The sequence below is a fragment of the Theobroma cacao genome, chromosome 2 (assembly GCF_000208745.1).
Source record: "Theobroma cacao cultivar B97-61/B2 chromosome 2, Criollo_cocoa_genome_V2, whole genome shotgun sequence".
In the NCBI taxonomy this organism is placed as follows: Eukaryota; Viridiplantae; Streptophyta; class Magnoliopsida; order Malvales; family Malvaceae; genus Theobroma; species Theobroma cacao.
Window position 1 is genome coordinate 33,618,968 of NC_030851.1, and position 65,743 is coordinate 33,684,710.

The window sequence follows — 65,743 nt, forward strand, 5'->3', positions numbered from 1 at the left end:
CAAAATAACAAAGTTGAAGGGCAAAAATGTCTTTAATAACATTACAAAGTGCAATGCAATGTGATTACATTGATTTTAGAGTGCAATCACATTACATCCAATGGTGTAATGTGATTACATTGCACTCTTACATTGTAGTAGTTTGTTGCAAAATAAACACTGCAATGTAATTTAATCAGGCACATTGCAGGGAATATGCTCTCACTTTTCTAGTACCAAACGCTACCAAAGGGATTTTTGAAGCTTACATACCAGCCAATAACCATGTGGACATTGCTCCTTAACGTCAAACCCTTGAAGTAATTCCATATACACATTTTCTAAAATATCACCATTCAAGAATGCATTGTTAATGTCTAACTGAGAAAACATCCACCCATTAATTGCAGCTAATGTCAAAAACACCCTCACAGTTGTTTGTTTGGCTACAAGATTGAATGTCTCCTGATAATCAAATCCCTCATTTTGGTTATAACCCTTAACCGCTAACCTGACCTTAAACCTCTTTACACTCCCATCAACCTTAAGCTTTACTTTGTACACTTAATTAAAGCTTATTACCCTAAGGGCATGCTTGGTTGGGAGGAATAGAATAGTCATTCCTCATTTATTCTCATTCTTAAAATAAAGCTACTTTTGGTTCAATGGAATGACTATTCTTCAGAATAGCCATTTCAAGAGAAGCTTGAATAGTCATTACCAAGGCCCTTCTCGGTAATACATATTCCAAATTGTTGAGAATAAGAAAAGAAGTTAATTAGACAAATATACTCTTTTACAATTTAAAAAATTACCTTATAAAAGATACTAAACATATTTTTGTTTTGACTCTCTTCCTCACTCCTTCTCTCTCTAAAGCACAAAAGACACAAAATTTTTTACTTTATTTTTAAAAAAATAAAATGAAAATATTTAAATATTAGTTGATATATTAATTTTATTTAACTATAATAAATATTATAAAGAATATTATTTAATATTATTATTTGAATATAATAAATGTAATAAAGAATATTATTTATAATTATTTAAATTTAATGAAGAATATATTTTGTCTTTTAATATTAAATATTATTTAATTATAATAAAAGATATAATTATCTTCTAATACAAAATATTATTAAATTATTATAAAAATATGTTTGTATATTGGTGATAATATTATTTAATTATAGTAAAAGTTATTTTGATTTTATTACTTAGAATATTTTATCTTTTAACAAACTAAATTCTTTAATTTAAAAAAAAAAGTATTTTTTTCTCATCATAGTTTTTTTATTTTTTAATTAAAAAATCTTTAAATTTTAAGAAAGGGTATTTTTATCATTTACCCATTATTCCTTAACTATTTTTAAAATTATTCATGTCAACCAAATAATGGAATAAGTAATAATAGCAATTTCTATCATATTCCATTCCCATTAATCAATTTACATAATAGTTATTTTTTTCCTATTCTATCCTTTTGGAATGACTATTCTATTTCCATTCTATTCCTTCTAGTGAACCGAGCATGCTGTAAAGTCATTAGGCATAGGCATTATTGTCCAAGTTTTATTCTCAACTAAGGCATCCAACTTAGATTTTATGGTATCTCTCCACTGTACATGTTGGACAATTTGTGAATAGGAAGTAGGTTCAATAATATGTGATAAGGTTGACGTGAAGGCTTTGTGGTTTGAAAAAAGTTGTGCAATTGGCAAGTATTTATGAAACATTAGAAGTAAAAGAAGACAATTTACAGTGATAAGGCTTTGAATATTTAGGTGCTTGCCTAATTATGTTGCTTCTTTTAAAACACGTTTGGTTTGCGGAATAAATAGGAACAGAATAAAATAGTTATTCTGTAGAAATATAATAAAGTAAGAATAGAATAGAATAATTATTACTTTGTTTGGTATAGGGAATGGAATAGCAGGAATTACTATTATGACTTATTGCAATGTTTGGTTGGTAAAAATAAAATTGAAATAAGAAAGGAATATACGATAAAAAGACAAAAATAACCTTTATTATATTAATATTTATTTTCATAAAAAAACAAAATTATCCTTATTATAATTTAATTACACATTTATCCAAAAAGACAATTATCCATCATAATTATATTTTATCCCAAATGCTAAAAATAATTATAATTTACTGACATATTTTTATAAATGGACAATTATTCTAAAATATAATTTAATCACATTATATTTTATCCATCATAATCAATTAAATTTTGTGTATAGATGTTTATTTTTAGTAAATTCTTCACATATTATGAATCATTTTTAAAATATTGTTTAGATAAAATATTGGAGAAGAAATATTTGAGAAAGAAACAAAAAAAACGAAAAAACTAGTAGAAATAGAAAATCATGTTTTTTGATATATTAAATAGAAAATCATATCTTTGAAATTATAAAGATGGTCTTCCATTTCTTTCTAAAAAAAAGAAGTAAGTTATGTCTTTTGATATATTAAATAGAAAATCATATTACTTTTCAAAAAAAAAAAGAAAATCACATTTTTGAAACAAGCATGTGGTGTTGAGGAAATATAAATGCCAAAGAAAGAAATAATGTATCTTTGGATTTAGATAAGCATTTCACCTCTGGCAACAAAATGACAATTTACAAGCATAATTATGGCATACCAACATGGAAAGAAATAGAGAATGAAAGAGCCTAGTCATACTATAAATGCCTTTTGCATGAGAATATTATTACATATAATCAAAAGCCAAGGTCTAGTTTACAAAAATACACTAACCTTGAAAGTAATGGATGAATATTCATCATATTACACTAACTTACAACATGCATAAAACCAATAAAGTAGCTATAATAACATTATCATCATACAACTAACAACACAACGATCAACTCAAAAGGTTCAAACTTGTTAATGAACCTCATAACTAGTATCAACATCAACCGCAAGTGCAAAAAAGTTACAATATCATGAACTTTCCTTCACAAAAAGTTTCAAAGCCATCCAAGCTCAATGGTCAGCAAGAAATGTCTTCAGCCATTCAAGTCTTCGATCAGGAGCAATACTAAAAAACACAAACATAAGAGTTGGAGATTCAGGAAGTTTAATTGAAGTAAGAACCCTTTCCCTTGCTATCAATCCCTCTACTTGACTTAAAATCCCATCCAACTCTTGAGCTTTTTATTGGATGTTCACTTCTGCCCCAACACTCTTGCTAAACTCAATTTCAACCTCTTTTATATTTTCACCTAATATTGTGGCAGCAGTAATAATTGATTTGGATGTAATGGGATCACCCGTCTCATTTGGCCTTTTCCTCTTCCTTGCTGAAATAGTTTCACTTTTAGGAACTGATGTTTGAGGTTGAATATTGGAGAAATCCTCATCATCGAAACTATATCCAGCTAGGTTTTCACCTTTAATTTCCTCATTTATTGTATCATTACATTCTTGCATTTCGTCGAGGATATATGCTGTAATTTGTACATCTTTTCCTGTTGTACGATATTTTGCATAAATAAGACTAAGCTCATTGAAGAAAGGAAAACTTTTTCTTCTAAAAGGGACAGCTTCTTTGTGACTATAATAATAAAAAAAAAAAGATGACTATTAGTTATATTATTATTAAGAAACTAACATGAAAATACTTAAACAAGTTCAAACCAAAAACTTACTTATATGTAAGATTCCCATACAGGATCATCAGCAACAACCATGTTCCTTTGATCATCCCACCCAAATCCACTAGTATGTGTCCCTTGTACCATATCATATATAATAGTCAATTCTTTTTTCAAAGTCTTTATTCTAGACTCTATATTGCATTTGGTAATTTTGTTGCAAGCATATTTTCAAGTTCTATTAAATAAGCCTCTCTAAAACTAGTGTTAGCATTGTATTTTCCTAAATTGTGCAAATTAATCAAAGCTGAAATAAGTGCAACATCTTTATGATAATTCCATTTTCTTTTGGTTTTCTTTGAACTTTGAGAAGTTAGAGTTAAAGATGTAGATATTGTTTTCTACCATACATCAAATATTTTATTATAAAAAATTAATTATAATGCTAAAAACATAAAGGATAAAGAGATATATCCAATAATATATTAAAACTTGTCAAACTTTATTCACATGATAAAAAGTACAATTTAAACAACAATTAACAACAACAATTGACAAAACATTAAGACACTAATAACAATTAAAAAAAAACACAACTTGTACTGACAAAGGAAAGAAACACCAAAACAATTCTTCAATTAACAATATGCCTAACAAATGTCAATCATCATTTTGCCTAAATGCTTGCCATTCATTAAATATTTGATTTGCTAATTTTATTCTCAAATTACTCCAAATATCAATAGGATCAATAGTACTTATTAAATCCTCCTCAATTGTTGTGTTGGTTTGAATATATTCCCCTAAATCAACTTCAATACGATCAAAACTCATCTTCCTTCTAATAAAATTATGAAGCAAACAACAACCTAAAATAATCCGATTATGTATCCTAATCGGATAAAATGATAGACTCTTAAAGTTACCCCACCTCATTCTCAACAACCCAAAAAACCTCTCTATAACTTTGCGAGCAACTGCATGTTTCATATTAAAAATTTCTTCAAGATTGCTTGGTTCATGGCCTTGACATCATTCATTCAAATGATATCATTGACCCCTAAAAGGTGCAAGAAAGCCTCACAATTTGTATAGCCTGCATCAACTTAGTAGTAACAACCTATATAAAACAAACTAAATAAGTTATTTATTTATTAATTAGAATAATCATATAGTACATAATTTGAAATACCTTCCTATTATCATAGGAAAGCTTACCACGAGGCACTTTAAGTCCATTTCTTCTCCTTAGTGCATCTCGAAGAACTTTGCCATCAACTACAGACCCTTCCCAACTAGGAAGAATAAAGACAAATTGCATGTCATGTGTACATGCACCTAACATATTTGTTGCAATATCCCCTTTACGAGTGCGATATCTAGGTTTATCTGCACTTGGCACCTTAACCTTGATGTAAGTCTCATCTAGAGTACCTAAACAATTCTACAAATCCAATGTATTGAATTATTTATAAGTAAACCTATTGATGTCTTGTATATATAGTTACAAAGGTAATAACATCAATAATCTACCTTAAACCACTTCCACTGATTTTCTGTTGAGTTTGTTGGAATGGGCTCAAGTTTTCTAAATAAATGTTTTTGCAATTTCAGTTTTACATTTAAAACATTAAGAAAGTGCCGACTAATTGTCTCCCTTGACCTTTTAGAATTTCGACTAATTACTCGATTCTTAACATGATGAGCAATAATATGTAAGAATATTGCTACTTGCTCATCTACAAGCATGTTTTTTGTTGATTTCAACCCTCTAATACTTTCTAACATTTCACATAATTTAAAAAAAGGCCTCTCTATTCATCCCAATTTGCGAAATACATGAAATATCATTATCATACACAAGTCGCCTCACATACTCTTAATTTGTAACAAAATCTCCATATAAAATTTAAACATAGCTAGTAGCCTTTTTCGTCGTTCAACATTTCTTCTCAAACACAAACATACCATGACTATAAAAAATAAATATTCTAATCTATTTTATTATGTACAAAAAATATTACAGCCATATGGCATATAAAAAGTAAAAAAAAATAATAAATAAATATTATTAATTTATGACCATGTTGTATGTATCTTTGCATCAATATCCTAAAATAATGGATTTGATTTTAACTAACTTTCCAAAAAGCCTTTTACCTTCCTTAATTGAAATCTTATTTGAAAGCCCTTTACCTTAAATTTTGTCCTTATTCAATTTGTATTTATAGTATAATTCAAGGATTATGACAATTCCAATTACAATGTTACAAGCTCTAAATTAAATTAAAGTTCAATTAACAGGTTGAAATCTATGGGATCTAAAAAATGAGTGTGAATCAGGTGACAAAAGAGTTTTTAACAAATATTTCTTCAAATAAGGTGAGCAATAGGTTTTTGACCTCGGGGCGTTGTAAGGACACCTAGATATTGTGAAAGACACCAATTGTGGTGAGGTTGAAAACCCCATTAAGGTGAATCATCAATCTTCACAAGGTTAAAAACTCCACTAAGGTAAAAAATAGCCAAAATCCCATTTTGATTGGTTAGACCAAAGATACTAAAAATTTTTTACTCTTTAAAAAGAGCCTAGATAAATAAGCACTCATACTTAAGAAAATATTCTTTATTAACTCTCAACTTGAATGTCTCATAACTAAGCTTAAGAGTCCTATTTATAGTATTATAGGCCCACATTCTAATAAAACTCTACTCTTAGTTGTCTAATACAATTAGAATAATTAACAAGAGATTTAAATAAAATAGGTATTCTATTCCTAAATAGAACATGACTATCCTAATTAAATACTAATTCTTAAAAGTATTAAAATAAAAATAAGCAAAGAATCTTAATCTAAATAGAATAAAGAAAATAAATCTAAAATCAACTAAAATTAGCAAAAATTATATTTAATAAAATACAATCCTAGACGTTTCTGCATCAGTTTTATTGAGCATGTTGGATGTAAGTTGGTTGGGATGAAGGACAAGTGTGGGGATAAGAATAAATTAAGGCTTGGGCGGGTCTTCTAGAGTTAATATATATGTTGATTATTGCATTCATTAATTTAATTATTTGATTAATTTGTATAATCAACCTCACTTGATGTTTATCATAATATATTTAAATATCACCTTAGCTCATGTCAATAAGCACGTACGCGCGGTTAGTATTTTTTAAAATTTTTATATTTTCGTTATAAGGTTGCACAATAATTATGAATAATGATTATACCTTGATCCCTCTTTAATAAAAATTTAAACAAAATTTTGATCTTTTTTCTAGCAATTATAAAGACAATTTAACTAGTTAAAAGTGTCCTTAAGAGATTTAACATTCTAAAGACTTTCTTTTGTAAACTAATATTGTTGAAGGTTGAAACTCTTATACCTAAAGATTTGGCATGGGTTCAAGATATTGAAGATTAAGATTAGTTGGCGATCATTCTTCTTCTCTAATTGGGAGTTTTGAGACTGCTTTTGAAGTGAGTTTTGTGATAGCATTTGAAGCATGGAAGGGTATATAGTTAAGAAAAATCAATGCAAGCCTCATAGTGGAAAAACAAAGAATATTTGCTTTGCACCCTGCTTCAGAACAGTGCAACCTTATTCATATTGATTTTTTCTCTTTAGTCCCATTTTTTCTCATATAATATTGTATATCAACATTTTCATGGAAGGTAACAGACTTTATATAGATAATCAAGCTGTATTCATTGTAGCAAAACTTGAACTAACATGTAACACAATGTTCATTCAAGTTGTAACTGCAACAGGAAATCATTTTTGTTCAAAAAAAAAAAAAACTAAAGATTCATGCTATATTGAATTTTGATGGTTCTTCAACATCATGTACTTCTTGTTTCAAGAGTAAACTAGAGTATAAACTAAGCATTTGGAATATTAAGTCTAGATTGGTATTGCTCACATGGATTTTACTAATTGCTTTATAATGGTCAGAATTATAGTTAGCCGGTCTACATTAGAGATAGATATTTATATACTCATAAAGAATTATGAATTATGCAACAAAACTAATCCAAATCTATCATTTTTACTTAAAATACTTCCAAATATGCACCAAAACTAAGATAGAGGTATTAGCAAGATAGGAAACAAGCAGATGGTTGTGTTTTCTACCATACTAATTTTGGTTTTTTCTGTTTTGGTCTTGAGCTTGTGTTGGTGAGTTAATACTGTATATAGGTTGAGTTGGCTTCTACTGGGTAAGGTAGGGGCCTTTGCTGGTGGTTTTTTTTAACTAGTTGTTTCTAAAGATAGGTCTAATTCAATTAGGCTTGATATGAATGAATTCTTTCTAACTTTCTACAAAAAAAAAAAAAATATGCATCAAACTAACCCAAATCAATAAGTCTGGTAATCTCCTATATTAGAGTTGACACCTATGTCCTGTAATTATGAAGACAAAATTGTTTCCCTTTCTTCCTTTTTAGGATGCAAAAAGAAAGCAATATACTGCTACCCAACAACTCCTCTATACTTTTGTCAAGCACAACAAGACCTTCCATCATCCCACCTCAAGCTTTCATGAACCATAACAAACTAACTCAACATATAATCTATCCTTTCAAATTAATAAAAGGGACAAGAAGTAGGTGTTTCTTGAGCCGATAGCATTTTTCTGTTAAGCAACAACAAAAAAAGTAAAAGTGTGCAGATACAAGTATTGGGTAGCTTATGCTTCTTTGGCTGCACTCAGATACCATTACCATTACCACTAGCATAGTTAAAACAACTTTTAACTTAGAGAATTGCAAAGCTAACTCAAATCAATAAGCCTTCTTCTATCAAAGAAACGTTCTCTCCCTTCTCTCTCTCAAACACCTAGACCCCTACAAAACAAAACCAAGAAAAAGAAAAGGAAAATCTTACAGAAAAAACATAGTAGAAAAAAGAAACTAAGATTGAAGTTTGCCTACTTCTTCTTTTTCTTTTACTTATCTCTTTAATTTTCATTTTATATCTAATTTTTTATTAATCTAAGAGCAAAAAAAATTAACCCAAATCACAGCCACTTAGCATAATCTATAATATTGATAATGAATCAAAGAAATAAAAGAGAACAAACTCGACCCATAAACAAAAAATTGAGAAATACACAAGTCAGATAAAATCAAATCACTTCAAATATAAAATAATTCAACACTTAAATCATTTCCACTTTCAATAGAAAACAAAAGCACAATAAGCAAGTACTCGAACTGTGGAAGAGAGTAATATAGCTGGAAAGTTGGATGAAAGAGGCGGTGCTATTGGCGAAACTAGAAACCATGGAAGAGAATCATGCGGCTGAGAGAAAGAGGGAAAGGAGGAAGAGAGAGAAAATTTTTTTTATATGTATAGGGTTGTAATTTTCTAAATCTAAGAAAGGTGATTTAGTCATAATAATTTTGAAAGCTATTCCATGAGACATGGAATAGATAATACCAGGAGAAGGGTCAAGTTTAGTTGAAGAGGAGTTTTATCAATTTTAAATAATAGTTAAAACTCAGGAATTGTTATTATTTGTTAAACTACTAACCAAACAAAGGTGCAACTAATAGCTAGGAATAGAAGGGGAATAGCATAGCTATTCCCCATACCAAACGTGCTGTTAAGGTTATGGTGTTGTGGTGAAGATAAAGAATGAGTAACAAACTTTGTGTTAGTGGATTGAAAAAAATCAATAACAATGTCATGACAATGATTTTTTGCACTACTAGAAGAAGAATTAGTTTCATGACATGGAGCAGATATTTGTATAAAATCTAAAGAATCAAATTATGAATTGGATATATCACAAGATGGTAAAGGAATAGGCAAAAAAGATGATGGAAGAATATCATTATTGACATTGTCAAAATTTTTAAATGGAAAAATATGTTCATGAAATGTGACATTTCTTGAAATAAAAGACTTATGAGCATGTAGATCATAAAGCTTGTAATCTTTGACTCCTACAAGATAACTAATAAAGATGCACTTTGTTGCTTTAGGTTTAAATTTCTTTCTATTTTGAGACAAAATGTTAACAAAGCACAAAGAACCAAGGACTCGAAGATGTGAATATAAGGGTGATTAACCATAGAGCAACGCAAAAGTAGTTTTATTATGAATAATAGGAGAAGGAATTCTATTTATTATGTGTGTAGCAACAAGGATTGATTCTCCCTAGAATTGCATTGGTAGAAAAGCTTGAAAAAGCAAGTCTCTAGCTACATTTAAGAGATGTTGATGTTTCTTTCCAACTTTACCATTTTGTTATCGGGTTTTTACACAAGTTAATTGGTGCATAATACCAGTTTTGGAATAAAACTCTTCTAACCTAAACTTATTCCATTATCTGATCTTAGTATTTTTATTGGTTTTTGAAATCGAGTGTGAACAATTTGACAAAAAATTGGAATAATATATAGTCTCAACATCAGATTTGGATCTCATAAGATATAGCCAAGTAAATCTTGTATGATCATCAACAATAGTAAAAAAGAAGTGATGTCCATTTAGTGTTGGAGTAGCATATGGACCCCTATACATCAACATGCATTAATTCAAAAGAAGTTTTAGTAGAATCCACGAGTATTGGAAATGACAATCTCTTTTGTTTGGCTAAAGGACGCACATTACTTTGAAAATCATCTTACAATTTCACCCCAAAACAATATTGGCGAATCTATTTTATTCTTGGTCAAGAAACATGACCTAGCTTATAATGCCATATGTCAAAATTTGAATTCAAAGATCCACAGACATTTGAACAAGCTGTTTTAGAAAACCTTAAAAAACCAAAATTTAAACTTACAAAAGGAAAAATAGAACTAATACTTGTAGAATTATTTAACTTTCTAATAAAGATATTTTTTTAAATCTGTTAGTATGCGTGCACTCAAGGATCTCCGGATGATGTATAACCCATTAGTAACTTTAGCATGACCAATCACTGTCCAGGAAAGAAGATCCTGAATCATGCAGTATTTGTTAATGAAAAACAATAAATTTCTTTTATTTCCAGTGAGTTTAATAACAGACACTAAGTTGAACTTAAAGGATGGAACAAAGAATACATTTTCAAGAATCAAGCCTTTGGTCAAATGAATAGTTCCTACATGAATGACAAAGGCTTTGGTATTATTGAGCATATGAACAAACAAATTTTGAACTGGTTTGTAGGTTTTAAATTGATGCAAAGTATATGCAATGTGATCTATAGCTCCTGTGTCTAATATCCAAACGTCATATTTTAATTTAAGAAAGATATTTGCAATTGAAAAATAACTGTGTTTTGAAATAATACCTACTAGAGCTAAGGTAATAAGGGATGGCTTGTTTTGTTGATTGATTGACAAGGAAAATCTTGATTCACTTCTGTACTACCACACTCAGTGACTAGAACCATTAATTTCTGACTTTGATCCTTAATGTGAGAAAGCTATGTAACTGGATTGTCATTTACATCATCAAATTGCTCATTCTTTCTGTCAACAGCAACATTGTTAATTGAAACATTTCCTTATTTTTTAAAATTCCTTTTAGAATTTCTAAATTTGAAATATTTCAGAAACCCTATAAGTCAATAACACTTATCCTTTAAGTGTCCTTTTTTCCCATAATGATTACAAAACAAATTCATACTCTTCTTCTTTTTTCCATTAGAAACCGAGGCCATAGCAGAAGCCTCAATCAACAATTGTGATTGAATCAATAATGACCTTTATGACTCTTCTCAGAAGACCATATTATAGCCCTCATTAAGAGTGGGAAAAGGCTTAAGCATCACTATGTGTGATCTCAAAGCCGAGTAACAATCGTTCAGCCCAATCAGGAAATGAAATATTGTATCCTTATTATATTGATTCACAAATCCCTTAAAACAATTCTTATTACAATTACCATATTCGCAATAAAGTAGTGGTTTATAATTTTTCAACTCATCCCAGATAGATTTCAACTCAGTAAAGTATGTGACTACTGACCTTGTGATAATTCTATTATATAGAGTTATTTTGACACATTTTGGAGGCTTAAATAGTTAGGTTTTTGAGATTTTAGATTTTAATTTTAGTATTTTAGGTGTTTTTCTTAATCAAGTTTGATGACTTCTTGATTAGCTTAATTTAAGTTATTTTAGCTTAATTTTATGTTATTTTATTTTAAATTACTTTAAATATAGTTATTGTTGATTTTTCTTATTGTTCTTGAAAGAAATTTGATATGAAAAATCGTGCAAGTATGGTGATAGCTTCATTTGTATATACTGTAGTTTTTCGAGCATAATTTAAGCTACAGTAATCCAATTGGCTTGATTATTAAGCGAACGGAAAGCTAAGAGATAGGTCTACAACTTTTATGTTTATCATTTTACCCAATTCAGAGAAGATCAAAGTAAAAATTACATCAGAAGTGGCTAGAATACTGTAGTTACTACCCAAGGTAGCGTTTGGAAGTGAAGGTGGCCTCAAATTAGTCAAGGCCACAACGTCAACGGGAATCAATGCGCTTATAGTGAACTAGAGGCCAGAGCGTCACAATGCCCAAGAGAGTGAGGTCACGACGTTGGTGAAAAGAATGCACCATAGTAATCTAGAAAGCACGGCATTGTGGTGCGACAAATAAGCTGAGCACCATGTTACAACTTGTAAGCATGGTGCTGTGGCACTACGAAGAATTTCCAAAAATAAAATGTTATAGGATTTTTTGATTTGGGTTTTTGGAGACTATTTGAGGGTCTTTTTTTAGAGGTTTTCATAGGGAGTTAACGAGCAACTATTCTGGAGAAAATGTGAAAAAACAAAGCAAGAAAGTAAAAGAATTCAAAGAAGAATTGAGATAAAAAAGCTTCAACTATTAGTTTTTCTCTCTATTTTTGTTTTTCTCTTAATTTTTTAGACTTGGATTAATGGCTAATTTTCTTTAGATGATATTTTTTTGAAAATGGGAAAGGGAAGAAGTTGTATTTCTCATTAAAATGTGATCGATGTTTTGGATTAAGGCTAGTGAGAGGATGAAGTTTTAGAGGAGAATGGTTAGTGGGTTGAACTTTGGAAAAATCTGGTATCAATGCAGCAAACAACAACATGTAATGGCATGAGTTGGTTTTTCTCGGGATATATGGAGCTTAAATTTAATGTGGATGGGTCAACTAGTGAAAAAACAGGTTTGGTTGGTTATGTTAGGGTCCTCTTTGACCTTCAAGGTGATATTAGGGGTGTATTCTATGGCCTTTTGGGTGTTCAGGATTCAAACTTTGATGAATTGATGGCTATTTATCATGCTTTGAAACTTTTTGCGTCCAGTTTTTATGTGGGTTCTTATAAACTTATTATGGAATCGGACTCCAAGGTGGCAAACTCTTGGATGTTAGAAAGAGTTCAAAAACCATGGAATGTGTGGAGAACTTTTAATGTAATTGATCGACTTTGTTAGACCATTGGTGATATTCGGTTTAATCATACTTTTAGGAAGGCTAATACCATGGCTGATTCACTAGCGAAATTTAGGGTGGATAGAAGGTGATGTTCTATGCATAGTGGTCAGCTTCCTTACTATGCAGTTGTGATATGTTTGACAACCCTTATTAAGGTACTGTTATTTCTTGTGTTTGGTTATTCTAAATGTGAAAACTTGAAGGCTGATTTATTTCATTGCTTTGTCGGATCCAGTAGATATTGTGTTGATTACTTAGCTACTATTATGTTCTGGTGTAATCACTATTGTTATCTTCTGGTTTAATGCTCTTCTTCAAGTGTTTGTATTGATTATAAGCCTTTATGGATATGTGGACAGCATTGCATTATGCGCTGTAGGCCTTCAAGGCTATCTCCCCTGTTGCTACTCAAGGCATTGTAATGTTCTATGTTTAGAACTTTGTAATGTTTTCTTATATATAATAAAATACCGGCATTGATTGAGCAAAAAAAAAAAACCTTTTCTAGGATTGTGGTGGATTTCAATATGTAATCTGAATATTTATTTCTCTTTTATTTACTATGAATGTGTATGGTTTTGTTTATTCAAATATGTTCGTAATGCTTTTGATTATTTGACCAATAATTGAGTGATTTGTGAATTTGAATAAGACTCGATAGAGTAATTTTAAATTGGACTGAGATTTAAATAGTGTATGTTCATAACACTTAGGTGATTTGATTCACAATTAGGGTAAATATACGCCTAAATACCATACATAGCCAAATTAAAATATTAGCTTAATGAACCTTATTTAATTGATTACTATATACATATAGTGATCTAATTAAGTTAGTTATTTGTACAAGTATCTCGATGGAGACTTGTGCATAGGTTTAGATTCTAAGTTAGCAAAGCCACCCATGAATGTAAATAAGGAGAGAAACTGATGTTAGGTGAAGTGTTGAATGAACTTATAATCTTAAGTTTTAATGTATTGAGTTTATTTAGTGAATTTTTAGTTTTCGTTGATCAGTTTAATTTTTTTAAGCGAATTTAGTTTCAATTAATTTTCTATAAACTCTAATTTCTTGAATAAGATTGATCTGTTATAATTTTCATACTTAATGAACAATTAGGAGCAAATCTCTGTGAGATACAATTTTGGACTTACTGTCTATATTACTTGTAAGATACGTCTACTTGTGTATACTTAACCGATAACACCTGGCACCTTGTGTATCATTGTTCAGGGCAAATTTTAGATTGAAAATCCGAGACTCATCATCTTGTGAAAAGCATTCCTTCAAGCTCTTTCAAATCTATTGTGCAAGAGTCCATGTAAAAAATAGTCAAAGCAATATCTGGAGAGAGGGAATTTAACAACCAGGTAACTACCAATTTTTTACACCTATTCCATGGACCAAACAAGTCAATCAATGGATTTAGGTTCTTTGATGGTGCCATCTACAAATCCAGACTTATTGTGAGTGGCTAAAGCAAGCAGAAACAAACGACTCCACTCCAAGCGATTTGATGAGGTCAACTTAGGATTTGCTATGATTGACCCATGATTATTTGAATGCTGGACAAAATATGGTGATTGAGAGTCACTTACAGGAGAGTTTGATTTTTTCAAAGATGAATTTTCCATCTAGGATTTTGAATGGAAGAACTAAAATCTCAAATATATTTCTGACAATCAAGGATAAATTCGATGGAGGGAAGAGGGAAAACCTTTGATTTACAAGATTGAAACAAAAGAATCAAGAAAAACTCAAGATTAAAATGAAATCAAGGCCACCTTGCTCTGATACTATGTGAGTTTAGTAAGTATTAAGAACCTACAATACGAGAAGAAAAGAAGAGCACTTTGGAAAGAGAGAGAGAGCTTTTGGTAAAAACTGGTTTTGTATTCTATTACACATAATAAATGAATACAATCAAAAAGTTTATGTACAAGAGGTTAACTAAATAAATAATAGTAAACTAACTAAAGTAACTATTTAATTTAATCACATGCTCTAACATGTTTATCAGTAGAGGTGTATGATGAAGGACCAGTGAGTAGGACAATTTGAATTACAGGAACACGTACAGGCTCGGTTTCTCTATGGTTTCCGGCCATGGGAAATTTATTGTTGCAGGTGGGTTATTACTTTTTGGTTCGAACCAACTGATGGTGTGAATTTACAGAGCCTTAATTTTTCAGGGGAGGTTTTGTTGAGTTTGTGAAGTGCTGTTTGAAATGTGCTGGGTGGTTAATGCACAGGTCCCTCTTCATGATGGACTTAGTGCTTGTTTGTAACCCACTTTGGGTCATCAATTTAATGAATGTTGCATGTAATTTGATCAAAAAGAATCTTGGTTTTTAGCTTTTTCCTTAATTAAGGAAAAAGGTTTGATTTGAGACAAAACAACCTAAAATTTATGAATCTTAATTACAACTTGTATCAAAGGTTATCGAGTTCTTATGATACATTCATTTGGTCTATCATTTACTTAAAATGAGTTCTTTCTTCAGAAAAAAGAATGAAAAGTCAAACTAAGAACAAAAATAAAAGCAAAGAACACCCATAGCCTATAGCAAAAGCAATTGTATGCATTGCCTTGTAAGTTTGCCAAAGCCCCCCAAAGGTATCCTACACCAGACACAATCTCTTAACCCTGAAGAGAAATGTGTGTGTAAGTGCGAAAGTGGGCATTTCGATTCAGTTTAGCATTCTCTCTTTCAAAATGTATCCCATATATCCCATTACTTAGCGTGTTACCAACAACAACGAGTAAATGGTCCAATTTGACATGCTCAACGCAGAAGTGAACATTTCCATGAAAACAATCATTTCATCAGCCAAACCTTTCTTTCCTTGATTGGAAATATAATCTCCTCGGTGCATGATACTATAGGCTTCCGTAAGTCACTAAATTTAGTCGCTCTTTCTAGTTGGAGAATCAGAACTCTTGCTTTATGGTTGAGCCAATCCACATGTTCACTTGAAAATTTTTACGTTATATTGGAAAAAGGAATTTTGTAGTATCTCGTCCATTTCTTGTCTTGCTGTTTTGGGGAGGAAAGGATGATTTATATACCACAACTTATATCAAGTGAGCATATAAGCATTTGGCTTATAATATGAGCATATGTTCTCCTAATTAGACTGAGTTTGAATCATCTTTCCCCTACAATAAAAGACTCACACAACTAGCAACCAATTTAGCTCGAAACCATGAGTTCAAAACAAGAAAAAATACATTGCTAATGTGAGGATCCTATATATGAAGCGATAACGAGGAAAGGACAGTATGTAAACGAATCTGCTATAATATATGGTTGAGTGTAGTGGGTTTGTTTGCAAGTGGAATGAGTAACGTGTGAACTGTGGGCTTGCTCAAGCATCCTCCTCTCCCCGTCTGATTAGCATTATTATTTTACACGCATTGAATTTGTATGGAAAGAAACCCAGCTTGGCATTCGGCTTATGCGTGAAAGTTGAAGGGCCCAACTCTCATTAAGGTTAGTCGCTTTCTATTCCTAGAGCTGCGGCGGCTCACTTAGCTCTCAGCAAAGTATGATAAAACATAAATAAATAAAATAGTGATGAAAACGATTAAACCAGTCCTATTCATGACATTTGTTTACACAGTGCACAGTGTATTTAAAACCAAAAGTTAGAAATTACTGTAAAATAGCATTATTCTTTTTCCCAGGAAGGGATATTGATCGGTGTTTGCTTTCATTATTGACAAGGATATATATATAAATAGGACGTTCAAGTTCTCCTTCTACGCAAATTAAAACCCCGTAAAGTCAAAGAAAAAGCCAAAAGCATGGGAAGGTTCACTTCCTTGTCTATCCTCCCTCTGTTCATTGTCTTTCACATTATCATTCAAGATGCTAAGCCAGCCATGTCTCTTCCTCTCTCCACGAACTCGCGTTGGATCGTCGACGAGAAAGGGCAGCGGGTGAAGTTAGCGTGCGTGAACTGGGTGTCACACCTTGAACCGATGGTTGCAGAAGGGCTTAGCAAGCTGCCAATGGATGTGATCGCCAAACGGATTGTGTCAACGGGGTTCAATTGCGTTAGGCTCACTTGGCCGCTTTTTTTGGTCACCAATGACTCGTTGGCCTCTCTCACTGTTAGACAATCTTTTCAAAGACTTGGGCTGCTTGAATCCATCGCTGGCATCCAGACCAACAACCCCTCCATCATTGATGTTTCCCTCTTAAAAGCTTACCAGGTATGAAAGTTTCTCCCCAGAAAGATAAGAAAAGAGGAAAGCTAAGAAAGTGAGAGACCCACTTTCCCACATTTGAAAAAACTGATCCCTTACGGCATTGGTTAAGGACTTGGGGTTGTCCCAACTAACCGACAAATTGATGACAATGACCTTAAATATTGACACGTCTCTGTTTTTCTTTTTTCCATCTTAGGGGGATATTTTCATCATTTTTTTCCTTGCACGATTGGCCCACAATTAGTAACTTATTAATTATTCATAATCATATAGTTTAGGGGGAAAGGTTGAGTCCAAAATCGATGAGTTTGAGGTTGGTAACAAATGATGGGGACGGCAATTCAATTATTATCCTTAGCCGTTTGTTTATGCTTTATGATTTAAATATCAATTTACCTGGATAAACTGGTAGACAATTTATTTGTTCCTTGTATTAATAAAACAGTAATTGAAGTTGAAATCCCCGTATCAAGCGATTGTTACTTTGTTTATACTTCTTATTGGAAGAATTTTTAAATTTCAGGCGGTGGTGTCTAGCCTTGGGGAAAACAATGTAATGGTCATACTTGACAATCACATAAGCAAGCCCGGTTGGTGCTGCAGTAATTTTGACGGGAATGGTTTCTTCGGTGACCAGTACTTCAACCCTGATATATGGATCACGGGCCTGACTCGGATGGCTACCCTTTTCAATGCTGTCACCAATGTGGTTGGAATGAGCTTGAGAAATGAGCTCAGAGGCCCCAAACAGACCGTAAATGATTGGTACAGGTAAAAGATTTTTGTTCAAGCAAAATAGAGAACTGACGATGATTAAAACAAATGGGTAAAAAAATGGGAAACTCATTGCACTTTTGTTGATGACTTGAGTTAGGTACATGCAGAAAGGGGCTGAAGCGGTGCACTCAGCCAACCCAGACGTTCTTGTTATACTTTCTGGACTGAATTATGACAAGGACTTGTCGTTTATCCGAAATCGACCAGCAAATCTCACGTTTACTGGGAAACTAGTATTTGAGGTGCATTGGTATGGTTTCACAGATGGGCAGACATGGGTAACTGGCAATCCGAACCAGGTGTGTGGCAGAGTGGCGAACGACATGATGAGAACATCAGGGTTTTTGGTGGATCAAGGATACCCATTGTTCGTGAGCGAGTTTGGGGTGGACCAAAGAGGAACCAATGTCAATGACAATAGATACTTGAATTGCTTCTTAGGTGTGGCAGCTGAACTTGACCTGGATTGGGCCCTGTGGACACTGGTTGGGAGTTATTATCTGAGAGAAGGGGTCATTGGGTTAAACGAGTACTATGGAATCTTGAATTGGAATTGGTGTGAAATCAGGAATTCAAGCTTCCTAGAGAGAATTTCTGCCCTCCAGTCCCCTTTCCGGGGTAAGCAAACTTTATTTTCCCTTTCCCTTCTTAGTTCATACACTGTCTTCAAGCCCATTATTTACTTCTTCCACAATGGCATGCAGGGCCAGGCCTATCAGAAACCAAACTGCATAAAGTGATCTTTCATCCCTCAACGGGGCTTTGTGTCTTGAGGAAATCATTGCTTGACCCTTTGCGCTTGGGTCCCTGTACTGACTCTGAAGCTTGGAGTTACTCACCCCAGAACACCTTGGTGGTCAAGGGAACGTATTTCTGCTTACAAGCTGATGAATCAGGAACGCTGGCAAGACTTGGTATTATCTGCAGCGAGTCTAATTCAAAATGGGAAATGATTTCAGATTCCAAGATGCACCTCTCCTCTAAGCTCAGAAACGGCACATCCATTTGCCTGGATGTAGACTCCACCAACACTATTGTTACAAACAGTTGCAAATGCTTGAGTAACGATAATATGTGTGACCCTGAGAGCCAGTGGTTCAAACTTGTGGACAGCACAAGAAGCAGAAGTGGGGTAAAGTCATTTTTACATTTTGACTCGATTCTGGAATTACCTGGAAAGGAGTTCATATGGAACCTTTTGGGTGGCTCAATATAAAAGCATTTGTCAGTGAAGAAAATAGGCAAGGGTTACAAATGAACACTCAAAGCGAGTTTAGTCAATCCAGAGATATATGCAACTAACCCGCTTGCTAAATGAGACATATTCTTTGGTGCTGAGACATACCAATTTACTAGGCCTACATAGCCTGTTGAAGCTGTAGAAGTTGTTTCAATATGTTCTTCCACAGTTCTACCAGGCATCAGGCCAGACTTACATTTTCTGAAATGTATACACTTAAAAGAAATTATGTTGGTCATCCACAATCCAGTTCGTATGGTCAATAAAACCATTGCCATTAAACTTACATTTCCTTCAGTATAGGGTAAATTGGAGTTGAAAGACAAGAATAGAAACTTGGGTGCCATTTTATAATGCATGTAAACGAAATTACTACAATGTTGTTTATGCTAAACAAACATATGATGAATCAACAACAATGGGATTATGAACCAGCAAATTTAAATCACCAAATGCAGTTTATTGCTGTATTCATTCTTCCATCGCACCTCCATCTTCAACAACTTCAACGATCCTTTAAGGAGGTGATAGTGGTCAATAGAACCTCTGCATCATGAGAGAATTGCAGCATCAAGTCATTGTTAACAATTCAACAAGGACGCATAAACTTCTATGCAAAAATTAGTGAACACTAGTATGTAGCCCTTGCTTCAGAATATCTATATTAAAGAAGCTAAGGACACAAGTAACATTTTGAAAGCAACAGACAACTGATGCTCAGATGACATCGCTTGCCAATCTTCTTAGGGAATGTAAATCATTTTGAGCTGTTATCTGCATAATGATTTGGGACTTGATAGTTTCTTAGGTATTCCTTGCGTCCCTATACAAGCAAGTATTATAATAGTGTTAGAAAACTAAAAGGAAGAAGCCAAAATAAAAAGAAAAAAAATCCATAGAACCAAAAATCTCTACTCTACCTGAATGCAGGCAAGACAACAAACCTTTGTTATAACACAAACATCAACATTGCTCCCACTGCCCAAATCATTGAAAATGCCAGCACAAATAGCCTTGCATACCAAATTAAATCCTTCTTCTTTCTGCATAAATAAATCATTACATATTAATGCATCAAAAGGAAGACATTCCAAATATCTTGATTAAAGACTAAGAGCTACTTTCTATAGCCCTCCAAAAAACCAGTTTTGAAAAACATACTTTTTTACTTAGCAAAATCAAGCAAATTTCTTATTGATCATATCCAGAGCATATCTTATGAATTGAAATGAAATTCACCACTACATCATGCTAAATGGCACAAGAACTTACAGTTAATCCTTCACGGTACTTTGACTCAAAAACAGTCATAGCAGCTAGTGAACCAGAACCCATAGTTGCAAATGGCAGAATATCCGTAGATCCATGAGGATAGATCTGTGTTATACCATGGGTCAATTCAAAGAAATGATAATGAACAATGTCAAAAATAGGGAAAATTCAGATTCTCATGTGTGTAACTCAACTCATTGTATGCAGATGTGGCCCAGTCACATCCACTCCACCAAGCACCAAAGCAGCTTGAATATATCCTCGGTAGCTAGACAGCAGGACGAGTAAAACCAGTCAGGCATTCTTTAGTCTCAATCTAGTAATAATGAAAAGATCTAACTATACCAAGGATCACACTCTCAGATATAGGCTTACTGGAAAAGATGAGATTTTAAAAGAGTCAAGGCTGTTACGATCCTTGATTCTCGTCCAGTATGACACCGATGTAGCTGCAGCTGGGAGCTGATCATGTCTTTGATGGAAAGGCAATGTGAAAACAAAGACAAATTTAATGCTCACATATACCACTTTATAATCAAATGAAAACATTAGGAAAAGATAAAAAGGCAAAAGAAAATTATATGCAAGAAGAGTGACAAAAAAGTTTTATATACCAGTCACTGCCTCTGTATCAGTGGCAGTTCCTGCTCCACAGCAATAAATGTTTGGTGCTATAGAATGAATTTTCACGCAATTCTTATCGCAGACAATGCACTCTGCAGTGGCTCTTGTATCTGCTCTGAGAATAATAGCAGCACTCATGAGCATCCCATTCTCACAAAAGAATTAATATGTAAGCACTTTAAAAGAATTGAAGATTTGAGAAATACTGGTTGATTCAGAATCCAACAAGTTCATAAAAAGCCTTACAACAATAGCTCTTCCAGCGCTTCAAAGAAGCAACATCGAAATTAACAGTTCTAAGCAGTCACATTCCTAGTATGCTAATGCCATACCTATGCAAAAGATTTGTTGTAATATCGAGAATCACATTATCACAACTAGGCAGCTAACCAAGTCAATAAGAAAGGAGACAGCAGATAATAAATCGTAGAAGTAAAAAGTACAATATAAGTTGGGAAAGTTATATTTATAGCTGAAAAATAAGACCAACAATTGTAGTTCCAGTCTTTCGAAAAGATGGAGGGTTCCCCCTCTTTTTTTGAGAACATTTCATTTCTTCTACACAAGTCGAAGCTGAAGCTGCCTTTTGGAGGAAGTTCCACAATTGTCTTTGACATTTTCTTTTTTGTAATTTTACTATAAAAAGAAAACATACAAATTGAAAACGTAATACTCCTATAAAGTCTTCATAACAAAATATTGAATTCAACAAGTAAGGCAACAAATTTTCAATTATAAAGTTGCTTTTATATGATTTATATTTTATGACGCCTCAAAGGATTACATAACAGTCTTTTTTTTTTTTTAAAGGGTACATGACAAAGTCTTTGAAGTGAAAAATTGAAGTTCAATAAAAGCAAAATTCTTGTGAAAAATTAAATAATCCTAAAGAGCAATTTGCAAAACCCTAAATATCTGATTATCCACCGTTGGTAGAAATGATCACTACCAAAGTTTCCGTTTGGTTACTGAGAGACTGAAGGAAACAACAGAGAAAAATGTTATCCCCATTAGATTAAGAAGAAATGAATCTACTTAGTTCAAGTTTCACCTTTTCGACATTCAGAACGGAAGTACTTCAAAATTTAAAGTACCACAAAAAATAGAATAAAGAATTGAAGCAAAAGAAAATCTGTAGCATAAAATTTCTTCTCTTTCCTTCACAGCTTTCGCAATAACTAAAAAGCAAAGCAAAAATAATTGTTAAATTTAAAAAAAAATGATCAAAGTGTTAAAAAAGGACTTACGAGAATGGACACACAGAAATTGAAAGAGAAAATGGATATTAAAGAGATAAAGGAGAAGTCGAAGATGGGAAGCCTGGCATTGAAGTTTAGAGCTTTGGCTGGCCAAAAAGAAATGAAGGGGTTTTATCTTTTTAATTTTTAAAAAGGAATTAGTATAACGGTATTTTTCTTTTTTGCTCATTTTTTTGAAATATTGTAACAATATGTAAAAGCGAAAGGGCTGCTACTAAATAGAGACTCTTCTGTTTTAAGTTTTGTTTGGTTCTTTAATCAAATTAACTTTATAACTTACTCATTTTTCATTTTTCAGATAGAAAAAAAAAAAAAAGGGGAATGAATATATGAAATAAATAAAAACTTCCTTGGATGATACCCAAATCATAAAAGAAAAATTTAACTAAGGCGTTACAAGACTCAAACAAACAATCGGACCTAGCAAAGGCTTCTAGCTAGCCTTCTACCGACCATAAAAAGGTAAAACAAATACAGGGAGAAGGGAACAACAGATCAAGTCTGCATTCCCCCCGTACATGTTAATTATTCTGCTTTATTTCGTCGTTTCAAGTTCTGTCGAGAGCTAAACATTGCTTACAAACCTGGGCTTAAGAGTCACCATTAAACCATTTTTCATGTAGAGTGTGGTTGTCACCTTTGGTACGACACTGTGACCTTCGACTACCTTAACTGAATACCTTAACAGGACTGAAGCAGCCACCATTTTCATCTGCGTGTAAGCAAATTTCTTCCCCACACAAAGCCTCGGACCAGCGTTAAAGACAGCGTACTTGAACTGATTTGCGCTTACAAACTTCCCATCTTTGATCCACCTCTCTGGCTTGAACTCTAAGCAGTCTTTACCCCATATGGAGTCAATACGAGCCATTGAGAAGATGCAGTGAAGAACTCGAGCACCCTTTTTAACCCTGGTACCATCAGGAAACACATCGTCTTCTAGAACTTGTTTCATTTCAATTGGCACAGATGGGTGGAGCCTCAGGGACTCAGATAATGCTGCTTCGAGATACACCATCTTTTTCAATTCCTCTATTGTGAAAACTATGTCATCATCTTCTGTTCTTCGCTCAGGATGACTTAAAATTTCATAGATTTCACCCAGGATTTTGCTTTCTACCTCAGGATTTTTGTGTACTAGCCAGAAAAACCAAGCTAATGCAACAGAAGTTGTGTCTCGGCCTGCTAAGATGAAACTTACGCAGAAATCTCTCAAGAACTTACCTGGATATTGTCTGTTTTTGCCTTGTTTATCGATCTCTTTCTCCATAAGCCTCGACAACAGATCAGAATGATCGTTTAAGTTTCCAAGATTGTCTAGCTTCTTCCTGCGATCTCTCACTGTCTTATCTGCAAAATCATGTACAACTTCTATTGCTTCCTTGAGCCGTTTCTCATTTCCAAGTCTGAAGAACTTCAGGGGCTTCCATACAAAAGGCGGCATCAGGAATCTTAATAGGGTGAGTTCCGTGGCGTCTTCAAAAGCTTTTGCAAAGGGAACTTCCGGTAAATCAAGGGCCAAGCATCCAGGATCAATGCCGAGAGCAGCAGTGCAAATGCTATCGAATGTAAGCCGAAGAAACACTTCTTGTAGATCGAAACAATGCCCTGAATTTGCCAGCTTTTCCAATAAATTCATCAGCTTCTGGTGCACTATATCTTGCATGCTTTGAATGGAGTGCTCTATAAACCGGCTCGAATGCATCTCCAGCTTTGCAAGCTGCCTCTGCTCCTTCCATGATTCATCATCAGAGTTAAAAATTCCACCTCCTAGCAGGTCGCAAAATCTCTCTCTATAGTACTTCCCTTTAGGGAAGTTCTTAAAATTTGTTTTAAGCATATATTCAATGTTAGAAGGATCAACTGTGATGATTCCATACGATCCTCCCATCCACATTCCCCTGTAGGGGAATGTTCCCCCAGCATTTATCAAAGCTCTGGTGGCCCAATCATATATGTCATTCATGTGAAGGAAGACTGATGGTATGACTCCAAGCACTGGCCACAGCATTGGACCCTTATTTGCGAGACTCTCATGTATACAACTGAAAATGAATAGCCCCAACAATGGAATTGCAACATCCAACAAGGTCAGATGAGAGCTCACCCACTCAGATACAGAGAATACAAGCATTTTTTTCGTTGCTGTTCTCTTATGTTTTAGTTAACTGGCGCAGGCTTAGTAATTCTGAAGCCTGACAGAAAACAGATAGGATCAATGTTGGGGAATGAAAAAGGACTGAGTTGAGAGGGTGGTGAAATTAATGACAATACCAACTAAATTGACTTTGATGAGATAGAGTGGAGGTAGGTATTGACAAGTTTATGGCACAAAAAATGGAAGAAATCACTCTCACATGTTGCTAAATCGAGTTTTCTGATTGCGTTAGACTGTACTTATAAATTTCTTCATGGCACGATTGAAGTAGAAAAATCGTACTGTGCTGTCCCTAACACATTAGTGAATTCCTTATGGAAGTATGAGAGAGTGAGTAATTGTGCAGAGGAATATTGGGAAAAGTATACTGTATAACTCGATTATTAAAATCAATGCAGGGACCCCATTTTATAGTCTGTTAGAACTATCTAGAGAATAACAGACGGATGAGAGAGAAAATGCTAAGCTAAAAATTAGTACTGTAAAATTGTAAAAGGGTTAATCTTTACAGTAATTGTCAATAAATTACTAACTTCCACATGATAGTCAGGTGCTCCTTATTAATCCTGTACATCTGTACTTCACGTGTTCATCTTCCAACCGAAGCCTGCGTTTATACGTCTGCAAACATTCTTTTGCTTGAATCCTTTATTCCATCAGTAATCTTCATCATTAACACTCCCCCTCCAGATGCATATGAATGTTGTGAACAGACATCTGGCTGAATAAGTGATGAAATTGTCCGAATTGTAATGCCTTTGTAAATAAATCAGCACCTGTGAACCGGTATGCACATACAAAGGTTCAATTACTCCTTCCAGCACCTTGTCCTAAATTAAGTGACAATCGATTTCTATATATTTTGTTGGCTCATGAAAAATAGGAATCTTGCAAATATGGGTGGCAAATTGGTTGTTGCAATATAACTTTACTGCATTTTTGTGTTCAAAATCAAAATTTGCTAGTAATGATTTCAACCATATAACCTCACAGCAAGTAGATGCCATCTATTGATACTCAACATTTGTCGAGCTATGCGCTACTATGGATTGCTTCTTAAATTTTCAGTTGACCAAGGGATTTCTAATGAAAATATTGAAGCCAGTGACAAATTTTCTTGTGTCAGGATACCCTCCTAATCATTGCTTGAATAAGCTAAGATTTCCATATTCGAGTTAGCTTTCATTAGAATTCCTTGTCCAAGTGTAGACTTTAAGTACTTCAATACTTTATGTGCAGCCATTAAGTGCTCCTGTCATGGTTTATCCATGAATTAGGATAAAACTTAGACTGTATATGAGATATCAGGCTTGGTAAAGGTTAGAGCAGCCAAAGATATTAGGGCATCCAAGACCTTTTGTCTGCCGTTTTTCTTATGCTTCAGTAGATTTTTGGAGTTTATTTAAACTTGCTGGTGGAAGAGGGGAGAGGAACGGAGAACTGGCCGAAGATGGCTCGATAGTTTGCATTCGCTGTTCGTGGATAACTTAAGTAAGAGATTAACATGGGCAACAATCAAGGGCGTGTTCAACGAGTATGGAACTGTTTGTATTCTTAGGAAGGCTATAATAGATAAAGGAAATGAGGCAAATTATGCATTCGTCAAGTATAAAGAGAGATACAAAATGGAGAAAGCTTTGAAGTGCGTTGTTGGTCCCAATGGAATGCTAAATGGGGGGTGAATAGCACTAAAAATTTTAAGCTTATCCTTTTTTGAAAAATAAAGCTTTTAACTGAGTAGAGGAAAATAAATATAAAGCTTCTAGTGACTAAAAGACACCAAGTAAAGAAGGGTAAAGAGAAGTGGACAGCGTAAAACTATTTATAGTGGTTCGATCCCTTTGACCTACATCCATTACCTTGATCTCCCAATGTTTCATTTTATACCTAAGGAGTCAAATTTTTCTGTTGAAGACAGTTTCTAACTGTTAGAAATAACTCTGATGCACTTCTAGCCGTTATTTTGTTCTCTGGTGTTTAAATTCAAAAAGATAAACAAACTTCGACTAACCAGTTATAGGTAGCTCTAATCGATTATAGAGTTTCTACCTTGCACTGTCTTGTTGCTAAGTTCTCTTCTCTAACCGATTATAGGAGACTCTAACCGATTATAGGAGACCCTAACCAATTACAAACTTTTTGTTTTCATTCTTCTCTGCACAACAGTCTTCTTGTAATTGGTTAGCTCTTCCTTAACTGATTGAAGCTATACTTCCTTCAACCATAACCGATTAAAATAAGCTTTAATCAACTAGAAATTCTTCGAATTTTGAACTTCTCCAATTTGGCTCCCTTCAACGGTCAACTATATTTTTAAACTTGTTTTTACAGTTTGAAAATACTAGGACTTTGTGCTCTAACTGATTAATCAGACCTCTTAACCGATTAGCATATTTTTGTTTGGCTTCAGCTTATCACACAGCCATGCCTTAATTGATTAAGGTCGCTTGATTATCAGTTACTAAGGTTCTGTTTTTGTTCATTACTTGCTCTTCCCCCTTTAACTTATTAACTCTTCATTAAACTTAGCAAGTTCCTTGACTTGGTTTTAATTAACAACTTTGTTTGGGGTATTAAATTAAATCCGGCACACTTAAATAACAAGATTAGACATTAATGAATAAATAATATTTTGTTATCATAAAAAATATATGGAGTCAACAAGCGAATCATGGTTAGGAGGGTCGAACCAATACAGAAATGTGGTAGAGAAAGGGTAGGAATGGTAGTATAAATGAGAAGTGTTAAAATAAAGGCTAAATAACAAGGTGTAGATGGCAAATCCTATAAAGAAGTGGTAGCAAGAATAAGGGAAACGATGAGGAGAGATCAAGAAAAGGATAAGGGAAAGAAGAGAAACAATTGAGGGCAACAATGCAGGGGAAAAAGGAATGTAATGATGAAATATCGCAATGCTTGAAGAAAAAAAATGGAGAAACAAGAGTAAAAAAGTTAACTTAATAGAGGGAAGATGGTTTTTGTTAAGACTGCCATTCCAAAGGAAGAGATGATTTGGGTTAAGTGCAGTGTAATAGGTAAGTTAAAGGATAAGTTGGAGTGCAAAAAGATTCAGGTAGAATTAAGTAAGGAAGGAGTTCATGTGCAAGTGAGGATCCTTGATGATTAATCAGTGTTGGTCACCTTTGAAGAGCTTGACATTGTGGGAGCGATGCTTAAACATTATTAAGAGCAATTTGAAGGGTGGTTTGAATCCTTAATGCCAGTCAACATAATTGATGAAAATAGAAAGATAAGGCTTTGGATTAGATTTTGTGAAGTCTCTATGTAAATTTGGCATATCAATTCATTTAAGGTGATAGGAGAATATTGGGGGGAGTTTGTTGCAGCTGACAAAAGCATAACTAAAAGAGAGGTTTGATGAGGCAATCATTCTAGTGAAAGTTAGAAGCAAATTGGTGACACCAAATTAGGTCAAAATCGAAGTGGAAGGCAAACATCATAGAATCTAGGTGAATGTTGTTGGAAAAGAATTGGAATGCTTGAGAAAGCTTACTCAAAAGGGAAGGAAAAAGTGTAAGAATACAAGGGATTCGCTCAGAGTGGGAATGACAGTGGTGGTTGCAACAATGACGAAAAAATGGAGATGGTGCCGCTAAAAGTGGGTGAAACATACTTCCCCAAAAGTAGGATCATAGGTATGATGATGTCAAAAATTGTAGAGGAATTTAAATTAAAAGGCATTTTGAAAAGTGACAATAGAGAATGTTCAATCAAAAGAAGGCATGATCAAAGAGGGTAGGTGTGGAAAGTGACAAGTTGCATGAAAAAGGTAATAGAAAAAAGATAGGAGAAAAAAGGTAAAAGGGAAAAGTAGAAATAAATAAACCAGAGAAAGAAATTGTGGTTATATAGAAAGATAAAAAGGTAGAAAAGAAGATTTGTGAGAGGGATAACAAGGTAGAAGAGACGTCAAGTTCTAGGATGGCGAAAAAGGACGGCATAACAGCAAGTCAATAAATGAAAAAAAAAAAAGACTAGTCGCAAGACCTAATAAAAAAGGTGGAAAGCTTGAAGAGAAAAATGCTAAAATAGAGGTAAAAATAGGTTAAATTTGGGAGAGCTAAACTTATGGACCAAAGATATACAAGTAGGCTTGCTTGAAAATAAGAAAGAAAGTGTCGGGATTCAAAATGAAGTTAAAATGGGTCCAATAAAGTAAGTCTAGTGAAAGAAAAACATAGGCTAATGATAAAAGGAGTTAGATTTAACAAAAAAGATAGAGAAAGTTCAAGAGAAAGATAGGTCAGATAGGACACAATTAGAAAGTAACAAGGAAATTAAGAAGGGTAATGAAGCAAAAAAAAAGATTAAGATGAAATTTTTTGGATGAAGAATACAAGTTACAAATTAATGAAGAATGTTTTGGGGATAATGAAAAATGGAAATGAAATGATAATGATTGGAATAAGGAAAAGGCAACGGGGAGGAATTTGGAAGGAAAAAAATTATAATCAAAGAAGGGTAATCTTGATTGGACAAAGAGTAGTAAGACAAGAGAGACGACAGGAGATATTTAAAAGCTAGCGAAAGACTTTGACACTAATAATAGAGGTAACGATGGTTCAGTGGGATAGTCAAGGGTCAAGGTAAGAAAAAGCTCTATAGGTAAATGTCAAATAAAGCGCTTCTTGCCAAATAGTCAAAAAGGTCAAAATAGTAAAAAAAAAAAAGAAGATTAAAGAGAAATCAAGGGATTTACAATGAGAGAGCTTCAAGAATTGGGTCAAAAAATAGAATGAGGAAAAACTTAAAAAAGAAAATTGAAGATGACTTGGGAATTGAAGCAAGTGAACACGAGGCTTAATGGGGTGAGTCAATACCAAAGGTTGATATTAAGAGGAAAAACTCAACAATTAGAAGGGAAGCTAAGGAAATTTAGGATTTATGTGGAAAATTGGATTTTATTTTTAAGGAAGAGAAAGAAGAAATGTTTTAGAAAATTGCCAAGTTGGAGGCAATGGATAGAAAGTGGGTAGCAAAGTTAACGGATAAAAAACCTTGAGTCGTCAAGTATATTGAGATGATAGTGCAGTAATGAGAGATATGTAGAGGGGATGAAAAAGGTTGTGGAGTGGGTATTTAGGGAGGAAAGAGGGTTTGTTTAGATTTCAGCAACACTTTATCTAATGACAGATAAGCAAGTATCAGAAGAAGGACTCAAAAGAGGATATTTTATATTTTGTCAAGTTATGGAGGGATGTTGAAAAGGTGGGGTTGAGGTTAGCTTACTTGATTTTTGTAATGCCGATAAATAGCTTGAAGGTTTGAACAAGAAGATGTTGAATTCTTGTTCATCAAAGATAACAAAAACATTTAAACCATTAAGGACCCTTACCTAAACCTCAATACCTTCATTTGCCAACTTCTTTAAATGATCGAGCATTGGATCAACCTTTTAAGTCTACCTACGGCATAACACTTGACCTATGTCATCTTCTCATCTAGAATGGAAGTTTTAATCGAGACTAACTTTTATTTACCCTAGTCTGGTTTCTTCTTCCACTAATTGTTCTTAGTCGTATCTCCTAAGATCACCACTTTATATGAATGACCATAAGCTTTGACCTTCTTAGATTCCTTTTTAACTCTCTATTCCAGAGCCTTATCGCTTCTTGCAGTATTTTCCATCTTTCTCACTAGTTCTACCATTCTCACAAAAATTCTCCTACCATCAAGCGATTGATGGTTTTCCCATTTTATGGGCTTTTCCATTTCATACTTTCTCCATATCAAGTGAAGGCAAAGTTAGCCTCTCTCCTTCTATTTTGTGTGCACTTTCTCAAAATGAAGAAATCAACGAACCGTCCATACTTTTCAAAGGGTCCTTTAATTGCCAACCATGTTAATCGCTTACTCAAATTTTTTGCAAACATTGAATGCAAGCTGTCCAACCATCTCCATTCTCCTTTCCTTATTCTCTCCATTTTCCCCCAACTGAATTTTCAAACCTGCACACAGATTGGCCATACCTAATCACTTAAATATGTCCGTAGGTTTTGAAAGTAGTGATCGGGCTTGCATATGTATCTTTCTCAAAGGCCAAGACGTCCTTGTACGAAACAAACTAAGACCATCTTGCTAAAAGCTTTCAAACTTTAAGTGATAAAAAGCGAGAACATCCTACTCCATGCCTTTGTTGAAGAAGTGGTCATGAGAAAGTTGTTGATCATAAATGCATGACCATTAAAGGCTTAGTGTCAATTGGTTCTTTACCAACATCCTTATCGCATTTTGTGTCTTGTTGAACACAAAAATCTTCTATACACAAAAAATTTGGCATAAAAGTTTTAAGCTTCAGTGATGAAGCTTGGCTAAAAAGAAATATAGGGGTTTTATTTTTTGGTTTATATTTGATGTATTGACGGTGTGTACATTTTCAAAGTATCAAATGAAGTCATTTTATTAAAAAAAATAAATTTATAATTTTGAGAGATTTAAAAATAAATATTACAAATTTTCTTTAAAAATTAAAAAAAGAAAAACAATTTTTATTATCTCTCTCAACTCTCTTTTACTCAATCTTGATTTCTCATTCCCTCAACAACAATAGATCCAAAACCCTAAATTCTTTTTTTTAACACTGCTGATTTTTTTTTGCTGCAATAATATTGGGCTCAACCTAATTGAAACAATATTAGCTTATAAAAAAAAAATGAAAAAAATATCAATTTGGGTTGGAGTTGTGCTAATGTCCAAACCCTTTTGAAACATTACAAACAGGAGAGACAAAGACTCAAACTATCAAAGGAATTGGTTGCATAGGTATGATACCTCAAGTATTCCCATGCCATAGCAACCAATCGTGGCATCAGCATATCCAAATTGGTTAGGATTCATATGTACATATTGATCTATTTCTTGCTTGGGTTCAAACATGAAAACTCATATGAAAATTTTTGTATGGCTTATTGATTTTGTATCTTCCCAAAAAGTACTTATATTTATCTATTTCAGTCAACATACTTCTAGGCAAGCCATTACTGGACAAATAGAGAGAAAAAGATTAAATCTATTTTCATTTTTTGGAAGTAAATTTTAAAAAGAAGACTGAAATAAATATTAAGAATTAAACTAAGAAGAATAGTAAAATAAATATTATCTTCAAGAATCAAAATTAAAAATTTAAGGTTTTGGACTTATTATTGTTAAGGGAGGAAGAATAGGAGAAGAAGAACAAGAGGAAAAAAAGGAGGAGATTGGGTGAGAGGGAGTTAGAGAAGGAGAAAATTGTTTTTTTTTTTAAATAGTAATATTTATTTTTAAATCCTTTAAAATTTTAAATTTATTTCTTAATGAGGTGGCACCATTTTATACCTTGACAGTGTATATTTTCTATAGAGTTCATCAAATATAAATCTTTTATTTTTTAATTTTTAAAAAGAGATTGGTATAACAATAATTTTTTTTGCTCATTTTTCCGTTGTAACCTTCAAAATTAGTAGTCTATTATAAAAGATTAAATTTATCCCTTTTAGGTTAAATAGTATAATAATTAATATTAACTGACAAAGAAATTTTTGTCTCTATATATATATCAAGAAAAATATATAACTTTATAATAAATTGAGTTCATTACAAGAGGTGTCCAAGATCTAAGTTATCTGCCTAGGTTCGTGATCGACTCAATCTAATTTTGGAGCATGAGGCATAAAATTTTAGGCATTAGCTAGTTTAGATCCACTTGATTAAATTATTATATTAATAAATAATATATTTGATTTAATTTTAAAATATAAAAAATATTATTTTAAGAATAAATAATAACTAAATAGCAAGTCGAGCTAAGTCCAAACTTGGTTATTAAAAAGAAAGTCTAATAAGCCCAAACCAAACTTAGCGTGTACCTAATTCATTGACACCTCTGTTTATTGTAATATTTCATTGATTTTAATTTTACTAAACAAAACAATAAATGTGAAAAAGAATTCTTTTTTATACAATATTTTTGTATAATAATTTATTTTGAATGTATTTTAATTTGAGTTATTTTATAAAGTTTCAAATAACAAGTTTATAATAATTTATTACTATATATTTTGAAGACGACGTAAAATTCAAATGTCTCACTAAACTTTTATTGTAGCGTATAAGAGTGTCAATTCTAAAAATGTTAAAAGTGATTGACTACAAAAATATCTCTAAAAATTTTTCAAACTAACAATCTTATCTTATCTCATCTTATTATTGAAAAAGTTTAATCTTTATTGAAGTAATTTCAACTTTGATATTTGTGAAAAAAAAAAAATCTATGTGCACAAGTATGTACATGTGGAAAAAACAATTTGCGAAACTATAGGCATGGAAAAGCAATGAAGTAAATGAGAAATTTAATTAGCACATGGAAGGCGGCTTAGATGCATGAGAAAACAATTAGAAGTAAATGAGAAATTTAATTAGCGCATGGAAGGCGGCTTAGATGCATGAAAAAACAATTAGAAGTAAATGAGAAATTAGCTTTTCAAAAAAAAAAAGAAGTAAATGAGAAATTTAATTAGGACGTGAAAGATGATTTATATGCATGAAAAAGGAGTGAGAAGTAATCAGAATTTAATTAGCACTTGGAAAGCGGCATAGATGCATGAAAAAACAATTAGAGGTAATGAAAAATTTAATTGACAGACAAAAGATAGCTCAGATCGTCAGTGAGATCTATATTAAGCAACAATTTGAAACTAATGTGCATTTGTTTCTTAACATTGAGGCTTCAGCTAAGTAAAATAAATTGTTTTAGTTTGAGAAATTTCTATACCATTTTAATTGGTATGGAAGAATATGTGAAAGCAAATAAAGTAACAAAGCCAAATTAATTCATTATTATCTAAAGTACGTATTGATTCTAATTTTCACATGCTATAATTTTTTTTCAATTTTCATAATAGTTTAATTGTAAAATTTGAATTTTAATAAAAATTCTTCTCTTGTGAATTAGTTATTTTTTTTAAATTTTGGATACATAAATTAGGTTGGTGACATTCTTGATAGCAAAGTTGACTTTACATTTAGGCATTTGGTTCATTGATTGGTACATAATTAAGACCTTCCTCCACCAATAATCTTGTAGATCTTTTTACCAAATCATTACCAACATCAACATTTGAGAAATTAGTATATGACATTGGAATGTGGCGAGTTAACAAGATGCAAGATTGATTTGCCTTTGAAGTGGCAAAGTATCAAATGCTTTAGAAATGATAAACCTTAGAAGTGACGATATGGCTCAATTGAGGGGGATCAACTATAAACTATGCATTGTACTATTTTTTTCTTCTAATCGATTTTTGTCCCATTAGATTTTTCCAACTTAAGGGTCTAGAAGTGGCAATATGGCTTAATTGAGGGGGAGCAATTATGGATTATGCACTGTACTCTTTTGTCCCATCGGTTTTTATCCCACTAGATTTTTTCGGCTTAAGGTTTTTAATGAGACAATACAATAGACATTCAAAAGGGAGTGTTTTGAATATATGTGAATATCCATTATATTTCATAACATCCAATGTATCTCCCTATATTCAATCTACATATTTATGTTGGTACATCCCTATCTCCTAGTTTCATTTAGCTTATGTATTTTTTTATCTATTACGTTCATCCTCTTTATAAATAACTAAAAATTCTATTGTTTGAATGTTTTATAAATTAGTTTGACCGTTGACAATATAATTAAGTATTAAATAAATTTTACTTATTATTTCAATTTTTTTTTCCACATGATATCGCGTAATTTATTTTCTCAATTAGTACTTTGTGGATTTTTTTTCCTAATTAGCAGAACGTGGATAAAATTCTATTCTCACAAGAGGTTAGATTGTAAAATTATATAAAAGACTCTCAATTCAAAGTTAATTTATTTGATCACACTTAGAGTATTTTTGTAATTTCATTAGTCAAAATTGACGACCTAGTCTCTTCATGGGAACATAAATTATCCACTAAGATACTAATTGAAAAAATAAAATCACAAAATGTCATGTGAGAAAAGTTGAAACCATAAGAAATTTAGGTGAAGTTTACACTTAAATATTCATAGTAAACCATAATTTATAATTTAATTAAAGATTAAATTTATTCTTCTTTGCTATGGCCCTCTAAATTAATGCATTAATTTTTAGTAGTCTCTTATTTTAAACTAATTAATAAAAAAGCATACAAATTAATATATAATATTATAAACTTACTTTCTTAAAGTAAAAGAGTTATAGAAGTAGGGGAAATAAAAGAGTTTTATATATATAAAGTATGTAAAGTACATGAAAGAGTTTTTTCTTATCATGCAATCCATGATTAGAGGAAAAAAAGTCCATTTTACTACTTTCTTTCCATTTCATATATCCTATCAAATACAATGTTGGACGGTTAATTATTCAAGAACTGATACTTTCCCCTGCGAAAGTATAATTGCAGAGGCCACTGCAAAGTTGAAGACAATTTGAAGAAATCCCCTGCAAGGAATATACCCCAGATTAAGGAAGAGAAAGAAAATGAAGCGGTTGTTAAGTAGAACCATTTTAAGTTTAACAAGTCGTTAATTCACTCACTGTTGTCCCACCCACTTATTAGTTCATTTCAACTGCAATGGCAGTTTGGCTAATGAGATTGGCCAAAATTTGTATTCCTGTAGCTTTCACTTTTCATACGAAACAATCAAGAGAACAGAAACATTTTCTTCTTTGAGCTAATCTAAAGTGAAGGAGCACAAAATTAGCTTTAGACTTCCTCATAATAGGTAGTATTAATATTTGCTACCAAGTTGGGCTTTCATCAATTTCTTTCATAGGAGGAAGATGGATTCCGAGGACCTTTTAAACAAGACGATGCATGCACTTGCTATGGAATCCAGGGACCTTTCATGTGCAAGTTGGGTTTTTGTCTAGATCATTAATTAAGTCGATTCGGGTACTATACCAATACCAAATATGTATTCCCAAATCGATTTCAACAGTAATTTCCAAAAAGCAAGAGGAACCCTTTATTCTTCTCATGATCTCTTCACACACAAGAATCTTAATGCACCGTACACGAAAATAAATCTCAATCTGGCAAAAAACACCTCTGCTTAGTACCAAAAAGAGGAAAAGCAAGGCTTCCATAATTTCAAGAGAATATTTTTGGTCCCCTCCGTTCATCAAAGTTAAAAGTAATGATCTGCTTAGTATTTAGTTTTCGTTTCCGTGACAAGAAGCTTGAACCACCACCTCCTTTAATTAATTTAAAGCATCAAGTTCAACGACCAAGAGAATTTCGAGAAAGCAACGTCACGATAGCCCAGTTCTTTCTGTCCTGCAGCCTTTTTCTTCTTTGCTCTATCAGAGTGACAAGCTGTTAAGAACGTTTAAAGTAGATCTCTTTCTCTTTATAATTCTTTGTGGAAATGAACTCTCCAGAGACATTAATTAATAGTTTGCAAGGTTCTCTTTACGATTGAATCCTTAGCCATTGACCGATTCAAAACCTGATACCGAAATATCTTTGTTTTTACCTGTCTCGTAATGTGTAGTACAAATAACGAAGAATGAAAAAGTTTCGTCGGCAAGAAAAAAAACTACTTGGTTTCATTCTCATTATTCAACAATGGTCGCATCGAAAGCAGATAAGGGGTTTCCAAATATATGTAGCGCTTGGCATTTGTAGCTACAGTTAACATGACTTGTCTCTTCAGAAACCAGGACAGGAAAAGAAAGTGCTTTTGAATCAGCTTTGAATTTGATTCGGGTCCACATCTAGAATTCTTCAAGTAAGAACCTCTTCTTTAGTTATTTCAACAGTTTAAAGGAGGAAACAAGATCGCAGTCCTATCGGGATTCCTTTTTGTTAAAGGCATGCAGCGGGACTCGTAAACTACGAGAAAGACCTTGATTATATATAGAACTGCAACTGGTGCAAGCAAAGTATGATTATCCCATAGTGCTTTTCACACAAACTAAATTAACGAGCTTATATAGCATCCCAACTGAACTGATGTATCCTTTTGCCTTTGATTCACCATCACTTAAGCCATGACCTCATTTGATAGTGGTGGCTTCTGGCAACGTTCCAAATCCTTTTTGGATGATGAAATCTTGATAAAGAAGCTCCTACTTAGCCATGATCCAGATGGTCGTCACCTTGATTCTGAGATGCTTCTTTGTGCAGTGGAGAACATCATGTTTTATGCTACTACATCAGAAGTACTACTAATTTCCTGCTTTGTTACATTGTTACTACAAATTTTAGATGTTTGCTCAGAAGGCTGGCTTGAATGCTTATAGTTTGACTCACTAATGTATCAATTTTCTGAGATCCAGGCAAGGAAGTTTCAAGACATAGAATTTTGTTCCTATTCTTCATTTTGCTAACTCTGTCAACCCTGAAATAAACTGGAAATGCTTTGCAACATGTGAAACTTCAAGAATTAACATCTTATCTGTGGTCTGAGCCCTTTTGTTTCAAATGGTATAATGAGACTAATAGCAAGTCCTTTAGACATTGCTGTCTGTCAAAACTTGCATCATATAAGAAAAAAATAATGATTCTAGTTAATCACTGGAAATAGGAAACAATTTTAGATTGATTTAATAGTTTATAGATGTTTTATATTGTAGACTGAATTTCTGAAACTTCATTGCATTTGTTATTGTTTTTTGGTATAAGGAATTCAAGTATGCTAATAACCTTGATGCTGTATTTCTGACACAGGTTTCTGACAAACCTGCTGATGCAAATTTAAAGAGTCACATTAGCAACATTGAACTAATTGGATCACAAGAACCACTAGTGCACACCATCTACAAAATTGCGCACGAGGTAATTCTGATCTCTCTGTCTCTAGCCCCCTTGCATTTACAAATGTCTTATTTTTTTTTTATTGTGATTGCAGATGCTTTGCAAGTGCCCTGGTAAAGGAGATCTTCATACAAGAACAATGGCCTTGTTTGATTTGCTGGGAAATTATGGATGGGCTGCGAAGGTGGCGTTAGCACTTGCAGGTTTTGCAACAAGCTATGGTGAATTTTGCCTCATAATGCAGCTACGCCCTCATATCTCCTTGGCAGTATCACTTGCAGATTTTAAACAACTTCCGAGTAGCATAAGCATCTTGAAGCCTCAAGTGAAGGCCTTAAGATTGCTTGTCAAGACAATGGTGGATTTGACAAAGTGCATCATCGAGTTTGAAGGTTTGCCAGCAGTACTTGTAGGACCATATATTGAGAACCTAGCTGCTATGAAGTCAGAGATCTATGTTACCGCTTACTGGATCATTCGAAGCACCTTGGCGTGCTCTTCTCAAATCACAAACCTGAAGGCCATGAAACCTGAGCAAGTGCATGTTCTGACCTGTCATAAATCTTAGAAAATGCTGATTTTCCCATTTTCTGTTCCAAATTTTTTTTTTTCAAATGTTGAGGCCACACTTCAAGTTGAATAACTCTACTGACTTCAGTTACTTCTACAGGTATTCCAATATAATAATTGCGGCATGGGAGCTTTTAAGTCTGGACTACAGGTTGAGCAGCATATACAGTCACCTTAGGCCGCTGGTGGATGCTTTTCGTCAACAAACAGGTCACTGTCTGGATTGTTTAGAATGATTTAGAAGCCTTTCACTGACTACACAAGTACATTTTGTACAATAGTAATTCTGATATATTCATTTATATTGTTTACAGAAGCAAAGCTGCACCAGAAGCTACTGAACCTTTTCGAGGAGTCCCACATCGACAACCAAGAGGTGCTTCAGATGTTATTTGCTCTAAAGGATGACCTGCCACTTAAGGATTGTCCTACACAAGTAAAGGTGAAAGTTCTCCTTCTTACATTTTAATTTGATTTACTTTTTGCTCATTAAATTAATTATTTGTATCTATTTGAAAGAAAAAGATTGTTATTTCCCTCTTTACACTCTGATTAAAGTCACCACAAGTTTTGCTAGTTGAACAACTATAGCATTAGAACTTAGATATAGCAACTGGCTTCTCTGTATAATTTTCATGCATCTGATATAGTGAAGGAGAAATCAATCTAAAATGATTACATCATTTGGCATTTTATGATTAAAAACTCTGTTCATCTTATTTAGTAACTCTTGGATTCATCTACAGTTAGGTGTCTCTGAATTGAAAAGCAAGGTTGTCCTACTTTTGGTTTCTAAGCCAGATCTCCTACCATTAGAGCAGTTGTTTTTTCTAGTTCACCAAACATACGATCATCCTCACAAAAAGGTAGAAGGAAGTTATGAAATGATATGGGTTCCCATTTCATGTTCTGAAACATGGACTGATACCGAGGAGAAATGGTTCAATTTTCTATCAAACTCCATACCATGTTACTCAGTTCGACAACCATGGTCTCTAAACTCTGCAGTAATAAACTTTATGAAACAAGAATGGAACTATGGGGATGAAGCCATTATGGTAGTTTTGGATTCAGAAGGGATGACAACAAACTTGAATGCGCTTGATATGGTATTCATATGGGGTTCTGAGGCATACCCCTTTTCACTTTCAAGAGAAAATGAGCTTTGGAAAGGGGAGCACTGGACAATGCAACTTATCACTAATGAAATTCACCCCATCCTTACTCAATGGGTAAGATACTGAGAACCAACAACACATCTCTTAATGCGTATTAAAATAAAACCTTTTTTCTTCTTCCTAGCCAAAGCTGGATCTTTTATATTCTACTCATTACTTTGAATTTATGTCAGGTTGAAGAAGGGAGAAATATTTGCATTTATGGAAGTGAAAACTTAGAATGGATCAGAGAATTTAGTGCTAAAACGAAAGACATAAAGGATGCAGGTGTGCTGCTTGAGATGATATATGTTGGTATGAATAACCCGAATGAACATGTAAAAGACCTTTTAACCACTATCAATATAGAAATACACAGCACCTTACTCTCTTTCACGAAGGTACAGCTCTTTTGGCTTCGGTTGGAGAGTATGAGAAGATCAAAATTCCGACTAGGACATACTGCCAGTACTGATCATATTCTAGCAGAGGTGTTACCCTTGCTGTATAACAATGATGACAATGGCTGGGCAGTATTTGGAAATGGATCATCAGCAGATATGGTAAGGGTTCAAGGTGCTGAAATCATTAAATGCTTAAATCTGTTTCGACAGTGGGGAGAAAGTGTGGCACAGTTGGAATTCATAGGTGCTCTTAGAACTGTCCTTGAACCACCTCTCCTTGGTGGGCCTTGCAATCACACACAAGTTATTCCCTATTCTGAAGGGTTGATTGAAGGAAGCATAGTATGCCAGAAATGTAAGCGGCTTATGAAGAAGTTTACTATCTATGAATAATTGTAACTAATTAAATAGGAAATCTCAACAGAGATTTTCTGACTGAAATAGCATCTGTTGAAGGGACTGATGATAATAGTTTTGATTTAATCAGCGCACGCTATAATTATTTTTTAGTAAAAAAGAAGTTAGTATTTCAAATCTTATTTGGAGGAAGAAAAGGGAAAAAAGAGGAGTTGCTGACCATTTTCTTCCTCTTTTAAATGACTATAATCTGGGATTCAAGTTAACTTGACAACAGAGGTGGAAGCCGGAAGGCCCTTCCTGAAGATGTGAAAAACAAGCCCTCCCTAGTCTAAAAATGCATCCATTAGAACAATGTAGGAATGGCATGCCATCTACATTTCAGAAGCATTAAAAATTTGTCATTCTGTAAACTGAACACAAACTTTGGAACAAAGAAATTGATATTCTACTAACTGTTAGAATTTTCTATTAGTAGACAAGACAGACTGCTAGTATTTCAAAGGAATTTGTTGAACAATGTATATTGATAGAATAATTATTCATCTGCTCAAGCTTTCCTTTAGGATCTTGTGCTATTGAAAACAATATATTTATTCTTCCAGATATTCTAATAACTGAACCCTTGCCCTGCATCACCTAGTGGCCTGACTCAAGTCTATTAAATTCCCTAAAGAGTACGCATTTTAACTCTTGAAGGCTTGAAGCCAGCGTGAACTTAGATGCCCATTTCCTTTTCTCTTCCTTATTGACTTCTTTGTTATAGCAGGCGTCTTATTGTGAACAAGCTGAAAGGCTCTTTTACTTTTCTGTGCTGTACACAGGTGCCTTATTACTTGCCAGAAAATAAAAGGTCGTTATTAGATCCTGGCAATCAACATTCTGCAGCTCCTCGAAGCTTTGGAAGTCTCCATCTTCAAGCCCCTAGAATTTAATTGAAAGCTTAATATTCTTAGATGAATGAAATGGTTCCATCAGCCAAACGCCTGAGTCAGGGCTGCTGCTGACCAGATGAAACAGGACCTTGAATAGAAAACAGAAGTTGAAAGAATAACGGCGTAACAAGCAAAGAAACAAGCTCAAACAGAGTAAGAAATGCAATTGTTGGATAAACCCTTCACTTCTAGGTCTCATTTCTTAATTAATTGAGATTACAACACTACTAATAAGCAACGAAGCCAGCTACATGACTAAAGCCTAGGTGGAATATGTGATGAACACTACGCATCTCAGCTTTTTGCCTCAAAGACGCAAGGAAAGCTAGACCAGCTAATCACGTTGGCTGGATTCTATTTGTTAGCAAATAATATTAGATTCTACTGCTTTTTGTTCGTACTCATTTGGAGACACTTTTCAAGCGTAAATTTTCCTGGATCTCCATCTTCTGCTAAACTTGCGATCCTACCACAGAGTTCCAAACTTCCAATAACAATCCTGTTTAGAAGGAAATTGAAAAATCAAAAACTCAGGAAGGGAATCACTCGACATTACAAACAATTCTAAAATAATCAGAGAATACATATAAAGTAATTAAACCAAGACAGTTTTTTTGCATTAACATTCAACAAAGAACATGCATTTCAGAAGGTGAAAGTCGCCAAAATTCCTAGTGTAGGAATCTCAGGAGTCAGGACTATTCTTTATCCTGTTAATATAATCTAATGGGACAAGCCTTTATACTGCTGAGATCAGACAAGCTATTGCCAGGCCTTTATTCAAAGTTCTAATCCTCTGTCAGCACTTCATAGCTTAAACTTCTTTGGAAGCAAGGTAGCGAATTCCATCTCAAAATGAACTATATAAGGCCTATGAATGATGCCAAACAAATCCAACAAAACCTTGGATATTTCCTTTCTTGACTCACACCAGAAAATCCACCTCTGAAATAATGGAATTGTCAGCAATGTCCCATGGTAGAAGCGACCCACACATGTTCTCATCAGCCTCGGGCGGCAAAGCCATTGGGAAGCAAATCGAGGCCATCCATGATCCTGCTGGTATTCATACTAGTATGAAACCTGTTCTTGACATTGTCGAAGACATCTTTCGCCGAGCAGCCCCTCCGGTACGAGGAACAGTTCAGGTAAAAGCTTTCCCCTTAAATGCTTATTTCTCTTGGGTTTTGGTTAGCTTAAACTATGCAATTATTGTCTATAGTCTATTAAAATGATGAGTTTAGTCCTTACAATAAATTATCAAAATTAGATTTCTAAATTTTCTAAAATTGATATTTCAATCCAATCTATTAAAAATTTTCTATTATCTATACTCTTATAGCGTTTGATTCTGTTAATGTGACATTAAATTTGATAACATGACAATGATGATGTGGTATTTTATGAATGAAGTAATAATTGACGTGACCAAATACTAACATAAATTTTATAAGTTGGATATATAATTATCTAGTGTGACTTAATGGTTTTAAATATGTTTTTCACAATTTAGAAAAAGATTGTTGTGAGATAGAAGAATTGAATTTTTGTGCTTCATAATTTAAATTAGGAGTGTTGTGAAATAGATAAAAAAAATATTATGTCATCATTAACATATCATCATATGCAATGCCACATTAGCAATAAAATACCATATCAGCATAAATAATAAAAAAATTTTTAATACTATTAACAATGAGATTGACATTGTCACTTTTAATAAGTATAAAAATTTAATTTTTACAAATTATTGTATAGGGATTAAATCCACCGCTTTGTCAGAGTATAGAGACAAATTGCATAATTTAACTTCTTGGTTATAATGGATGATTTTATATGTGAATGTCATAATTAAAATAAGAAAATCTAAGTTTGTGAATCATGATTTCATTTATTCGTAGCTAATTAACATTTAAAGTAAAATGACATAAAATGTAAGTTAAAAAAAATGTATTTTCATGAAAATGATAAAATTGATAATTTTATATCTAAAATAAAATTTCTTTTATAGAAAACAATATACTATTATCAATTAAAACTAATTAATAAGTATTCAGATCAAAAAAGTAAAATAAAAAAATAATTGAATTTTGAAAATAAATATTTTTAGAGTAAAAATTAAAAAAATATCTATTAATCAATAATTAAATAAAATACTTATTAACAAATTAAAGATTCAATTAATTATAAATAATAATAGAGTAAAAATTAATTACTTATAATAATTACAAAAAGACATCTAATTTCATAATCAATAATGAAAAAAAATTATAAGTCATAATTTTCAAACCCAAACCAACCCAAATTACTTATAAATGTTGTTAAATTCAATTAGCTACTAAGTGAGATATGTGTTTTTTTTTTAAGTGAGATATGTGTTCTGTAATTGGCATTTGATTGACTAACAAATTAAAATTATAGAAAAAAGAATTAATTTGTTTTTTAATGGACTACCTTAGTAAAATCTTAAATTATCACGTTAAAATTTTTGTAATTTGCTATCATCATTCATAAAAATTGTGCCATATAATTTCTAAAACCCACTTAAATTAAATTTTAATTAATTAGCTATTGAATAATTTGTGAAAATATCATTTTGCAATAAACTTTAGTTTAATCACTAATGTTAGCGAAAATTTTATTCATATTTATTAAATTAAAAGTTGACGTTTATAAAGTGTATATATGAATTAATCTTAGTTGATTAGGAAGAAAAATTAGGACATATAGTAACTTTTTTGTTTATCGTTATATCATAATTGATTTTTTTGTTAGTGAAATTGTGATTCCCAATCAGGTCCTTGTTTTTTTAATTTATTATTAACTTTTGATTGATTATTTAATAACATATAATTTCTAGCAATTACATAAATATTATATGTCCTTTTTTTAAAATTATTTTAATGATTACCATAATAAAAATTAAATTATTATGAATAGAGATTGGATAAATTATATGATTTATCAAATAAGAATTTGTAGATTATATAAAATAATGATAATGATATTTATGACGTGGTGGGAGTGATAACATTTGCACAGGAAGCACACATGCAAGTGGATGCATCGGATGAAAGAGCTCTCCATTCAAGCGCTGATGAGTTGATCGACTATTTATCAGCCATCATAAACAGAATTTCCTGCGAGGTTAGATTATTATTATTACTATACGACTAATTCTACATTAGAAAGCGGTTTTATGTGATTATCTATCGAATAACAAATGCCTTCTTATTCTGTAAAACTATATAGTAATTAATTTTTACATTGTAAAATAATGACAGATAGCCTACCGGTTGTCAATTGGTGAAGATGCACATGCAACAACTCTAGCAGTGGCTCACGTAGTTAGAAGCTACTCATGGGATGCAAAAGTTGTACTAGCCTTGGCAGCATTTGCCATGAGCTATGGTGAATTCTTGCTGATTGTCCAGCTTTACACTACCAATCCACTTGCCAAAGGGGTTGCACTCCTCAAACAATTGCCAGAAGTTCTTGCACGAGCTGACCTTTTGAAAACAAAATTTGACACGCTTGCCAACCTCACCAACGCGATGCATTGTGTGGCCAAGTGCGTTATCGAATTCAAGGAGCTTCCATCTCAGTACATTAGCCCTGAAGACCCAGAACTGTCATCCGCCAATTCTGATATCCCTTCAGCTGTTTATTGGACTATCCGAAGTACTGTGGTTTGCGCATCACAAATTATAGGCCTCATTGGCATGGGCCACGAGTATGTCGTTATCCTTGACTGAGAAAGTCCCGGCCCTGCTTTTTCTCTTGCCATCTGAGTTTCCCTGTTTCTTTTCCAATTTTATGCGGCAACAACAAATAGCTTCAACTTCTTGTACAATTAGAAGCTATCTCCCGATGATGTTGCTATAAATTGCTCTTTTAAAACTAGGAGTGAAGGAGGAGAGAATTTTTTTATCTAATGATAATATCATATCTCTGGGTTTTTTCCTTCAGGTTCGTATCATCTACTACAGATGCTTGGGAGCTGTCAAGCTTGGCGCACAATATCGACAGTATATGCAGCGATCTTATGGAGAAACTGAAACGTTGTCGTCAACGCATAAGTAAGTCGTGTCGCTTCACTTGAAAGATTTCACATAAAATTACATGGATCATGATATAGGAAGGTAGTGATAAAATGTAATGTCAGCATCATTATGAACGACAATAAACTTGGTTGATGCAGATGAGACAAAGGATATTGAAGCATATCAAACGCTGTTGCGCCTCTTTGATGCAATCCATATCGATAATATGAAGATTCTTAAGGCTTTGATTTACGCTAAGGATGACCAGCTGCCACTTTGGGATGGAACTACCAAGCAAAAGGTCTGCATTTATACTTCCTTTTTCTTTCTCTGAACTACCTAGTCCATTTTTTCAAGATGGCTTAATATAGAGCACTTTAAGCACCTTACGGCCAAACTGAAGGATAAATACTTTTGTTATCAAGAAACAAAATCAAGATTTAACTACAATTAATATATCAAAGGCTATGAGAATTGTTTTGAACGATTTGGTTTTGATCCAGTACTTGTAAGACATATACAGGTTAGCATTGACTTGTTGAGGCGGAGGACTGTGCTACTATTCATTTCAGACCTAGAGATTCCGCATGACGAAATTCTTATTTTGGAACAAATGTATAACGAGTCACAAGCGCACCCAACGAGGGTAGAGAGTCAGTACGAGGTGATTTGGATCCCAGTCGTAGACAGGTCCGTTCCCTTTGATGACACAAAGAGAGAGCAATTCGAGTCTCTAAAAGCAATGATGCCATGGTACTCGGTTAGTCACCCTTCCATGATTCAGCCAGCGGTGATTAGGTGCATCAAAGAGGTCTGGGATTTCAGCAAGAAGCCTTTGGTAGTGGTGTTGGACCCCCAGGGAAGAGTTGTGAATTCTAACGCGATTCACATGATGTTTATTTGGGGCAATTTGGCATTCCCTTTCACTAAGATCAGGGAAGAAGCTCTTTGGAAGGAAGAGACATGGCGAATTGAACTCTTGGCAGATTCTATTGACCCCTCCATAATCAATTGGGTATGTGCAGTCTTAATCATAAGTACTTATATTACCAAAACATTTTAAATATATAAGAAATGCTTGTTTTAACTTAATCAGAATTGCTTCATACTAAAGAGCATCTACCAATCATTTATGTAACGTATGTTTAAGCCACTTTTGCTATTGCAGTTAACAGAAGGGAAATTCATTTGCTTGTATGGTGGAGAAGACATGGATTGGATTCGGAAATTCACAACAACAGCAAAAGCTGTTGCGCAAACTGCCAATATCAAATTAGAGATGCTCTATGTGGGAAAAAGCAATCCTACAGAAAAAGTTAGGCGGAACATGACCACCATTCAGAGAGAGAATCTTAGCCGTGTATTGTCAGACATCTCGCTAATACGATTCTTCTGGGTGCGGTTGGAGAGCATGTGGCACTCAAGAGTTCAGCATGGCGTGACCGTAGAAAATGACCACATTTTGCCAGAGATCATGACCATGCTCAGCTTTGATGGTAGTGAGCAAGGATGGGCCGTGATAAGTAGGGGCTCAGATGAACTGGCCAGGGCTAAGGCGGAGATTGTTTTGAAAAGCCTTGACCAATATCCTGTATGGGAAGCGCTTGCGGCAGAAAAAGGTTTTATTCCTGCGTTGAATGATCACATCCGAGGTCTTCGCACCGAACATCACTGCAACCGTCTGATACTTCCAGGGACTGCTGGAATTCGAAGCATCCATGAGAGGGTCGTTTGCTTTGACTGTGGCAAGCAAATGGAGAAGTTCTTCATGTATCGCTGCTGCACCGATTAATTAATTAATATAAGCAATCCCCGTAGACCGTACTCATTGGAGTTGCAATTAATAACTACAACAAGCGCTGCTTGCTGCTATGGCCACGTCGATAATGTTGTGAACATTGTGAGAGGATCCTTTTCTAACTCATTGCTTATACTTGTTTTTGGTTAATAATGTCATATTTAATACATCCGAGTTGCATGATATTGTCCTTTATGAGCGCGGATTACTTTTCCCTGATTCAATCGATTAAGGTCTTTATCCTTTGTCCTTGATTGAGACCAGCAAAGGGTTCTTGTGAGAATGAGAGAGGAAGTGTTGCAAATTAATAAGTAAAAGGATACCTTAGAAGCAACGAAGAGAAAGATTAAAGTAGTTCTTAAAATAGTGGAATATTGGTGACAGGTGGAAAAAAAATAGATAAAAGAGGATTAGAGAAAGAATATTTAAAGAGAGAAGCTCTAAGTTAAATGTGTTGTTATAGCTCTATTTCATATGAATGGTGAAAACCCGAGGGTTAGAAGAAAGAGTTACTCAATAATAGGTTTTAATGCACATGAGTAACATTTATTGAGAAGAGAGGTAACCGTTACTAAACCCATTATATGACCATTGAAATAGTGAGAAGAGAAACACTTGTTTTTCATTAAAAAAATATTGAGAGGAAGATTCTTAATTACTTCCATATTTAAACCTACAAGCCAAACTCTCTAATACTTTTCAAGGTGAAAGTAACTCATGAATACTATCACTTATTCCAACTTACTTTCACTACTATCCATGTGAAGTAGTTGTTCCGTATGAAATAATGCTCCACTTGTTCTAATTATTCTGCGTGAAGTAGTATTTCATTTATTCTAATTATTCTGTGTGAACAGTGCTTCACTTGTTTTAACTATTCTCATTATTTTCTATATTACATTATTGTAAAATAATTTTTTAAAAAATAATAAATTGATAGTCTAAATCAACTAACTACATTTGAATGTATGAAAACTAAAAAACGAATATCCACCATATATATCCTGCCTTAATTATGCCAATAGTATCATATTACAATCTAATGCATTATCAGATTAAAAAGAAAAGAATGAGCAAAGAGAAATAAAATGCTGAATGCTAGCACCTTTCAACTTAGCCATACCAAAAAAATCAATTATCCTTTTTTTTTTTTTCTAAAAGGATTATTATTCTATACTTTAAAGATAAACAAGCAATATGTTTATTGAAAAACATGACCACCATCTAGAGAGCCATGTATTGCCAAACATGTCACTGACACAGTTCTTCTGAAAATGATTGGAAACCATGTGGCATTGTGACAGAAGAAAATTACCACATTTTGCAAGAGTTGATGACCATGGTCAGCATTTATGGTATTGATAAGTAGGGCAAGATGAAATGGTTGGAGCTCAGGGGTGAGTCAATAACTTTGAAGGTTTAAAGCTAAATATTCAAATGAAATCTTTTTTATTGAAATTGAAAAAAAATTATTAAAAATTTTAATTAAATTTATAATTCAATAAAAACTATCATATAAAATAGAGACAATATAACAATATACTATTAACTTTAAATTAAAGGTAAAAAGTCTGCAAAGATTAAAATAATAATACTTAATTGTTTAATGCTTATTATAAATAGTAAATGAGGCTCACGACTTTATGAAGATAATAACATAACGGACTTCCTGGGTATTTTTTGGAAGAAAATTGAAGGGAAAAAAAAATAGAGCAAATGAGGAAAGAAGAATTAAAAAGTGAATATTATAAATTGAATAAAAATATCTAATTGGTTTTATATATAGGGGAAAAATAGCTGTTGAAGATCATTAAATACGTATTACTATTAATTGATTGCAAATAGAAGAAATAGTTGAGAAGAAAAAGCTATTAGAGATCATTAAGTATATATTACCATTACTTGATTGGAAACAGGAGAAATAGTTGAGAATTAATTGTATTGTAAGAATTAGGAAGTGATAAAAAATTTAGATTAATTAAGCACATAATTAAGAAAGTGAGAGAATATATTATTGTATTAATTATCTTGACTTTTACATGAGAAATGAGTTAAATAGTTGAGAATTAATAAGAATGTGAAAGGGAGAGAAAATAAATATTTATTAGGCTTGAGAGATAGGTAAATATTTTAATAATTATCCTAATTTTTGTATATTTTTAATATAATTAATTAATTATTATTATAAAATTAGAATCTTACTAAAAATTTAGAGCCTAAGGTTACTGGTTTGGTGGCTTTACCCTTGAGCCGGCACTACCGGAGCTTGTACATATCTTTATTTAGTACTAGTTAATTATTTTATTAATTTTTATAAATATACACACTTTTCAATTCTCTAATCGTGTTAGATGAAATCATGACTTAAATAAGTTTTCATTTTGAATGTTTAGTTCAAAATTACTTATTTTTAAAATTATTTTGAGACATTGTGGTTTCTACTCATAAAAAATTATGGTTGAAACTTTTTTGGCATTTGAAATTTATCAAAAGTATTACAGTAAGATAAAACTGTAAAACTTATAATATTCATATATAGTAGTAAAATGCATTTGTTTTTATGCAAAATCTAACGTTAAGTCAAAAGTGTTCCATTATATTAAGAGAGGAAAAGGTGGAGAATGAAAAAACAAAGCAACCTAGTCGTAGCAAAACCAGCTAGACAAACTCAACATTTCAGACAAACAAACTCTTATTTGTTGAAAATTTGATTATCAGTCTATAAGATCTTCATTCTTCCAGATAAACTATGAACCATATTTATAGAACCCAAAATCTATATAATTCAATTTGCTTAATTTTAAAAGGTATAAAGAAACAACATGGAAAATCATTAATGAGTCTACCAGTGTAAACCTTGTTGGTCCTAAGTAAATGTGATAGGGGGGTGAATAGCACAATTTGGCTTTAAATAGGAACAAATGCAAGATAAAAGAAGGAATGAAAATAAAACAAAAATAGAGTAGACAACACACCAGAATTTAGAGTGGTTCGGTCTAAGACCTACATCCACTACCTTGATATTCAACTAAGGATTTTCCAAACTAATCTACTAAGAGTGGTGAAATTCACAAGCTTTCACTAAGCTTTTACAATGGCTTTTACCAAGCTTAGCTAAAACTTTTCACAATAGTTTTTATCGAGATCAACTAAAACCCAACATCTAACTTTTCAAGACTAAGTTAGAACCTATACTCAATCAAGCAATCCTAGCTTGAATCAATCCCTTAGAGTGACTTGCTCACTCTAAGAATACAAAGAGAGAAATGATAAGGGTATACCTATGATCACAAGGTTGATCTAAGTGGTACAAAGTGAAGTGCAGATCACAATTACAAAGATAATAGTTGAGTACAGTAAATGAGCAAGAAGTATTTTCTTGTTTTTGAGCTTTTTTTTTTTGTTCTTGGAAGCCTTAATTGCATTTCTAGCCGTTGGAAGTCCCTTTTATATTTGAAAAATCAGCTCTGAAGTGAGTTAGACAGTTTTTGACTGTTGGAAATAGTTTTGTTGTAGTTCTAGTCGTTAATCTGTCTTCTAGTGCACAAATCAAATTTTTTGGCAAAATGCTCTTAGTTGACTAACTTATGTCTTAGTCGACTAAGTTGTCTCTGTTTTCTATTTTCAGTTTCTGGCAGTGAGCACTTAGTCGACTAACTTACTTCTTAGTTGACTAAGTTGATTCTGTCTTGAAGTCTAGATTTCAGGAAATAGCTTCTTAGTCGACTAACCCACTTATTGGTCGACTAAGTCTTTTCTATTTCTCAATACTCTTGAGCCCGCCAACTTCTGATTCGAACTTTAGCTAACTAATCCTTTATTATTCAACTAAGGAACTTCTGTATTGTTGATTAGTTGTGGCTTCTTATTCATATACTTTTTGATATGTCCCAAGGAATTATTTATTTATCATTGACATGCAATTCTTGTCCTGCACACTCAAGTAGAATTATTAGACACAAATGAATGGGAATGTTTTATTATCATCAAAAACTAATGGAGCCAACAATCTCCCCTTTTTTGATGATGACAAAACATTCATTGATTAATTGTACAGTGTCCATTTAATCTTTTTAGTTCTGCACAAAAATGAGGATTTCTCCCCCTAAGTGTGTGCTCCCCCTTAATGTGTTTATTTTACTTATTTATTCCAGCAAATTTTTATTCTTGTCATATAAAAAATGACATTACACATTCAAAATATATATATATATATATATATATATATATATATATATATATATATATATGCAGAAATATAGAGTAATTGACAGTAGGTAACTGTTGACAGATTATCATCAATATTTCTGCTGTGTTTGTCAACAGTGTATTATTACCAGATTTTATTTATACCATTAATTATTCAACAAGTATAATAAACATCCATATACATTCACAAACACAATCCATTCACATTCCATTCACAATATCATGACAGAGATTGGTATCATCATAGCAACCCAACATCAGTTACCAAATCTCAAAACAACAGCAAACAAACTCAAGAACAGATTTAACCATCAGCAAACAAATAATATAGGCAACTTAATAACATCCCATTTTTATAAACGTAATACCATAAACATAGACATAAACAACATAATTAAGTTCAGATGTTCAACAGAACAAAAAATAGCAGAAAAAGTAGTCATTATTTTGTTCCTAAATTGTCCCTAATTCTCCCAAGTTCTCCTCTTTTTTGCCATCATCAAATCCTAAGGACACTCAATCATCTTCTGAAGAGGGTGAAGGGGTAGACTCGTCAATGCCATAGAAAATATTAAGGCGTTTAAGAGATGGTTCTAGAGGTGATTTCTATGGTGTGGTTCAAGGGATGATTTATCAGAAACTTTAAGAGGGTCCTGAGGAGAATAAATGAATGATGGTCTAGCTTTTTCAGCTATTTTGGAGGATTTTCTTCGTCTAAGGAATTTAGTCTTGGTAGCCATTGTTTTCTTTCCTTTGCCAAGTGGTTTTGATTTAGCTTGTGGAGCTGCAGTAGCTTTTTATTTTCCTTTACCCGATTTTTCTTCTACTATAGGAGCTGGTTCAGTGGATGCAGACTTCTGTGCTAGTGCTTCAGCTGCTTCCTTTTCTGCCTGCTCTTCCTTGATCATCTGATGAAAAATGTCCATGATGGATACTTCCTCAGAATGAGGAGGAGAAAGCTACTCTTTCTGAGGTTTTGGAAGGGAGATTTTTATCCGGTGAGCCAAGTACCTCAGTTCCTTGTTCTGATTCAACTTCCTTTTGTGGTTTAGCTGAAGGGATTTTCCTTGGTTGATCTACTTCAGGTTCATGATCCTTAGCCTGGAAAGCAGAACCTTCAGCACCTTGTCCTTCCGCAAAACTTGAAGTTGCAGAGGTATCAGCAATTGCAGGTTCAAAAGGTATTTTTCCTTTTTCTTCTGTACTTCTGCTTGCAAACTCTCTTTCAATGGACGTTTACCCTTTTTCTTCAAAATCTCTTTGGACTGTGATGATTTCGCCATTTGGTTTGAGAAGTTTCTAACTTAGGGTTTTGAGAATTTAAAAAGGAAAAGTTTCAGTTTCAGGTGGGTCAGTTTCAGAAGAGAGAAAATGTAAAGAAGATGAGTTAAGGGTAGTTTAATTCTCTTAAAAATTGTCTGTCTCCCCCCTAAATGTTGTCAGTTTTTCTCTTGTTCAAAATTTGAAAAATTCCCTCTAAACTTAGTTTTTGCCTAGGTGATTTTTTTCTGGTTTATTTCCTTCTAGACAGTTTCTTTTCATTATTTAATTCCTTTATTTTCTAATTCACTGAGTTTTATTATTTAAGGAGACAGAATGCTCTTAGTTAATTAAGTTACTCTTTTAGTCAACTAAGTGCCTACTGTTCTTTTGAGAAAATTTTAGAATTTTTCCTAAAGCTCCTACATACTAGCCATTCCTAAATTTCTTCTAATCTCACAAAATCTTTCTTTATTTAGAGGCTTCGTAAATATGTCAGCTAATTGTTGTAGAGTATTGACAAACTCAATCCTAATATCACCTTTCATTACATGATCTCTAACAAAGTGATGCCTAATCTCAATACGCTTAGTCCTAGAATGCTGTATAGGATTTTTTTACATGTTGATTGCACTAGTATTATCACAATATATCGGAATGTTCTGCATTGATATTACATAGTCTTTTAGTTGTTGTTTAATCCATAAGATTTAAGCACAGAAGTTGCCTAGAGATACATATTCGGCTTCAGCTATAGAGAGAGCAACTGAATTTTGCTTTTTGCTCGACCATGACACAAGCATACTACCTAGAAACTAGCAGGTTCCACTAGTGCTCTTTTTATATGTTTTGCTGCTAGCAAAATCTGCATCTGAATATCCAACTAGACTAAAGGATGATTCCCTAAGATACCATATGCCTAAAGTTTGTATATCTAAGAGGTATCTAAAAATTCTTTTAACAATAATTAGGATTGATTCCTTGGGTTGAGATTGAAAACGAGCACACAAACATACAGAGAATTGGATATCAGGCCTGCTAGTTGTTAAATAGAGTAGTGATCCGATCATACCTCTATAGAGCTTTTGATCAACATCTTTTTCTTTTTCATCTACATCAAGTCTGGTGGATGGACTTATTGGTGTGCAAATTGATTTTAGCTTCTGCATATCAAATCTTTTGAGCATGTCTTGAATGTATCTTTCTTGGTTGATGAAGATTCTTTTTTTCACTTTGTTTGATTTGAAGGCCAAGAAAGTACTTCAGCTCACCCATCATGCTCATCTCAAACTCACCCTGCATTTCTTTAGAAAAATTCTTGCATAAAGCCTCATTAGTTGCACCAAAAACAATATCATCCATGTAGATTTGAACAACAATTAAATCATTTAAGTAATTTTTAATAAACAATGTTGTATCAATACTCCGTCTAACATAACCTTTTTCAACTAAGAATTTTGAAAGCCTTTCATACCAAGCTCTAGGAGCTTGTTCCAAACTATGCAAGGCTTTATGAAGTTTGAAAACATGATATGGTTTTTCAAAGTCTTCAAATCCAGGAAGTTGTTCAATATATACTTCTTCTTGAATAAAGCCATTTAAAAATGCATTTTTTACATTCATTTGGAATAATTTAAAATTCATAAAGCATGCAAAAGCAAGCAACAACCTTATGGCTTCTATCCTAGCAACCGTTGCAAAGGTTTCATCAGAGTCAATTCCTTCCTCTTGGTTGTATCCTTGTGCTACCAACCTAGCTTTATTTCTAACTTCTAACTACATTTCCTTGCTCATCTACCTTATTCCTAAACACCTATTTTGTGCCGACAATAGGGTGGTTTAAAGGCCTAGAAACTAATGACCACACATGGTTTCTTTTGAACTAATCAAGTTTCTCTTGCATGGCTATTATCCAGCTTTCATCTTTTTCTGCCTCATCAAAGTTTTTTGGCTCAATTTGAGAGATAAATATTGAAAACTCACATGTCTCTCTAGTTGCTCTTTTAGTTTTAACTCCATGAGAAATGTCACCTATGATTTGCTCTTGTGGATGATCCTTGATGTACCTTTAGCTCTTTGGAAGATCATGATGTTGATTTTCAATCCTTTGCAAGGTTTCTAAGGGTGGAGGTTCTGTTTCTCTACCTAGGGTATTTTCTTCACTATTTTTCTTATCATCTAAACTCATCTCTTCCATTTGTCTTTCAAGGACATCCGTATCATTTTCATCATAAAAAATTTCCTTTTGTAAGGTATTGGATTCATCAAAAACTACATGGATGGATTCTTCAACTGTTAAAGATCTTTTGTTGAAGACTCTATAGGCTTTTGAGTTTAATGCATATCCTAGAAATATAGCTTCATCACTCTTTGCATCAAACTTTCCTAAAGGTTGTTTTTCATTGTTCAACACAAAGCACTTGCAACCAAAGCTCCAAAGGTGAGAGATATTTGGTTTTTTACCTTTGTATAGCTCATATGGGGTTTTTGATATCATGGTTCTTATAGACACTCTATTGAGGATATAAGTTGTTGTGTTAACAGCTTCTGCCCAAAAGTATTTAGGTAGATTATTCTCACATAGCATAGTTCGAGCCATTTCTTTCATGGTTCGATTTTTTCTCTTTATAACTCCATTTTGCTGGGGTGTTCTAGGTGCAGAAAAATTTTGATCCAACCCCTTTTCATCACAAAAATTCTCAAATTCATCTCTTTCAAACTCACCTCCATGATCACTCCTAATACTAACTATAGCAAGTTCTTTTTCATTTTCAACTTTCATACAATGACTTATGAATGATGGTAAAGCATCATTCTTATGAGCAAGAAAGTAGACACAAGTGTACCCAGAGTAGTCATCAACTATTACAAAGCCATAAGATTTTCCTCCTAGACTAGTAATAGATCAATGTGCAACAATTCAAGAGGTTTAGATGTAGAGATAACTTTCTTGGTTTTAAAAGATGTTCTAGTTGTTTACCTAATTGACATGCATCACAAATTTGATCATCCTGAAGTTTAAGCTTAGGCAATCCTATAACCAATTTTTTCTTAATTAACTTTGACATGGTATGCATGCTCACATGTCCAAGTCTCCTATGCCATAGCCAGTAATCATTTTAAACTTTTGCTACAAGACATGTTTCACAATCCATTTCAAGATTCTCAAGAAATACAACATACATAATCTTTATTCTTTTTCCTATAAATGAGACTTTTTTAGTGCTTATATCTATCACTTCACATTTAGTTAAGTCAAAGCCTACTTTAAAACCTTTGTCACTCAATTGGCTAATATTTAATAAATTATGTTTCAATCCTTTAACCAACAACATATGACTAATTTGAGTTTGGGAGTTCTTACCAACCGTTCCTATGCCATGAATTCTACCTTTTGAATCATCACCAAAAGATACAATACCTCCCTTTCTTTTATCCAGCTGAGTAAATAGCATCTCATCTCTTGTCATGTGCCTTGAGCAGCCACTGTCCATATTCCAAGGCTACTTCTTCTTTAGTTGAGCTCTTAAACATGTATCTTTTGAGTGCAACTCAACCTACAAAACAAATTTTCAGTTTTTCTTAATAGGTACCCATACCTTAATGGGTCCTTGATTGTTAACAGCAACAAAGGATCCTTTTGGAACCCAAATTTTTCTAATTTTCTTTACATTTTTTTTAGAACAATCATAAGATAAATGACCAATTCTATCACAAATATAACACCTAGATGATGCCTTAATAGAATTTTTCTTGAAGTATGTATTTCTACTTGAAGTTTCATTTTTTAAACTTTTGAGTGCAGCATTTTCTTCACTTACTTTTGTAAGGCTTCAGTTTTGCTTTCTAATTCTAATTTTAGAGTTTCAAAATCTATTTTTGAATGTTCCAATTCAATTTGTAGAAAATTTCTCTGCTCAAAAACAGACTCAAAGTCAAGTTTAATCTTTTCCAAATCTGTTTCTAGAGATGTAGTCTTTTTCTTTAAAGTCTTGTATTTCAAAACAAGTTTCTTAAATTCTTCATATAAACATTCATATTCATCCTGAAGTTCATCAATAGAAATATTGTAAGGGGATGAGGATACATCGAATTCATCATCCCGTGCCATCAAACACAAGTTTGTTCTTTCTTCAGCTTTTTCTTCCTCAGCTTTAGAACTTGAAGTATCACTATTTGATCAAGTAGTCACCATTATTTCCTTCTTTGATTTCTTGTTTTTCTTTGAAGTTTCTTCTTTCACAAGGGGCATTCTAACTTGAAGTGTTCAAGCTTCTTGCATTCGAAGCATGTAAGCTTTTCTTTTTTGTTAGAGTCGTTTTTGTTTCTGATTCTCCATGAAAAACCTTGATCTCTTCTAAAACCTCTTGTAGCCAATCTCCGATTTCTTTGGCCTATTAGCTTTTTGAATTTCCTTATAACTAGTGCCAGTTCTTCATCATCATCACAAGATAGATCGTCTAGTTCTTCTTCAAGAATGCTGGCTTTAAGAGTGATGCTCTTCTTCTTTTCTTTTGTTTCCCTCCTATCTTCTTCTTCCTCTTCCTTGAGTTCTAGCTCATGAATAAGGAGAGAACCACAAATTTCATCCAAAATTATAACATTTAAGTCCTTGGTTTCTCGGATGGTAGTCGCTTTAGGCTTTCAATTTTTGGGTAGGCTTCTAAGAAGTCTTTTAACAATTTCATACTCGAAAATTGGTTTGCCTAGCTGACTAAGTTTGTTTGTGATGTTTGTGAATCTATCTAGCATGCTGGTGATATCTTCGTCAGGCTCCATCTTAAACATTTCATAATTGTGGGTCAAGAAGGCTATCTTGGATTCATTGACTTGAGAAGTCTCTTCATGGATAATCCTAAGTTTATCCCACACTTGTTTTGCTATGGTACAACTTGATACTCTATTGAATTCAGTGGGAGTTAAAGCACAATACAATGTATTGATTGCTTTGAAATTAGTTTGGACCTTTTTGGTTTCAGCCTTGGTCTATTCAGACCTTGGCTTAGGGATCATCTCGTTGGTCACTACATTTAAGGTTGAAGGAACAAAGGAACTATCTGTTATGACATCCCACATCTCATAATCTATTACTTTAATGTATATTAACATCCTAGTACTCCAATATGGGTTGTTTGAGCCATCAAACAGAGGTGGTCTGTTTGTTGATTGTCCTTTAGCCACTACTGATTTTTGAATAGTCATTTGGATATTCCCAAAGGCTGTTAGACCTTAAAAACAAGGAGCTAGCTTTGATACCACTTGTTGGTCCCAAGTAAATGTGCTAGAAGAGGGTGAATAGCACAATTTGGATCTTTCAAAAATTGGCTCTAAGTGGGAACAAATGGAAGATAAAAGAAGGAATGAAAATAAAACAAAAATAAAGTAGACAACACACCAGAATTTAGAGTGGTTCGGTCCAAAATCTACATCCACTACCTTGATTATTCAACCAAGGATTTTTCAAACTAATCCACTAAGAATAGTGAAATTCACAAGCTTTTACAATGGCTTTTACCAGGTTTAGCCAAAACCTTCACAATATTTTTTACCGAGATCAACTAAAACCTAACACCTAACTTTTCAAGGCTAAGTTAGAACCTATACTCAATCAAGCAATCCTAGCTTGAATCAATTCCTTAAAGTGACTTGTTCACTCTAAGAATACAAAGAGAGAAGTGATAAAGGTGTACTTATGATCACAAGGTTGATCTAAGTGGTACAAAGTGAAGTACAGATCACAATTACAAAGATAAAAGTTGAGTATAGTAAATGAGCAAGTAGTATTTTCTGGTTTTTGAGCTCTTTTTTTTTTGTTCTTGGAAGCCTTAATTGCATTTCTAGCCGTTGGAAGTCCCTTTTATACTTGAAAAATCAGCACTAAAGTGAGTTAGACAGTTTTTGACCATTGGAAACAGTTTTGTTACAATTCTAGCCGTTAATCTGTCTTCTAGTGCATAATTCAAATTTTCTGGCTAAATGCTCTTAGTTGACTAAGTTGTCTCGATTTTCTATTTCCAGTTTTTGGCAGTGAGCACTTAGTCGACTAACTTACTTCTTGATCGACTAAGTTGATTCTGTCTTGAAGTCTAGATTTCTAGTAATAGCTTCTTAGTCAACTAACCCACTTATTGGTCGACTAAGTCTTTTCTGTTTCTCAATACTTTTGAGCTCGCCAACTTCTGATTCAAACTTTAGCTGACTAATCCTTCATTATTCAACTAAGGAACTTCTGTATTGTTGATTAGTTGTGGCTTCTTATTCATATACTTTTTGATATGTCCCATGGAATTATTTATTTATCATTGACATGCAATTCTTATCCTGCACATTCAAGTAGAATTATTAGAGACAAATGAATGGGAATGTTTTATTATCATCAAAAACTAATGGAGCCAACAAACCTTGCCTTGCATTTGTTAGAAAACAGAATAAGAAAAAAGGAGAAAGGAGGCTTGAGGCATGCAGTAACACATTTTTTTTTTAAGAGTTGTTGCCTACTATGAGGATTTGTAGATAAGGACTCTCTAAGATACAACAAGCCTATTGCAGAATACTTTGAATGAATGAAGTTTGGTTGAATATACATTCTTTTTATAGACACTAAAAGGTTGTGCCTAATTTCTTTTAACAAGCATGTCTTGTTAAGTTTTAAAAGATGTGTCTGTTGAAATTACTGAATAATTAATCAACATATTTCAACAGATGTGTTTGAAAATACTTCTCTTTATTTGAGAGTCATGTCTTAATCTAAATAAACACTTAATTTAAGTAGTCACTTTAATTTGAATAATCACATTTGAATAAGACTTTTTTATATTACAAATTATCTAACAATCACCAACTAGTTTGTAATATTAATAATACTAAGCATAGTAAAGAGTATCTTGAAGATTTGAACTTTCTATTAGTGTAGAAATTTTAAAGTTAAGACAAAGTTATTCGTATCACAAGGATTGAACCACAACCCTTTATGTCATAACCAAAAATATCACACACATAGCATTATTTAATTGTTTTAAGATTCTACTAACTGCTTTAGCACTTATATGGCCTTGTGCTAATTCTAGTTTCATGAATATTTACAAGAGTAAACCCTTTCAACTCTTATTTGAAGTGGCACCACTCCAATATTCAAATAGGTAGAATTTGTAATTATGTCCCTGTTACCACAAGTATTTGACATTTTCATTAAAAGCCTTTTGCTCATCCTCTCCTCGTGACAGTTGCACTGAATATTCTAGAATGAAATTATTTGAATATTTTAGAATGAGGTTATTTAATATAAAAAATTCAATGCATAATGACAGCATTTAGTAACTTGTTATTACCCATTGAACTTTTATTGGTAGTTTTGCTAACACAAAGTTGGGTTTCCATTACTAGTGCTTTTGAGTTAAGGTTTTAGCCCCATTCCACTAGAAGTTGACTTTACAGCCTCTCTTGGCAAAGCTTTGGTAAGTGGATCAGCCAAATTCTTGCAAGATTTAACATAAACTATTGTTACAACGCCATTTGAGATTAACTCTCTTATGTAAGCATATCGCAGACTTATGTGTCTAGACTTTCCATTATAGATCTTATTATGGGCTACACACATTGTGGTCTCACTATCACAATATATGGAAACGACTGACATCAATTATGGCCACAATTTTATATCTAATAACAAATTTCTCAACCATTTCGCTTCTTTTTCAACAGCTGCTAACGCTAAAAATCTCGATTCCATTATGAAATGCGTAATAAAAGTCTGCTTCTTAGATGCCCAATTAATAGCACCACCTTCTAAAGTAAAAATCCATTCTGATGTGGATTTATTGTCATCAATGCTAGTTATCCAACTAGCATCAGAAAATCCTTCTAAAGTACTAGGAAAACCACTGTAACAAATTTCCAAATTTTTTGTTTTCTTTAAATATGCAAGTACTTTAGTAATAGCCTTCTAATGATCTTTGCTAGGTCTACTTGTAAACCTTGAAAGTTTACAAATAGAAAAGGCTATATTCATTCTGGTACAATGCGCAACATACATAACGCTGGCTATGACACTTGCATATACTAATTGTGCCACAACTTTTTCACAATTCTTAGTCAATTTATATTAGAATTATAAGGAGTATTAAACTCTTTGATTTTCAAAACACTATATTTGTGAAGAATTTTCTCTAAGTAATGCGATTGATTCAATGAAATTACTTTTTGAATTCTTTTGACTTTAATTCCCAAGATTGTATCAACTTCATTGAGATCTTTCATTTTGAAAACTAAAGTCAAATATTTTTTTGTTTCAACAATTTCAAGCATATTTATACCAAAGATCAACAAATCATCTACATAAAGACATGATTTCACCATAATCTTTTGTAAATTTAGAGTAAATATACTTATCTGCATTATTATGTACAAATCCATTTGAAAGTATAGTACTATCAAACTTTTCATTGCATTGCTTTGGAGCTTGTTTTAGTCTATAAAGAGATTTGATTAGTTTACAAACCTTCCCTTCATTTCTAGGAAGTATAAAACCTTCAAGTTACTCCATACATATTTCTTCATTAAGATCTCCATTTAAAAAGGCAATTTTAACTTCCATTTGATATACATGTAATTTATGAATGGATGTCAAAGCCAAAAGCGTTCTTATGGATATTATTATTGCTACCGGAGTGTAAATATCAAAATAATCAATGCCTTCTTTTTGCGTGAAACCTTTAACAACTAGTCTAACTTTAAAGGTTTGCATTGAACCATCTATATTATATTTTCTTCTAAATACCCGTTTACAACTTATGAGTTTTGATCTAGGAGGAAGATTAACCAAAAACCATGTTTTGTTTGATAAGATTGAATTCATTTCATCATTTATTGCTTCTTTCCAAAAAGCTATATCCCTTTAAGACATAGCTTCTTTGAATATTTTTGAATCATCATCAACGTTTAACAAAATAGGTACCTTATTATACACTTTGGTTCTACTTCCTTCCACAAGAAAAGCTAATGCTTTCAAGGCAATGAAATCTAGACCTAAGTGCTTTTTTTTTTATGGCTCTTTGACTTCTTCTCGGCTCAATTTAAGTATCATCTCTTTTTCTTTTATTGGATGTATCATTAGAAGTATATCACTTTGGTCACAACTTGAAATTAAGACATTTTACTCACAATCCAATTCATTATTAGAGTTATACATAAATTTATTTTTAATAAATTTAACATGTATAGACTCTATAATAACATTTGATTGTAAATCTAAAATTTTATATACTTTCAAATGTTGGGCATAGGTAACAAAAATGCATTTCATTTCTCTGGGTCCAAGCTTTGTTCTCCATGGTTCAGGAACTTTAGAAAAGGCTAAGCACCCTCATACTTTAAGATATTTCAAGTTTGGTTTTCTTCCATTCCAAAGTTCATAAGGTGAAACCTTAATATTCTTGGAAAGAACTCTATTCAGTATATGACATGTTGTTAATAAGGCTTCATCCCATAATTCGTATGATAGATGTGCATCCAATAACATAGCATTAGTCATGTCAATCGAAGATCTATTTTTCTTTTCAGCCAATCCATTTTGTTATGGTGAATAAGGAGCAATTGTTTGATGTATCAAACCATTTTCTTCACAGAAATTATCAAATTCTATAGAAAAATATTCTCCTCCTCTATCACTTTTTTTAGATTTTTAATTTCCTACCTTTTTTTTCTTCCACAACAAATTTATATTTTTTAAATTTCTAAAAAGCTTCATTTTTTGTTTTAATTAAATAGACATAAGTGAATCTAGAATAATCATCTATGAAAGTAATAAAATATCTTTCTTCCTCTAGTTAATTTTTCATTTAATTTACATATATCAGAATAGACAATATCTAATAATTATGAGTTTTTTTTACACTACGAAAAGGTTTTTTTGTCATTTTTGCTTGTATGCACATTTCACATTTTTTCAAATGCTCATGTTTGCATGCAATATAACCATTTTTAGACATAAATCTCATGGAACCAAAATTCAAATGTCCTACTTTAGCATGCCATAATAAAGAATTAGACTCAACAGTATAAGCATAAATCATATTTATTTCATCAATACTGAGCTTGTACATGCCATTACAAATGTATCCTTTCGTATAAATAGGCCACCCCTGGATATATTACATTGTCAAATTCTATTACAATTTTAAAACCTTTCTTCACAAGCAAACTAGCAAAAACTAAATTCTTTTGAATTTTAGGAACATGGAATACATTGATTAATGTCAACTTGACAATCCTTTTTCCTTCAACTTTGTTTATTAACTTATATGTAAGTCTTGAATAAGATTTTGTCGTTGCATACATGAATTATAGCATCAGAATCCAGCCATCAATCTTTACTTTTATTGGAATCTACCACTATATTCAATTTTGTTGCTATTCTTATATTCCTTTTAGAAACCATAACAACCAATTCATTGATATCTTCTTCTACTATGTTTGCTTTTTTAGGATTTTTATAACCAAAATTTTTTTCTACCTTCCTTGATTTGCACTCACTAATCATATGGCCTTTCTTTCCACAATGGGAACAATTTATATTTTTCTTATCTTTTTTCTTAAAGGCTTGTCTTGAAACTTTCAGTGCAGATGACTTAGATTTCATAGAATTCTTTCCAAAATTATTAGAATTCTGACTCATAAGATTCACCTTTAAATTAAAAGATCAAAATAATGCATCACGAGCACGTGTTTCACATTCTATTTGCATTTGAGTCATGAATTGTTCTATTGATAGAAACTCCATAGAATGCAAAATCGTTTTCTGTAATTATTCCAAGATTAAGGTAGTTTAGAAAGAATTGCACCTATTTGTAGCGCATCAAAAACCTTAACGTTAAGGTCTCTTAGTTTTGAAACTAAAACTTGTGGACAATTTACTTTGTCCATGATAGGTAGATTGTCACTTATCTTAACTTCGAAATATTTTAAAGACAAAGTCAGTACCTCATTTTTCGTTCTTGTAGGTAGTCTCCAAAGCTACCCAAATTTCCTTTGGAGTCTTCATATTGGAGTAGAGATCATGTAGACGATCTGTTAAAGTATTTAGGATATGTCCATGGCATATCAATTTATCTTCTTTACATTTTTTCCTTTCCATTTTTTGTGCATCAGAAGCTTCATTAGTCAGTTCTGGAACTGCAGTAAGACTCGAATCTAAAACATAATAAACCTTTAAGGTTGTGAGCAAAAACACCATCTTATCCCTCCAACAAGTGAAATTGGTTCCATCAAATCCTTCAAGTTTGATGAATTCTTGATTCATAAGTTGAAATCTTGAATTTGGATTAAGCTCCATTAAGAACAATTCTTAAAAATTGTTAGAAACAAAATAAGAAGAAAAGGAGAAAATAAGCTTGAGGCTTGCTGTAACAAACTTTCTTTTGAAAGCTGTTGCCTACTATAGGAATTTGTAGACAAAGACTTTCCAAGATACAACAAGCCTGTTGCAGAATGCTTTTAATGAATGAAGTCTGGTTGAGTATATATTCCTTTTATAGACACTGAAAGGTTGTGTCTAATTTGTTTTAACAGACATGTCTTGTTAAGTTTTAAAAGATGTGTCTATTGAAAATATTGAATAATTAATCAACATATTTCAACAGATGTGTTTGAAAATACTTCTCTTTATTTAAAAGTCATGTTTTAATCTAAATAGACACTTAATTTAAATAGTCACTTTAATTTGAGTAATCACATCTGAATAAGATTTCTTTATATTACAAACTATTTAATAGCATCATCTGACACCTAATGATAAGATCAAAACTATTAGCTATGTATTTTCCCAAAGATTTGAATTTCAACTTTTTGAGCTCTGATGCATTTGTTCCTAAAAAGAAAAAGCTTTGATGCATATTCTTTTTTTTTTATTTTTATCTTTTTCTTTTTTAAAGTGAGATCTTTATTACGATCAGGCTTTAAGGCTTTTTTGCTTCTTAATGCAATAGATGAAGATCTTATACGATTAGCCAACATCGACCTTGGCTCCATGGGTTTTTTCTTTTCAGCTCTTTTGTTATGCTTTGATAAGGCAAGTTATCGCTTGCCAGAAAATAAAGGTTAGTATTTGGGTGTAGACTGTAGACTATAGGGATTTGGTCCTAGATTTAGGTTGTTAAGCTGTTTGAAGCCAAATGCCTTGTCAAGTCAATGTCATTCTTTTCTATTCTTTTTTTTTTTGTTCATGAATTTTCCATCTCTAAACCCTTTCTCTTTGTGATATTGACCCAATTGATTTTAGTAATAAAACCCTAGAATCACGAAAGCTGCTGAAAATATTGCAAGAAGAAAAAACATAACTTGAATATAGGAACCAAACCTTGAAAGATACAAGCATAACAATATTACAAGCAAAGAAACTAGCAGAAACAGAGTAGGAAAGCCATGGCTATTAGACAAGCAATTCATTTCTAGTGTCTCATTTCTTTATTAAGATTATCATCTAAACTGATAATTATGCCAAGACGCACATGATCAAAACTAGGTTGGAAATGTTGATGAAACACCAAGCATCATAACTTTTATATTTTATGCCCGTTGATCTTTGAGATCAACTTAAAGATGAGTGTTTTGAATCAGAAACATAGTGACCAGTTTGGAATATGTCACAGTTGCTTTTTTGTCAAATCTTATCTGTTGTCTTTGTCGTTTTGTAATAGTTATCTAGTTCACTAACCCTCCTAGTTTATGTATGGTTAGCTTGTAACTAAGTTTAACTAAAACTTTATTGCTGTAAGATATACATGTGTGTGTATATATATACCAATTTTAAATGAAATATATTGAAATACCTCATACTTTGATATGGTGATAAATAAAGTTGATCGAATGCAAATTGAGGTCAATTAAAACGTTTAAAAGTGATAAGAGACGAAAGGAGTAGTTTAGGATAAAATATTTTGCAAATGAAAAAATAATAATAAAATAATAATAATTTTATCGGAGGAGAATTTATGAGATAAAAGGCGATTCAGAAGTCAAGTGTCACGACCCGGAACCTCCCTCAGGCCCATGACAATCGCCGCGACGTCCCGATTGACACTCATTATCGGAATGCTAACCGAAACCCCGCAAGGCTTACATATCAGTTCCTTTTCTTTTCTGTGAGCAATCATTGTTAAATATCGAGTTTTTAGAGAATATATACTATTTTAGATCAAAAACAATCAAAATAAAATTTTCGCCACACAGGGGTATTTTGGTCATTTTTTTCTCAAAAATTTTGAAACTGGCTAAAACGTAATATACAAGTACAAAACACATAATTTATATTCAAAATGAGTTTAAAAGTCTAAAATCTTCATTTAAAACGAAATTACGATTATTTGAATATAATAAGAAAATAAAAGAAATATTAAGTAAAATATTCTATTTTCTTATAAAACAATATTTATAGAGTTATACGTGAATAATTTTTATAACGTAAAAGTTAAATAAATTTATACATACTTAAATACAGTAAGTCAAAATATTTAATTTAATTTACAATAACAAGAGTGCCCCCGAATAAACAAAAGTAAAGATGACTGTGAACCTACGGTTTGGAAAATGCAGATCCCACTGTAGTCCTCGATGAGATCAGCTATCTACAGTCTATACTGAACCTGAAATGGGTGGAAAGGAG

The 65,743-nt window shown here is 32.8% G+C and overlaps 5 protein-coding genes across 10 annotated transcripts; 3 read left to right on the plus strand and 2 right to left on the minus strand.

The window, feature by feature from the left end:
* On the plus strand, positions 16,630–19,543 carry LOC18609612. Its single transcript, XM_018115935.1, has 4 exons — positions 16,630–17,243; positions 17,764–18,011; positions 18,115–18,635; positions 18,722–19,543. Exons 1-4 carry the CDS (start codon positions 16,833–16,835, stop codon positions 19,231–19,233), a joined length of 1,692 nt encoding a protein of 563 aa, XP_017971424.1. The 5' UTR covers positions 16,630–16,832; the 3' UTR covers positions 19,234–19,543.
* Positions 19,583–22,531, minus strand: LOC18609613 (proteasome subunit beta type-7-B). Of its 5 annotated transcripts, none has more exons than XR_001926738.1 (7): positions 22,401–22,531; positions 21,144–21,268; positions 20,905–20,991; positions 20,724–20,797; positions 20,530–20,634; positions 20,178–20,300; positions 19,583–20,080 (listed from the first exon to the last, which is right to left on the minus strand). XR_001926738.1 is itself a non-coding variant. In XM_018115937.1 (3 exons), exons 1-3 carry the CDS (start codon positions 20,590–20,592, stop codon positions 20,015–20,017), a joined length of 252 nt encoding a protein of 83 aa, XP_017971426.1. In that variant the 5' UTR covers positions 20,593–20,701; the 3' UTR covers positions 19,583–20,014. The 5 variants fall into 5 exon arrangements, 1 of the variants encoding a protein (XP_017971426.1); XR_001926739.1 differs by having other exon boundaries at positions 20,202–20,300; positions 20,905–21,001; XR_001926737.1 differs by having other exon boundaries at positions 20,905–21,001; positions 21,144–21,263; positions 22,401–22,528.
* LOC108660954 (cytochrome P450 86B1-like) lies at positions 22,777–24,546 on the minus strand. The gene has a single exon (XM_018115936.1). It carries the CDS (start codon positions 24,544–24,546, stop codon positions 22,978–22,980), a length of 1,569 nt encoding a protein of 522 aa, XP_017971425.1. The 3' UTR covers positions 22,777–22,977.
* On the plus strand, positions 36,420–39,971 carry LOC18609615 (protein SIEVE ELEMENT OCCLUSION C). Of its 2 annotated transcripts, none has more exons than XM_018115933.1 (7): positions 36,420–36,758; positions 37,267–37,374; positions 37,448–37,893; positions 38,024–38,133; positions 38,238–38,365; positions 38,670–39,155; positions 39,275–39,971. In XM_018115933.1, the coding sequence occupies exons 1-7, from the start codon at positions 36,588–36,590 to the stop codon at positions 39,875–39,877; spliced, it is 2,052 nt and encodes a 683-aa protein (XP_017971422.1). In that variant the 5' UTR covers positions 36,420–36,587; the 3' UTR covers positions 39,878–39,971. The 2 variants fall into 2 exon arrangements, with proteins under 2 accessions (XP_017971422.1, XP_017971423.1); XM_018115934.1 differs by having other exon boundaries at positions 37,448–37,887.
* On the plus strand, positions 41,523–46,825 carry LOC18609616 (protein SIEVE ELEMENT OCCLUSION B). The gene is made up of 7 exons (XM_007044815.2): positions 41,523–41,924; positions 43,819–43,923; positions 44,061–44,509; positions 44,746–44,855; positions 44,978–45,120; positions 45,343–45,834; positions 45,988–46,825. Exons 1-7 carry the CDS (start codon positions 41,730–41,732, stop codon positions 46,609–46,611), a joined length of 2,118 nt encoding a protein of 705 aa, XP_007044877.2. The 5' UTR covers positions 41,523–41,729; the 3' UTR covers positions 46,612–46,825.

Bases quoted from the DNA above. Each gene is read 5' to 3' on its own strand.
- LOC108660954 (XM_018115936.1), bottom strand. From the start codon at position 24,546: ATGCTTGTATTCTCTGTATCTGAGTGGGTGAGCTCTCATCTGACCTTG.
- LOC18609613 (XM_018115937.1), bottom strand. From the start codon at position 20,592: ATGGGTTCTGGTTCACTAGCTGCTATGACTGTTTTTGAGTCAAAGTAC. The intron at 20,301-20,529 runs GTAAGTTCTTGT...TTATTTATGCAG, and splicing joins AGTACCGTGAAGGATTAACT to AAAGAAGAAGGATTTAATTT. The intron at 20,081-20,177 runs GTAGAGTAGAGA...TTGCTTGTATAG, and splicing joins GTTGTCTTGCCTGCATTCAG to GGACGCAAGGAATACCTAAG.
- LOC18609612 (XM_018115935.1), top strand. From the start codon at position 16,833: ATGGGAAGGTTCACTTCCTTGTCTATCCTCCCTCTGTTCATTGTCTTT. The intron at 18,012-18,114 runs GTAAAAGATTTT...GACTTGAGTTAG, and splicing joins ACCGTAAATGATTGGTACAG to GTACATGCAGAAAGGGGCTG. The intron at 18,636-18,721 runs GTAAGCAAACTT...AATGGCATGCAG, and splicing joins CCTCCAGTCCCCTTTCCGGG to GGCCAGGCCTATCAGAAACC.
- LOC18609616 (XM_007044815.2), top strand. From the start codon at position 41,730: ATGGAATTGTCAGCAATGTCCCATGGTAGAAGCGACCCACACATGTTC. The intron at 41,925-43,818 runs GTAAAAGCTTTC...ACATTTGCACAG, and splicing joins CGGTACGAGGAACAGTTCAG to GAAGCACACATGCAAGTGGA. The intron at 43,924-44,060 runs GTTAGATTATTA...AAATAATGACAG, and splicing joins TAAACAGAATTTCCTGCGAG to ATAGCCTACCGGTTGTCAAT.
- LOC18609615 (XM_018115933.1), top strand. From the start codon at position 36,588: ATGACCTCATTTGATAGTGGTGGCTTCTGGCAACGTTCCAAATCCTTT. The intron at 36,759-37,266 runs GTACTACTAATT...TTTCTGACACAG, and splicing joins TTTATGCTACTACATCAGAA to GTTTCTGACAAACCTGCTGA. The intron at 38,134-38,237 runs GTCACTGTCTGG...TATTGTTTACAG, and splicing joins TGCTTTTCGTCAACAAACAG to AAGCAAAGCTGCACCAGAAG.